This window comes from Ceratotherium simum, chromosome X (assembly GCF_057802395.1).
Source record: "Ceratotherium simum simum isolate JZ-2026a chromosome X, ASM5780239v1, whole genome shotgun sequence".
Classification (NCBI taxonomy): domain Eukaryota; kingdom Metazoa; phylum Chordata; class Mammalia; order Perissodactyla; family Rhinocerotidae; genus Ceratotherium; species Ceratotherium simum.
In genome coordinates this window covers 31794469-31866557 of record NC_141940.1, presented here as the reverse complement: position 1 = coordinate 31866557, position 72089 = coordinate 31794469, and the positions used below count along the sequence as shown (strand labels likewise).

The 72089-nt window shown below is 37.4% G+C and overlaps 1 long non-coding RNA gene and 1 pseudogene across 1 annotated transcript; one reads left to right on the top strand and one right to left on the bottom strand.

Annotated features, from left to right (window-relative positions):
• The first annotated feature begins 14972 nt into the window (after nt 1-14972).
• Nucleotides 14973-15780, top strand: LOC101393009 (ADP-ribosylation factor-like protein 5A; annotated as a pseudogene).
• Nucleotides 15781-23707: 7927 nt separating this feature from the next.
• Nucleotides 23708-70438, bottom strand: LOC147911805 (uncharacterized). Its single transcript, XR_015550724.1, has 3 exons — nt 70354-70438; nt 25090-25216; nt 23708-23893 (listed from the first exon to the last, which is right to left on the bottom strand). It is a non-coding gene; the product is annotated as an uncharacterized LOC147911805 (long non-coding RNA).
• Between the last annotated feature and the right edge of the window lie 1651 nt (nt 70439-72089).

The following is a 72089-nucleotide window of genomic DNA, read 5'->3' as shown; positions in this document are numbered from 1 at the left end:
TTTAGTTTCTACCTTTGCTATAAGTCATTGATTTCTGCTTTACTGAAAGCTTTCTTTTTTGACAAGTAAATATTGTTGTAAAAATACATAACTATAGTAGCAACTAACTTTCAAATACCTAAAGATCTAGAATATTTACTTTATAACAGAGAAATTAATATACATCAAAGTGTTGTCTTTTCATAAATCATTCAATGCTACTTAGTTTGTCACAAGAAAAAAAAATGATAGAAACATGATTCTACACAATTAAGATGATTTTATATAGACTTCCTCTTCTTGCTTAGAACTTCCCGAAAGTCCTTTTATCTATCTATCCAATCATCTACGTACCTACCTACCTATCTCACAAAGAGTCATTGGCTGACAAAGAGAGCATGAGTGGAATTTTGAGACCTCAGTTCTGCCCAATTCCCAAATTGTGAGCTTCCAGGAACTAAGGCAGGTCTGTCTGAAAACAAGATCCTAGAATTTAGGTGGTTTGAGCATGGAAAGGAAAGCTTGCCCTTAAGCTTTAAAAAAAAATATGTTGAGGGACAGAGCTAAGGAGTAGTGGGTGGGGGAAGAGGGTCATGCTGCCACACCCTTCCATCTTAAGAATAGAAGGGTCAAGACAACTTGTTAAAAATGTTTTCTCCCAAGATTGAATGTTTAAAGGTAATTGGTTCAATTCATTCATGGGCTATATCTTTGGGTGCTAAAAGTGTGGCAATTCATTAAAAAATGAGAATAAAACAGTTTGATATATTTGATTTTTTAATTGAATTGATTCCCAGAGCATTTGATCTAGTTTCATACACTTAACCAAACTGCATCATCTTCCAAAGAATTCAAATAGTTTTGGAAGAGATCATTCATTCATACAGAAGGGTGTCCACTGAATACAACAAGAACAAATTCTACTCTGCAACATGTTTCATATACAACTCAACTTCAAATATAGTACCCTATTTTGCCCATAGAAAAACCTTCCAAGGAGTAGCTATATCACACCTGACCTCTTCTCTAAGCCCAATTCAGGTCCATATAAATGCTATGGAAGAGGTTAAGAAGAAGCTTTACGTCAAGCAACACTTATCTTTACTACATATTTGCCTAACACAAGCTTCACACACTGCTTTTTATAGTAATAATCTTTTAGGCTTCTATTGAATTTAGTAGGTATCAAAGGGCTTTCATATCCATTATTTCATTTAATTCTTACAGCAGTCCTGTGAATACGCATAGCAATTATTATCATCAGATTCTAGATTTTATACATTAGAAAATTGAGACACGCTCAAAGAGATAAACTAACTTGCTTGAGGTCACACGAGTATTGTGGCAGAAACCCATGTTCTTAATCTCCATTCCACCACCACCAAAACCACCACTACCACTTCTTACTGCTTCTCTTTCTCCTCTATTTTCTTTTCCTCTATCTGTCTCTTCTTCCTCCACCATCTTTTCCTCCTCCTCCTCTTTGACTTTCTCATCCCCCAGTGGGATTTGTTGAGCTTAATAGGTGCCAGGAATGATGCTAAGTGCTTTAAATACATATTTTCATTTAATTTGTACAATGACTTTATGATTGTCCTCATTAAACAAATGTGAAAACTGAGTCTGAGAGTGAAATGTCACACAGATAATATGCGATGATCCATAATTTGAATATAGACCTTCTAACAGCTAGTTCATTGTTCTTTGATATGAATATCTGAACTACCAAAACACATTATCTAAGTATAATAATGCATGTTCTTTCATTGAAACCAGATGGAAAAAAATGTGATGTAGAAAAAACTTGTCTCTGAACTTGCATTTCCTCTGCTTTGATTGACTGTTTTGATTTCCTCATAAGTTGAATGTACCTAACACTATAATGGTATCATATAAATAACGGTTCAGGTAAGGCCTTGAACATAAGGGATTAAAGCAATATCCTGGTACTTACTGAAACTAGGAGGCAGGACAGTGTGAACGGCAGTATTTCTGACTCAATACTGAACCTCAGAACTTTGGATCTGTGAGTGCGGTTCTTAACTCACCTAGATGCTGGGTTTTTCTCTAGAGCCGCAAACTAGGATGAACCTGCAGGCAAGAGTTAAGTGGCTTTTGCTGAAGATCCTGACAGTGGAGACAGTAAGCCAGGCTTGTCATTATAGCATGTGGATGAAGTGTTGCTTTCATGCTCTGAGAGGTGAGAAAATTTTAACCTGCCATGAACTCAAAGTTTGTAAGTGTCTTCGCTTGCCAATGCCTGGCAGATGTGCCTACAGAGCTTTAGTAGCCTGTTACAGCTGTCTTTAGTTTGCTGTGGATGAACTATGGATGCCAAACTTCCATATAAATATCAGTATTTCCTACATATTCTTAATTATCCTCAGGTTGTGCCTTCTGAAACCTTACAACTTTCTATTTTAAATTGAGCTTGGAAAAACAACAAATCACTTCCAGGCAGGCACTTCTTTTCTGGGTTGTAGAGGGTAATTATACATGTTGGCGTGTGGGGATTTGAAAGCACATGTAATATTAATATTAATGGATGGCTAGGACACACATTCTTCATCTCAATGTAAGCAAGGGTTTCAGCATATCTTGGGGGACTTTTCACTCTTATTAAGGAAATAAAGATATCTCTAGTTCATTTTTGTGAAGCATGATCAATATTTGAGCTTCGTGGACTTAAATGATATTCCATACATACCATCTTGTTTCCTTTTCTCTAAGTGCTGTTTCAACACAGTGGTTGAAAGATTCATTCTGAAGATAGTTCTTGCCATCCTTTGTTTTAGAGAAAAGATGTAGGATGAGTAGAAAAATCACAAGAAGTTGTTGCCCAGTATGAACAGTGTTTCCCTTGGGAGCGTTTGTTGAAAGCAACCAGAGGCAATTGCTGAACATTGTGGTTGCCTGAGGGGGTAGATAATAGTTGGGCTACACAATAGACTGCCAGCCCTGGTGATCTAGTGGTTAAGATTCGTCACTTTCACCACTGTGGCCCGGGTTCATTGCCAGGTCAGGGAACCACACCATGCATCTGTCGGTTGTCATACTGTGGCAGCTGGGTGTTGCTGTAATGCTGAAAGCTATGCCACCAGTATTTCACAGCAGGGTCACTCATGGTCACCATGGTGGACAGGTTTCAGTGGAGCTTCCAGACTAAGACAGAGTAGGAAGAAGGACCTGGCCACCCACTTCCAAAAAAGATGGCCATTAAAACTCTATGAATAGCAGCAGAACATTGTCTGATATAGTGCCGGAAGGTGAGAGGATGGCACAAAAAGATTGGGCAGGGTTCTGCTCTGCTGCACACAGGGTCACTGCAAGTCAAAATCAACTCAATGGCACTAATAACAAAACACAATAGACTAACAAAAATTAAAAGAATTTGTTGCTAGCATATCTGCCCTACAAGAATACTAAAGAGTCCTTCAGGCTGAAATGAACAGACACAGACAATAACTTGAATCTTTGTGAATAAATGAAGAACACTCAAAAAGGTAACATAATAGGAAATATAATAGACAGTATAAATGTATTTTTATAACTTTTTTCCTATCTGATTTTTAGAAAAAACAACTGTACTAAGCAATAACAAAAATCTTTGCTGATAGGCATACAATGTATAAAGATGCTCAATATCATTACTCATTAGGGAAATGCAAATCAAAACCACTCACTAGGATGGCTATAATCAAAAACACAGATAATAATAATTGTTGGCAAGAATGTAGAGGAAATGGAACCCTTATATATAAATGGTGGGAATGTAAAAAGCGCAGCCTCTTGGAAAACAGTTCGGAAGTTCCTTAAAATGTTAAGTATAGTTACCACATAAGCCAGTAATTCCACTCTTAGGTCTATACCCAAGAGAATCTAAAACATATGTCCACACAAAAACTTGTACATAAATGTATATAGCCACATTATTCATAATAGCCAAAAGGCGGAAACAACTCAAATGTCCACTTGCTAGTGAATGGGTAAACACAATTTGGTATATCCATACCGTAGGATATTAATGGAGTATTGTTCAGTCATAAAAAAAGGGATGAAGTACTGATTCATGCTACAGCATGGATAAACCTAGAAAACATAATGCTAAGTGAAAGAAGCCAGACACAAAAGGCAACATATTGTATGTTTACATTTGTATGAAATGTCCAGAATAGATAAACCTGTCGTATGTTTACATTTGTATGAAATGTCCAGAATAGATAAACCTGTCGAGACAGAAAGTAGATTAGTGGTTTCCTAGTTCTGGACGGGAGAGTGATGAGATGATTGGTGGATGAAGGCTAAAAGGTACAGAGTTTCATTTGGGGGTGATGAAAATGTTTTGGAATTAGGTAACGGTGACAGCTGCACACTTTGTGAATGTACCAAAAATCACGGAATTGTACACTTTAAGGAGGTTAATTTTATGGTATGTGAATTATATCTCAATAAGAAATGGTTTGAATAAAAGGAATCAATGTGTACAAAAGGTTAGAGAAAATATATCAAATATTAATAGCCAAAAATTTAAAAAATGTTTCTCCCTTTTTCAGGATTCTCTGCCATTGATGGCACTTAACAACCTAGTTATAAAATGAAGATAAAATATCTGAGCAGAAAAACGTCATTAAGAGGAAGTTATTTTGCACTCCACTATATTGTTTACTCTTTTGAGTGTGCCAAAAGGAAGTCCAGGGGCAGGGACAAGAATCTGTGCCAATAGGCCACATATGACCTGTGATTTTTTTACATGGTTCAATTAAAATGGTTTCTCTTTTGTAAGTAAGGAGAGAGGAGATAGCTTTCAGAGTCATGATATTGATGTTAGAGGACAATTAAGACACACACTTGGAAGTCATCCACGAAATTAGCTCTTTAATCTGTATATAAGATTTATTCTGTTTATATTTGTATGTGTTATTTCAGTTAAAAAAGGTTACAAGAGAAAAAGCTTATCATGTCACATCCCTGTAGTACGTAAAATCCTCAAATGACTACCACTGCACTAAGGGTAAATCCAAACAATGAACCCTGGCTTACAAGGTGCCACTTGACCCAACTGCCTACTTCTCTAATCTCATCTATCACCCCTTCTCACGCCTCCGCAGGCATGATCACCATCTTCCTTTCATTACCAGACTCTTTCCCCTCTTGGGTCTTTACCCTTGTGGTTTCTCTGCCCTAATAGTTCTTCCCTCAGTCACATGGCCAGCTCCCGTTCAGGTCACAATTCAAATTGTTACCCACTTAAGTGATTTTTCTCAAACTTCATTCTCTATTACATCATTCTATTTTAATGTTGTTTTTTCATGACTTTTTGTTGAGTTATTTTATTTGGTGGCCATGGTGGTGGACAGCTGAGGAGGAGGCAATTCTCATTCTTCTGGTGCAGGTTGACCTCTCAAGATAGACCCAAACTTGTTCAAATCTAACAAGAGAAATGCCTTGAAAACACAGTTTCCTCAGTGTTGAAGCTGCCATCCCTCCAACTGCCATGTGCAGTACCTTGATCTCTGAGGTGAGGAAAAGTGGTAAAAAAAAAAAAGGATTCAGAATTTTAGCCAATCTCTCTTAGATGGGAGCAAAATGACTGTGATTGTTTCTCACATTTTCCTTGCTTTTGATAACCTTGACAGTTTTGAGGATTACTGATAAGTATTTTGTAAAATGTCCCTCAATTGGGATTTTTCTGATGTTTTTCTTTTGATTAGACTGGGGTTATGGGTTTTGGGGAGGAAGACCACAGAGGTAAATTGCCATTCTCATCATATCACATAAAGGGTTTATGTGTCTTATCACTGATGCTATTAACCTTGATCACCTGGCTGAGGTGTTAGCTTCCTTGACCATAAATTTACTATTTTTTCCCTTGTTGATACTCTGTGAAGCCCACACTTAATGACTGAGAATTATGCTCCACCACCTTGAGGACAGAGTGTCTACATACATTACTTGAAATTCTTCTTCATGAGAGATTTGTCTCTTCTCCTCCCTTTATTTGTTCAATCATTTATTTATATCAGTATAGACTCATGGTTATATTTTTTATACTTTGGGCTGTAATTTAATACTACTTTATTTTGTTACTCAAATTGTTCCAGCTTTGGCCATTGAGAGCTCTTTCAGTTGGCTTCTGTGTCCTTTTGACATACTCCCATCATTCTGACTCTTTGAGCATTCCTTTATTTGTGGCACAACAAGGTGCTCCAAGCTCATCTTGTGTATTACTTGTCCCAGTCCTAGAATCAGCCATTTCTCCAAGGAACCCCGGTACCTTTTATTAGAGAACAATGTTAGAAACCAAAATCTGGGCACTGAGTATGCTCATTGCTACTGGGGTGTCATTGCTTCTAGACCCTCTAGCTGATAGAACAAAGAAATATGTGTGTGTATATTACATATATCTATAAATATTTTTAAATGCATCTATCTACATTCAACCAAACATGAGTTCAAACTGATGTTTCCCATACTAATCCTTTACCACGTGATCACTGTGGTAAATGATCTCCCATTGCTTGGCTGTAACCTCCCATTCCAAGAGCAAGAAACCTGGCTCCCACCATTTGCCATCCATTTACTTAGCTGTTCAGTTCTCCTATACATGTTATAGTTATCTCAGAATTGTTAACCTGTATTTCCATGGGAAATAATTTTATCACCTAGAGTACAGTGTTTACGTACAGTTCCTTTTGCTTTTAATATTACAGTCATTTACAAAATTACTTATGTCAGCGTCTATTCTCCCCTCTTCCTTCAGTGGGGTTGTTGCATACATTTGTAATACAGTTAGATTCTTTTGTCACAGTCTGCATTCCATCCTGGGCTCTTCTGACCTAAATTATTTATTTTAAATTTACGTACATTAAGGTTCACTCTTTTTGCTGTAAAGTTCTTTGGGTTTTGACAAATGCATAGTGTCATGTATCTACGGATATAGCTTTTTTGAACTTGTTCTTATTAACACACGAGACCAGGACATGTTTCATGTGGAAGAGATTTTTTAAAACTGATGCTTTCAGTGAACACATGACTTTAAAACATTTTTGTTAGAATTTTCCTGTTATTTCAAATCTTTATCTCACAAGATATTTTTCACCTGAAAGAAAGTTGAATTAGTTAATTCTTAGTCTTTCTATACAATGGTACCTTATGAGACTGTAAACATTTTACCTGTTTTATCTCCTGAGTGTGTGTTCTTTCCATTTTAATATCCATATGTGGTACATTGCTGTGTGGAACATAGCAATCTGCTCTGCAGCATCATATCTTATCAAGCTGGGTTTTGTTTGTTCGCTCTGTCCTTGTTTTCATTTTCCTTTTTTGCAGCAATAGAAATAGATAGTAGTAGGTTCAGAAAGGAACCATGAGATAGCCTAATATGAACAGCTATTTAATGGATTAAAAGTCAGGATTTTACACAACCCATCAAGCTCTGGGTGGTTTCCTTTTTCTTCCTGCCTTCTTGTATTAGTGCCAGCCCGCCTGCCTGATTCCAGCACAGCAGAGTATCTTTGGCTAAGTTATATATGAAAAAAATTGAAAGTCAATTTGCACTCAGTCAAACCTAATAATGACAAATATGCTGATACAGTGGTTTTTTTAAGTGTGGCCCAAGGAAACTTGTTGAAAACACAAATTCTCGTGCCCCACTCTTTACTTGCTAAATCAGAGACTCTGGGAGTAGGGCCCACTGATCTGTGTTTTAACAATTCCTCCAGGTTATGCTTAATTTTTGGAACCACTGGGCTAGTGGAAACTGTTACAGAGTAATGCCGCTGCTTCTCCTTCGGTAGGACATTGTCTTTATTTCACTATGAAAATCTTTACTTTTTTCTTAATTTCCAATGGAATTGATTATTTGTCACTGAAACATTCAAATATCTACCTCTTGATTACATTGTTATCTATTTAGAAGTAGATAAAAGCCTTCATTACAATACTATAGGTAGGAACTTAATTTATGCCTCTGGAATGGGGGAACCTGTAGCAGGAGAGACGTACGCACGTGGTCCCGACAGTAGGTCACTGTGGGACTAGATACCAAGGATCATTCTCTTCTTTCTATGATTTCTGTTCTTTTCTTGGTCATTAGGGTTAATAGCAAATCTATTTGGTCTAATGTGATTTTAATCTCCTTAAGGAACATAAGGAAGACTTGTGGGGTAGCCCTCTTATGCTATGTGTAGAGACAAGCTATGAAAGCCAGTCTGTACAGAAAGAAAAATGATAAAGTCAAATAGAGAGAAGCAAGATGAAAGGCCATGAGGCCACAAGAAAAGAGAAAGACAAATGGGATGAATAGTTTTCAGATGGCTTTTCAATTCATGTTTCTACTACCTCATGAGGCCTGACTGTATTTCTGTCCTTAGGGTCTGGGAGAAAGCAGTGCATCTTTATAATAAATACTGCCCCCCCCCACTTTGCTTATGCTAGTGTGAGTTTCCATGGCATACCAACCAACCATCCACCCTCCCTAACATTTAAATTTTTCTTTTTGTATCAGAATCTGTTCCACACCTTCTCACACTGCTATGGCTTCTGCTTATTTTGAATATGCTATAATAACAGCTGGGAATTTTCTTTGAGTAAATGAGACTACTACATTGCAATAAAAATTAGGAAGTAATTTCTTGTAATTGTGACATTATATATCAAAGCTAATAAAGAAGAAATGCATTTTCTCCCTTAAATATTAATAGGTTTAAAGATGATATCCTCTTATATAACCTGAAAGGCTCTCAGACAATAAAAGAATATTTCACAACTGAAGTGACATTGCTATTGATCATTCAAAATCCAGAATTAATGTTCTTGCTTCTGATCAAATACTTTCTCTAAAATATAAGATGAAGCCCTGGGTTTTTTTTATGAGAAACACTCCTCATTAGAGTTTTGTGTCAATGTTCCATGAGATGAAAAATATATGATTACAGTCATAGTTAGCCTTATGTTGTTATAATTTCATTTAGGAAATTTTTGTAAAATTAAAGATGAATGCCCCAAATTACTCAGTAAAGAGTAAGAAATAAGTTGTGGTGAAACAGCAGAGACCACCCTGCATTACTTTACTTCTCCCATTCCAGGGCTGAAATGAGCCCTGAGTCTCTTCTTTAGGTAATAGTCTTGTAAACACAATCCCCCCACCATGTCATAACTGCTTGTCATTTCTCCCCATCAGTACTAAGCCAACAGCAATAGTTAAGAGCACAAGAAATTAATCTCACAGAGTGCATAATCTTGGGCTACAGTGAGATAAATTTCCAGGTCACAGTTTAGTTATTGCATCTAAGACCCTTATCTCTTGCCTCCTCTTCAGGATTTTACTTCTTAATTCTACCCTGCTTTGTTACCCTTAGGCCTGGTAGATCTCACTTACTCAGCATTTCCAGATACTAAAGAATTAAGGTTCTTCCTGTCTGATTATCTAGGCACAATCTGACTTTTCAGGAGATGGCAGGGATTAAATCTTATTCATCACCACATTTTTAGGGCCTCTGTTAGCTCATATTTCACTAATGTGTGAAACAGGAGAAGTACTTCTGTGGCAAATTTATGCCCTTAGGTTCAAGGCTCGGCAGGCAGAACATGGGCTGGATTTTAACCTGTTTTCTCTCTCGGCTGGGTACCTTGTACAGGGCACAACCTGTACAACCCTCCTGGCAACTGTGTGTATGTTGCACAGAAGCTTGCACAAGGCAGACAGTGGATACATGTGTAAGTGTAGAATAAAAGGAACGCCTAAATTTAACTAAATTGCAGGCCATGCCGTCACGATTTAGGGTAATTTTCCCTTTCCTCTGGTCTTTAAACCCAGAAGTCTCTTGGTGAATGAGTCAGATGTGCCTTGATTTGAATATCCACTGGTACCTGGCAGCTTTTTAATCTTGGATGAGTTCCTCAATTAAAGCTTCCTCATTTGTAAAACAGAATACTATTCACTTAGTCTGCTGTGAAGGTTAAAGAAAATTATGCATGCAAAGCACCTAAAAGAATATTTGGCATTTTAGAATATCAATACATGCTACTTTCTTTCACTGTATCTCTCCTTAAGCCTACTTTCTCCACTCATTTGGATAACTGTTTTCCTCTGGAAAGACTAGCATCTAAACTCTTAAATTTTGTTCTCTTCTGTCAGGAAATAATGATCATAACAATTATAGTTAACATTTATTAGGTGCTTGCTGTATCTAGGTACCATTCCAAATCCTTCCATGTATTACCTCATTTAATGCTTACAACAGCTTTATGAGGTGGGGACTGATATGGTCACCAGTTTACATTTGGTGAAATGAATCTAAGAGAGGATAAGTAACCTAACCCAAATTACACAAACCACTACTGGCTGCGTTGGGACTGGAATTTGGGCACCCCTACTCTGGAGTCCTCATTCTTAAGTACTCCAATTATACTGTCTCCCAGGGCATCTCTGGTTCATCACAAGTTAATGTTTATCCTTGTTAACATTTCCATCTATCCTCTAAAATTTTTCTGCTTTGTGATCAAAGAGAACGTAACACTGCAGACAAAGAATGTAGTCTCAGAATTGAACCTGGGTTAATAGGAGAGGTGGCATATTGTTGTGGTTGAGATGGTGAGTTCCAGATGCTGAGTGCCTGAGTTTGAATCTTCTTTCTGTGTGACTTTGGGCAAGTTGCTCAACCTCCATTGCCCCCCATGCCTCAGTTTCTTCATGTGTTAAATGAGAGTAATAAAATCTACTTAATTAGCTTTTTGTAAGGAATGAATATGGTAATACATGTAAAAAAACCACTTTGAATAGTGCCTGGCATACATTAAGAACTCAGCAAAGTTTATATATAGTAGTCTGCATCTTTCGGCTTATGACCCAGCTATCATACTTCAAGTTACAGTATGCACTCTAGAGTGTGCCATACTTGAGGAATTCTTGCTGTGAGAAAATGGAATTTAACAAAACTAACGATTGGAGGTGAGTACATTTTACTAAAGTACCTTTTATTTTCATAAAAAAAAAACACCTCTAAGTATTTTTAAATAGGGACCTCACTCCCCTCTTACATGTAAAATGGAATGGTTTATAAAACTTCAAACTAAACATAATTGTTCAGGAAAAAATTCACTGGTGTATTATATGTTTATTGCTGCATAGCAAGTTACCCCCAAACTTAGTGGTTTAAATGAACAAACATTTATTATTTCACAGTTTCTGTGGGTCAGGAACCTGGTCCTGGATTACCGGGTGCATCTGCTTGAGTTTGAGTGTCTCTAACACAACTCAAGAGAGACAGGGAGGATTTGCTTTCAAGCTCACTCACTTGACATTAGGCAGACCTTAAAAGACTCACAAGCTCACTTGCTTGGTGTTCAGCAGGCCTTAAGTTCCTCTGTGTGTGTGCTGGGGTGGGGGGGCAGTGGAGAGAGAAAGATAGAAGTGACTTCCTATTACTTTTATCACTTTTGCTGTATTTTATTTGTTAGAAGCAAGTCACTAGGTCCACTCCACACTCAAGGAGAAGGGATTACACGAGGGCATTCATCTCAGAAGGTGGGGACCTTTGGGGCCATTTTAGAGATTGCCCCATAACTGAAAGGGGTATAGCAAAAGCTGCCTATTCATCCATTTTATTAAACCCAAATTATTAGTTAAGGACCAGTTTTTGAAACATTATTGATTAGAAGTCTCTGACTAGGAGCTTTTTCCTCTCCATGCTTAAGTATAACTTTCATTACAATGCCTCCTTTAAATCATTCTCCTTTCAATATTTAGTATCACTTCCCCTGGATACCCATCTTCCCCTCCCCTTCTATTAGCTTTCCACCTATGTTTCCCACCAAAAATGTTCAGGAAAAAGACCGACTGCATTAAATCAAGAGCATAATTATTTCCATTGCCCCAGATGTGACACATATGGCTGGGGAAGTGAGTCCTTTCTTTGAACTGGATTTAATTAAGAAGACCATGAAATCAGTATTAAAATGGGGTCAAGTTTTAACATTACTATGAGACTCTAGATTAGAACAAGAGAAATCACACCCAGAAATGACTTTATGGATGTCAGCTGAGTAACCTACATGATACTTGAAGCTCTTCTAGGATGCTATTTTTCTGCCTGCTTATATACACTGAAAAAATTGTCAAAATGTGTCAGACACATTTATACTTGCTCTCATTTTTGCACACTAACAGTAGTAAAGTTGGAAGCTGGCAGAGTTTGAACATGAATATACATTTCTGTGAGTTTAAGAAGCTGTTTATGACTTCCCCTCACCTTTCCACATGCCTCTTTGGCAAAATAATCGCCATTCCATTATGGAAAAGGGAAGATTTAATGGCCTTATAATATGCCATATCTTCTACACTTCTATTTCACTGTTCAAATAGAACCCTTGTCAGTGGCATCTGGGAATGTCAAGAACGTTCTGTGGCATGTTATATATTTATTTAACTAACCTGACTTTGTATCTTAATCTGGTTCCACAAAGTTGAGAGTAAACCTAGGGCCTGCTTCATCCTGATCTTGTGTAGCAACTCCCGAAAATCATTGATCACTGACTCCCTATCCATTGATACTGGCAGTGGCAAAAATACAATGCAGAAGCTAGTATTTCTTTTTTTTCTTAACAAATACAGGCCCACTTGTTTTTAATTTATCACACATGCAACAGAGTAAAAAGTAAGTGTAGTCCCATTTCTCAGTCCATTCTTTTGCCAGGAAGGCTCACTTTAGCGTGTGTATATACTTTCAGGACGGTTCTATGCATCTACAAGCAGCTATATCCATCCATCCATCCAACTCAGCGGGTCTCATATATCTTGTTTATGTGCCCAACTGTGATCATAACATGCATTTTGTGTTATAAATTGTTTTATTTGCTTAAAATATAACGCACTTTAATAGTTGTATAGTATTCTATTGTCTAACTGAACCATGATTAGTTTAACCAGTCTGATACTGATGAACAGTTATATTGCCACCAACTTTTCCATACTAAAACAATGCTACTGAAAATTTTATCTATCTATCTATCTATATCTATCTATATCTTTGCCTACTAATGTGATTTTGTATGACAAATTCCTTTTGAGTCAAGGGATATACGTATTATAAATTTTTATAGAGATTGCCAAATTGACCTCTGAAATGTTTACATTGATTTATAAATGTGTGAATTAGTTGTGCAGAATTTTCACAATTATATAAACTACTCACGGAGCTATATAAAGGAAGAATAGATATTTCTGATCATTGAACAGTAACATATCTGAATAATCCTAAGAATATTTATTGCTTAACTTGCTTGGCTTCATTCTGAATTTAGATTTTGACCCAAGTTTAAGTAATTTCACATCAGTTCTGATCCTACCCTGATATGCAGCAGGCAAATTCTTTTCTTTCAATTAAATAATTTTATCTCACTATGCGTTGTTACATTCAAATTAAACCCTTAAATTGAATACTTAGTGATAAGGATACCTTTTTTCATAAGATTTACTATTCTATTAGGGAAACTAGACTTAGCCTTAAGAAACATTAGCAACATAAGATTAGACTACACGGGTCGTAGGCAAGATGACAGACTAGGAGGTCCCAGCCCTCGTACCCTAACAAAAACAACTATTTAACAACTACCCATGTACAAAAACAGCACTGGGAGAGCTCCAGAGTACAATTAAGAAGCTGCAGCAACAAAGTGGAGCACAAAAACCAAGGGTGACAGCATAGAAAAGTCTAGGAAGCATTTTCCCTGCATCACCCCATCCGCTAGGCCAGCACAGCTTGGTGGCAAGGGGGATCCCCTCTGCTGTCTTCCCTCCATTGGGCAAAAGGAGAACAGCATCCTTCACCGCTGAGGACTCCAGCAGCTCTCGCTGCCACCACAGAAACTCACAACCTTTGCTGCTGAAGCCCCCCATTGTCTTTGTCAGTGCTGACCCTAGCATTGGTGCTGATGGACCTACCCAAAGTCCATGCCACTGTCCCCCTCCTTCCCCAGAGCCAGAGGGGCTGCTGCAACCCCCCGGAGCAGGGGCTGTCACTAGACTCCCCCCACACACAAGGCTGCGTCAACCCCCACCACCTCCCCAGCCATGATGGCACTGCGGGCAAGCCTGTGCTCTGGTATCACCACTATGCATGCGCCTATAGCCCTGTCTTGATATTGGTGTTGCCTGGGTACCTGCGCTTCAACCTTCCCGCCACTCCCTCCCCAGCCTCAAACTGGCATCTCCACGTGCACCTGGAACCAGCATCCCCATGTGTCCCTGTACCCAGCGCTGGACACTGTGCCACCATGCACCCCACTCAGGTGGTGCCCTTGTGCCCACCTGTAGGTGAATGTCTTTCGCCCACTGAAGTTTGTCTCTAAAGACAGTAAAAGATGACTGCACCTTCAAATGTGCAAACACGAATTCAAAACTACAAGGAACATGAAAAATCAAGGGAACATGACGTCACCAAAGGAACACAATAAATTTCCAGTAACCAGCCCCAAAGAAATGAAGATCTACGAATTGCCTGCCAAAGAATTCAAAATAATTGTTTTAAAGAAGCTCAGTGAACTACAAGAGAACAAAGATATGTAATAATATCAAGAAAACAACACACGAACAAAACAAGAATTTCAACAATGAGATAGAAATTATAAAAAAGAAACAGAGATTCTGGAGCTGAAGAATACAATGGTAAAATAAAAAATTCAGTAGAGGACTTGATCAATCGGAAAAAAGAATCATTGAATTTGAAGACAAGTCAAAGTCATTGGGGGACAGTAGTGGCCCACAAGGCTCGTCAAAGACAATGCAGTGGCCATGTGTGCCATGCAGCATTGGGGCCTTCTGTATGGTAGGGCAGCCTGGCCTTAGGCCTCCCTCTGGTTCCTAGGAAGCTAGCCGTTGGTCAGTGCAGGAGCAACAGCAGCAGTGGCTCCAGCATGTCTTTCTCTTCCCCTTCAGCCTGAGCTGGGGGAGGCCAGGTTGCCCAGGTGGGTGGAGGGGAATCAGCTGCCCAAGAATGGGAATTCTTTCCACCAGGATGTGGAGCCTGTTCAAGCAGCAGGAGCTCAAAGTTATCACTGCTGGGCTGGATAATGCAGGGAAAACTACCATCCTGTATCAATTTTCTATGAATGAAGTTGTACATACATCCTCTACAATAGGAAATAATGTAGAAGAGAGTGATTAATAGTACACGTTTCCTAATGTGGGATGTTGGTGGCCAAGAATCTCTTCGTTCTTCCTGAAACATTTACTCTACTAACACAGAGTTTCTAATAGTTGTTGTGGACAGTACAGACAGAGAGAGAATTTCCATAACTAGAGACGAACTCTATAAAATGTTAGCACGGGGACCTAAGGAAAGCTGGATTGCTGATTTTTGCTAATAAATGAGATGTTAAGGAATGCATGACTGAGCCAGCCCTGATGGCCTAGCAGTTAAAGTTGGCGCACTCCACTTCAGTGACCCGAGTTCAGTTCCCGGTTGTGGAACCACACCACCCACCTATCAGTAGCCATGTTGACGTGGCAGCTCACATAGAAGAACTAGAAGGACCTACAACTAGCATATGCAACTATGTACTGGGACTTTGGGGAGGAAAAAAAAAAGAGGAAGATTGGCAACAGGTCTTAGCTCAGAGTGAATCTTTCTCAGCAAAGAAAAAAAAAAAAAAGAATGCATGACTATAGCAGAAATCTCCCAGTTTTTAGAACTAACTTCTATTGAAGATCATCAGTGACATATCTAGGCATGCTGTGCTCTTATTGGCGAGGGGCTACGCCAAGGACTTGAATGGATGATTTCACGACTTAAGATTAGATGATCTCTACTGACCTCTTCTCATAGACTTTATATAAATGAAGTGCTGGACTTGACCTGAAAGCTGCAAAAATTAATAGTTTAGGTATACTTATAATAAACTGATTTAAACTTTTTCTATCAGAGGAAAAATCAAGACCACTTATTTGAAAACAAACATGAAGTCTCGCCTTCCAATCTGCTTTCTCATTAGTTCCTTCCAAAGCAAGGTCTTAAAGCTGTGATTGACATTTTTCTCATAATAAATCATCTCAGGACATTGTCTAGCCTGTGCTAAGTACAAAGGAAGAGGAAGACATTTTTAACATTAAGAGCTTTATTATCAGTATAACCCTCCCTAGTTGAATGTTGTTCTCTTCTTGTTCCATGAAGCCAAAAAGACAAATCACAGATATTCGGTTTACAATATTTTAAAATGTAATGTTATTTATGAAAAGTATTTTGGGTAAAGTTGTGTATGTACTGTCTATATGCCTCAAGTTCAAGTTAATGGCTTTGATTTATGTTCTAAAGAAAACTGAATAACAAAAATTAATAATATCCTTAGTTATAACCACAATGAAATGAGCATGGGCACTGGTTTTAAGAGCCATTTTGTACTTTTCCCCTATGTTCTCTGTGTTTTACTAACCAACCCCCAATATCATTGAGCTGCTCTTTAAAAAAAAAAAAACAGAAAGAAAAGAAAAAAGAAAAGCTGGACATTATGTACCTATTTTCTTGTTGATCAAGTCACATACATGGAACATCTATCAAATTCTTGCTTCTACCCAGAGCAGTATCACCCTATAAATATTATCAAATAATTTAGCTAGAGTGTTCTTAGGTACTAAATTATATGTCAAGCATTTAATGTGAATTTGAGATTAAAAGTAAAGCGTATTTTCCAAGAAACACATATAATTTAATTTAAAACTTTCTTATTTCTTATCTTAGGAGCCGGAATAGTTGGAGATTTTTTTGTTTCTATAAGTTTTCATCTTCTTGTACCACGTGAATGCATTGTTTGACAATTGTAAAATACAATTTTTTTAATGCTTATAAGAATTTGGTTTAAAAATTGATCAACATGGTGTATTATTTTTACTAAGTAGTAACTTGGCCCAAAATACCCTTTTTTTTTTTTCTTGCTGAGGAAGATTCACCCTGAGCTAACATTTGTTGATAATCTTCCTCTTTCTGCTTGAGGAAGATTCACTCTGAGATATCATCTGTGTCATCTTCCTCTATTTTGTATGTGGGTTGCCACCACAGCTTGGCCACTGATGTGTGTTGTAGGTCCACAACCGGGAACTGAACCCTGGGCCGCCGAAGCAGAGCACACCAAACTTAACCACTAGGCCACAGGGCCGGCCCCCCAAAATACCTTTTATATTTGCTTAGGGTATTTTCTTTCAATATCTGAAATTTGAAGGTATTTCTGTCATAACTATAAAGATACCCTAAATGTGTTAAAACATATTCTTAGGTATTTCGTGTATCTTTCATGCCCTGAAAATCTGAAAGCTAATCCAGACTGGCATGTTTTAGAATATTCAAGAAAAAACAGAAACTACTTTTAATACCAGCCTGTTAGATTTCATGAAGATTTTGATGAGGAATAATAGTACATACTATATGCATTGACAAAACTTTGAAAATTCCTTTCTGTGAAATATAAAATACTGAATATCTAAATCCAAGTCAACCGTGGGAGATCAGAGCTTAACATTGGATGTTTTGTGTTTTATATTTATAATGTTCAAAATGCAAGTATAATATTTTAATATTTGTCAACATGCTTTTAGGAAAGTAAATCCTAAATTACTAAGCTTTGAAGATAAGTCATTTGAAATTATATACTCGGAGGAACAAAAAGGAAAAAGAATGAAAAAGAGTGAAAAAATCCTGCAGGATTTATGGAACATTATCAAAAGAAAAAATATATGCATTATAGGAGTCCCCACAGGAGAAGAGAGAGAAAGAGACAGAATCTTAATTAAAGAAATAATGGCTGAAATCTTTCTAAATCTTAGGAGGGAAATGGACATCCAGACTCACAAAGCTCTAAGGACTACCAAGAGTGTCAATCCAAAGAAGACTACATCCATACACACTATAATAAAATTATAAAAAATTCAAGGATGAAGAGAGAACAAGAGAACTCTACTCAGCAAAAGAAACAATCAACAGAGTAAAAAAGGCAAGCTACGCAATGGGAGAAAATGTTTGCACACCCTATATCAGAAAAGAGATTAATATTCAAAATATATAAGGACTTCATATAACTCAGTAGCAAAAGACCAAATAAGCCAGTTAAAATAAAGAACCAAGGACCCAAATAGACATTTCTCCAAAGAAGACTTACAAATGGCCGACAGGTATATGAGAAAGTGCTCCACATCACTAATCATGAGGGAAATACAAATCAAACCCATAATGTGATATCACCTCATACCTGTTAGGATGGCTTTTATCACAAAGTCAAAGGATAACAAGTGTTGGTGAGGATGTGCAGAAAAGGGCACCTTTGTACATTGTTGGTGGGGATGTAAATTGGTATAGCTATTATGGAAAACAGAACAGAGATTCCTCAAAAAATTAAAAATAGAACTACATTATGATTCAGCAATCCTACTTCTGGGTATATATCCAAAGGAAATGAAATCAGTATGTCAAAGAGATATCTGCCCTCCAATGTTCACTACAGCATTATTCACAATTGCCAAGATAACCAAACAACTTAAGTGTCCATTGGTGGATGCATGGATAAAGAAAATGTGAGATATATATACATGTATATCTCACATATATCTTTTGAGTGTGTGTGTGTGTGTGTATATGTGTACACATACATGTACACACACACTCAAAATGTATGCTCTCACTTAAATGTAGAATCTAAAATAGTCAAACTCGTAGAAACAGAGAGTAGAATGTTGGTTGCCCTGGATTGGGTGAAGGGGGAGAAATGGAGAGATATTGGTCAAGGTAGTTTCAGGTATACAAGATAAATAAGTTCTGGAGATTATTGTACAGCAATGCGACTATAATTAACAATACTGTGTTTTACACTTGAGATTTGCTAAGAGAGTAGAGCTTATTTTCTAGCCACAAAATAAGAAAAGAAAAAGTAACTAAGTGATGGATATGTTAATTAGCTTGATTGTGTGATCATTTCACAAAGTATATGTATACTAAAACACCAACTTGTGCACTTTAAATATATATAATTGTTATTAATTATACCTCAATAAAGCTGGAAAAAAGATTAGATTAGAGAGAGGCAGTGGTGTGTGGTGCTTAGGTATACCAGCAACTTTACGACTGGTGTCAGGCAGAACTTTGTTCAAATACTAGCTCTTTTACTAGCTAGGTCTGTAAATTTGTGCAAGTTAATAAATCTCCCTGAGGCTCCCTTTCCTCTGCTCATGTAATGGTGGTAGTAATAATAATATCTATTACATAAGGATTTCTAAAATATTTATAAGAATTAATGTATTTAAAATATTTAGCACAGTGTCTGGTCCACATTAAGTATTTATTACTTTTATTATAGAGCCTTAATTGAATGACAAATGAAATGAACTGCTTGAGTTTTAATCATAGTCTGGTATGAGTCTACATTATTGATCCAAGTTTGTAAATTCAGTGTTTTCTGAACCTTATCCCAGCTATAGGCCCTGACTATAGTGGATAACTCTCACAAATATATTTCATATCTATATTCTTACTCTTGCCCCAGGCCCACATTGTCTAGTCCATGCTTTAAGGTCATTTCACATTCTCAAAAAGTAGTAATTAATCAAGTATAGATGGATTTTTTTTTTTTGATTTTGCTGATCTGTTTTATTATGGCTTTATTGAGGTATAAATGTGCTGGTAAATGTTTAATAACCTGCTCTCTGGAAAAATGCATGTATGCATATATGTGCATAATTTATTATGTATTTTATTAATAAAAAGTATATATAGTACACAATTTACAAATAATAAAATATACTTTACCCTTTATTGTAAACTCCCTATAATTGATTCTCACTGAATGCTATCATTGCTTTTGGTAAACTTGTGTATTCATAACCAACTTGTGGTTGTAATTGACAAATGAGTGTAGTTCCAACAAGAACATTGACTGATATTTTTGTTTACATTAATGAATAAGGTGCAAAGAAAAAATGAATAAGTACGTCAGAATGTACATGTTCGTCAGTGATGTGAGTGACTTTTTTGCTGAATTTCATAATAGTTTTTGAATACTGGAATAATAATTTCCTCAGTGTTTTGTGCTGTTCACAACGTAATGTTCACAGACAGAAGTTTTAAGTTTAATCAGCATTAACATTTTCTCTATCATGTTCTTCCTAGACAATCAACAAGAAAAACGAATAAATGAAGCCCTTAATTGTAGTGTTTGCCAATGTCTATGATGTAAATACTCCCTCCATGGCGAATTTCAAGCTACCAACATGATGTCACTGAACATAGAGTTGAGAAGAGATGTGCAGAAGTAAACCATTATATATAATATTCCCACCATACAGATAACCATCAACATAAATAACCTCAAGTGTATAGATAATAGTACAATATAGTTTAAGAAGTGAAGAGTTGTGAGTTTTTATTTTTTTGATTTTAATATAATTTACTTAATTCTAAATTTATATAAAATATTTTTTAAATGGCTATGTTTAACAATGGCTTGCAAAATTTCTGTAAATTTAACAGTTGACTCTCATGAGCCAGCTCGAGCACAAAACTGTTATAAATGTAATATTTTTCCTCAACTGAAAAAAAAAACTTTCCATAACTCCTCTTCTTCCTCTGGCCACTTCCATCTACATCTGCTTTCTGTTTTTACCAGCCAAAAATCTTTTAAAAGTTTCTTTTATTCACTGTCTCCATTTCTTTATCTCCCATTGACCCATTACAATTTAGCTTTCTGTCCCATTCCTCCACAAAAACAGATCTGGCTAAGGTCACCAGTGTCTCTAAATTAAATAGACGTTACTATTCCCAATTTATTTGATCTCCTAGCAGCAATGTTTACTGTTAACAAGCTACTCAATCCTTCTGGAAACACTTTTTTCCCTTAGGTTCCACAATACAGTACTTATCTATTTTATTTTTGTGCCTCTCTACCTATTCCGTCTCTTCTCCTTGGCAAGCTCATCTTCCTCTACCCAGCTGTTGTAGTTGTAGTTAATCAAGATTGTTCCTAGATCCCTCTGGCGTCTAATTCTAATGCTTCCATGACTTCACTTACCACATATACTCAGACAACTAAAAAAAAATATATCCAAAATATTTAAAGTGTAAAATTTGTTTTGTTTTGTTTTGTATATGTATACCATCACCACAATCAAGATAATGAACTATCCTTTACCCTTAAAAGTTTCCTGGTGCCCATTTGTAATCTCTCCCTTCCTAGCCAACCCAACCATGATTCCCCAAGCAACCACTGATCTGCTTCCTGTCACTATAGATTAGTTTGCATTTTATCAAATTTCACATTTAAATGGCATTCTACAGTATGTACTCTTTATTTTCTGGCTATTTTCACTCAGCATAATTATTTTAAAAATCATCTGTGTTGTTGCCTGTAACAATTTATTATTATTGCTGAGTAGCAGTCCATTTTATAGATATACTAAAATTTGTTCACTCATTCACTTATATCAATAAGACATTTGAGTTTTTTCCAGTTTTGAGATTATTAAAAATAAAGCTGCTATGAACATTCATGTACAAATCCTTGTGTGGACATATGTTTTCACTTCTGTTGGGTAAATACTTAGGAGTGGAATGACTGATTCGTATGGCAGGTGTATTTTTAATATTATAAGAAATTGCTGTTTTCAAAGTGGTTGTATAATTTTGCATTAACACCAGCAGTGTATCTGATTTCTGCATACTTACTAATGCTTAGTTTTTTCAGTCTTTTTAATTTTAGCCTTCCTAGTGATATCTTATTTTGATTTTAACTCACATTTTCTTAGTGTCTAATGACATTGAACATAATTTAATGTGCTTATTTGCTGAGTTTCTTCTTTTGTTAACTTTTCAAATATTTTGCCCATTTTTAATTCAGTGGTTTGTATTCTAACGATTAAGTTGTAAAAGTTTTTCTTAGATATTCTAGATAGAAGTTCTTTGTCAGACATTTGCTTTGCAAATATTTTCTCCCTGTCTATGCCTCACCTTTTCATATTTGTATCATTGTCTTTTTAAGAACAAAAGCTTTAACTTTTGATGAACTGTAATTTATTGAGTATTTTCTTTATTAATTTGTTCTTTTTCATTGTGTTTAAATAATCTTTGTCAAATCCAAGGTTGCTAAGATTATCTCCTATTTTCCTCTAAAAGTTTTATAATTTTCATTACTATATTTGGGTCTGTGATACATTTTCTGTCAATTTTCATATATAGCATGAGGCAAGGTTGAAGTTCAATTTTTCTTTTTTTTTTTGCATATATCTAATTTTTCCAGCACCATTTACTCAAAAGATCATCCTTTCCCCATGAATTACCTTGGCAAATTTATTCAAAAATCAATTGACCATATGTGAGTGACTCTACTTATGGAATCTCTTTTATTCTATTGATCTATGTGTCCATTTTTCCATAAACACTATACTATCCTGATTATTGTATCTTTATTTTTTCCAGCTTTATTGAAATATAATTGACAGATGACATTGTGTAAGTTTAAGGTGTACAACGTGTTGATTTGATACAATTACATATTGCCAAATGGTTACCACCATAGCGTTAGCTCTAACACCTCCTCCACATCACCTAATTACCATTTCTTTTCTGTGGTGAGAATATGTAAGATCTAAAATAAGTCATGAAATCAGGAAGTAAGTTCTCCAACTTTTTTTTTCAAGTTGTGTATATATTAATATGTGCATAAGGGGATATACTAAAGGAACTATCAAGATAATTCTGATGATCCTCAGTATTCTGTTGCCGGCGATATCCATTGCTTATTGTCTTCCATGGATTTACTTTTCCGCTTTATTTTCCTAATGTAGACATGGAGGTGAAAGCTATGTAAGCCAAAAAAATCATACATGGAAGATTCCCGCTTAGGGTAGCCAATTCTAATTGCACTAGGCCATCATTAACAAAGTTGAGCCAGGGCATTTATCTGCCAGGAATATTGTGACATAAATTCATGGCTTGGAAGGGCTACCTAAAGGAAATTCTTGAGATTCCATGCCACTATATGATTATATTTTATTAATTTCAACAGCAATTTCACTCAACTTTTTCATAGTTTCTGATTAATGAGATAAAAGTGACTATTAATGAATATCTATGTTGTACCATTCTCTTCACTCTTCTCAATATGGAAGCAAATTTAACGTTATGTCTATACAAGCATAAAAGCAACCAGCTACAATTTGAATAATTCATTCAATCAAGTAACTGGATTTTTTATGACATCAAATGACCAGTTTGACTTTCACTAAATTGACTGGTTGGTTGACACTTTGAGGAGCATTAAGTTGTCATCATCATCATTACCATCAAATAGTATTTATTAAACATCCACAGTCATAAGTGATATAAAGTTAGGCAAATAATCGTAGACTCTGCCCTTTAGGAGTTTATGATCTGGAAACTCAACTCATCCAGATAAGCTGGATGCCATTTAGCAGAGTACTGCTGTAGAATTCTGAGAAATGGTACTAAGTGGCTGTAAAAGGTCAATTTTCTTCCCAAAGTGCCAAACTATTGACCAGAAAGTAAAGTAGTGCACATGGTGGGTGGGTATAAGTGATCTTCTCACTTGAGATGGTGTTATTTGGGCTGAATTTGAACTAGAGATATCCTTGCCCCTGAAAAGATTGAAGCAGCAATTTAGAGAGAGCAAATGACATATCTGAGCTCATCAAAAGCAAATTAGTCCTTCAGGAATCTGGGAGCAGGTAATGCTGGTGAGGGATGCAGTGGGGAAAACGAAATTTCTGGCATCAGAATAACTATGCTCTATTCCAGCTTTGTCCCTCATGGGTGGGCACTGGGTAATGTATTTAACTGTTCTGCATCATAGTTTAGTTACTCACCTGTAAAATGAGAACTGTAATCATGTTTACGGCTTCATGATATTTGAAAATTGTACAGAGATCCTGCAATGAAAAGTGAACTCAAAATGAATTTATACAAGAATAGTCACAATAATGTTTCTTTCTAACTAGGCTGAGAGCTCTATACTTTTGAAGCAAATTAAGTATTTGTATAAAATGCAGTTCTAATTTTTGGAGAGTATTTATGTGCTGCAATAGTTTTACCTATTAAAAATTACTCTAATCCAATTAAAGTATTTTGTTACATGGTTCGATTTAGAGCTTAGTTTTTGCTGTTACAAATGAACTATGTCTAATCAATAATTCATCTATTAGAATTCCCCTTTTTTGGAAGACTCACAGAATGTAAGATTTGGGAAGCCTACTAGAAATAATGTTATCCTACTCTTTATATGAGAAAATAAGGAACTTTTGAGCATGAACTACTTGGCCAAGGTCCAGCAATAAGCTGAAAGGAAAGCTAGTGCTAGAATCCAGGTTTCCTGACTCCTTATTCCAGTATTTCTGTAAGTATTCACGTCTCATAATCTTTCATTTCTAGAAAGTGTGTGACAGAATGAAAAACCATTATGGTACGGCAAAGTTGATGAACTCAGAAGGGACAGCTGGTGTTTGTGGGTGGACCCTACTATGTGCCAGGCACGGTGCTAAAGGCCGTGCATATGCTATTTCATATAGTCCTCACAGTGAGCACTGAGGAGGCACTATCAACTATTCAACAGATGGGGACACAGGATGAGAAAATTTGAGGAACTTACTCAAATTCGCACTACTTGAGGTGGTAAAGGTTCACATTCCAGTCTCTCCAACACAAAAGCCCATCATCTTTCCCTTACACCATACTCTCTCCCTGAAAAAAGTGCCATGAGCATTTTGAAAATTTTTTCTGACCCAACCAGATGAGTCAGCAGCACTGATCAGAGACAACATTGGGAAGTTCATCTAGAGCAGTTATCTATTTTCTCTCCCACAGTCTTCCTCCACATTTCATTGGTCCTGTCTGTTCTTAGGCATCCAGCTCTACTCAAGCTGTTCTTAGAATCCTCTTTGGGCCTAGTATCCTCAGACATACATAAAATTACTTTTTCTCCTGTTTTTCCCCCATTTATCTATCGCACTACCTTTTCTCATAGTTTTTCTCCATTTAAACTCTTTATTCCCTAAGTAATAAACTTCAGTATTTATTTAGAAGGAAAATAATATGATTTTTACCCTATGCAGAACTGATAGAGGCTTACCGTATTGTTTTCTTCCAGACATTGTTCCATTTGCCCAATGAGATTTAACGATTGATGTGACACCTTTTCTATACTCATTGGGTAAGAACAGGCCTTCCTAGTCAAGTTTCAGTGCTTCAAACTATGACTGAAAAAAAAACATAGGCTGAATTAATTCAGGAACAAAGAGCCTGAAAGCAGTCTATTCATTTGGTGTTCACAAGGAAGAATTATGGGTAGAGATTAAACAATAGGAATTACAAACTCTTCGTAATTTTGTTTACATTAAGTAGGATAATGAGTGTAAAGTGCTTTGCACATATAAAAATGCTCATCAAGAGTTAGTTACTATCATATATTGCCTTGGATATTATAGAAAGATGCAAAAACTGAAGAGAATCTGATTTAGTTTAGAGTGAGAAAATACTAGGAAAGGTCCATTTAGGTTTGGTTATTATTAGTTATTTTCTGAGTCAATAACTGTTTAGAGATTGACTCTGCGGTAGGGGTGGGGGAAGAGGGAGTAGCTAATTATGCACATGCAATATATAAATTCTAGATTGACTTATAAAATAAACTGGTATGATCTCAATTTTTTCTTGATATTTGGGGTAAGTTAGTAAAAAGCATCCTTTTATAATGCTATAATAACTAAATCCTGAGGCCCTTAATTATCAAAGATCAAATGTTTTCCCCTAGGCAGATATATATGAGAAAAAATATCATTGCTTGTCTTCCAATGAAACTATGTTTAAATATAAGGATGAAACCTGCACATTTGCATGCCCTGATTACTCATAATAGGAGAGAATACTGTATATTTTAATATATAATTAAATTCAGCAAATACAGCAAATAAAGAAGGATTGCTCATTCTCATTATGATGAAAAATAGTTTCTAAAAATATCCAGGATTGAATCTATCTTGAGACATGTAACGAAAGCCTTTGTTTGGCTTTAAAATCATTGATATGACTTGGAGCTGTCAGGCAGGTATGTTAATATAGGCTATGTTTCTGGCCAGGATAGTGTCTATTTTGCCTGAACAGACTCCTCTGCCGTCATTGCATATTTATAGAACGATGTGGCACAAGGTAGGCATATCTGCAGGGCAGAACATTGTTTTATCTCAATTGTGTGGTTGCATATTAACCTGGGAGTAGGAATCTATCTTTTCCCATCACTTTTTAAAAAAAACGTGCAGAGCAATTTTTCTACTTTTATAATTCTATTACTTATATTTCTTTCCTGAAAGCTACTGCCATGTTATCTCATATTTGGCTGAACGTGTACGTAATTTGTTCCAAACCTTTAGGGAGTTTCACTACTTATAAAGCTCAAAATTTAATGAAATTAGACTTCAGGTAAAGAGTAATATAAAATCCTCAATTTCTTTTTGTAAATATTTGATATATTAACTAAGAGAAGACTAGAAAAAATAGGAGAGCTCTGAGAAAATTTGGCATTGTATATAGGCATTTTTACATAGTGGATCTGACGAAGAGCATTTCTCTAGTAGGAATGGGACCTGCCTAAATATATATTACTAAACATGGTGAGTGATCAGACAGAATAGTGATTTTGGAGACCTTCTGATTTAATTTTCAGAGAGTTATGCTATTCAATGATTCAAATTAGTGGTATATTTTGAAAGTCGTTTTGGAGGGAATAAAATTGCACATAACCTAACTATCTTCAACGAATCAGATCCTTAAGCATGATTTTGAGACATGTTTGATGATTTGTTAATCTATATGAAAATGATGAACTAGTAATTCGAAAAATGGGATCTGACCTTAGGAATGGAGAAGCCGTATAATTCAAAATACATGCTTGATCACAACCTGGCCTCAGTCAGTCTAACCAATAAGCATTTACTGAAGGTGCTCTGGTTTTGGAAAAGGCATTGTATGATATAAGACACAGTGGGGTCTGTATAAATGTGTCTGTAAATGTGTGCGTGCTGGGAAGTTGATGGGGGAATTGATATCAGTATAAAAGAAGTTAAAGACTATCACTTCTATAAGAAATGTCTCCTATTCAGTCTCTCTCTCTGCCCAAACTTCCAGTATCATGCTGCTTTTAACACAACAAATAGAGAAGAAGGAGACAGACTGGCTAGTCATGGTTAAAAAGGTTTCTATTGATGATAATAAGTTAATGAACAGACAAAAGGGTTTTCCGGGCCTTCCCCTTCATGCAAGGCATACAAAAAAGACATTATGAAAAGACAATGAAAAATAACCCATGATTTCAATCACTTTTTTTTTCTTCTGACTGGTCTTTTTGTCTCAAAGAACTGTGTCAAATCTGGGCTGGTTTTTCCCACAATGTGCCTACTGTGTGGAGTCCGCATTGTGTAGCCAAAAAACATGAACTTTAGAAACAGACAAATTTGAGCTTCATCACTGTATGTCCTGTGCAAGTTGCTTAACTTTTTTCTGAGACTTAGGTTTTTTTCTTCCATTTGTAAAATGAGAGTGAGGATATAATGATCTCTACATAATTAGTTTACCATGTGTAAACTTTCAGTGCACGAGGACTTACTTCTATTTACCTCTTCCTCAGCCATAAAAATTTTGGTTCAAGTATTTATCTGAATTTCAAATTATACTTTATTAGGATAATTATAAATATGGGGAAGTACAGATTGAACATGAGAGTGGAAAGTAAAGTAAATGAAAGTGTAAGGATAGATGGATTTGATACTGAAAGCTTAGGAAACAAAAAGGAAATATGGAGAATTAAACCAGCCTTAGGATTCTCTTCCTCTGTCTGTTAGACATGAGAAAGCTAAGTAGTAGCAGTGTCAAAGAGAATGTTTAGCCCCTCCATAATCTCCACTGGCCTGTCACATACATCAAGTTACCCCCAAATGAGAATACTTTTAAAACCAAAACAATGTGTTGGCTATGCAAATACAATCTCAAGATGAATGTCCTTCGACACCCTTAAAACTGGATAAACACATGCATAGCAATGAAATTGGACCCCTATCTTGCACCACTCACAAAAATTAACTCAAAATGCATCAAAGACTTAAAAATATAATGTGATACTGTAAAACTCCTTGAATAAAACGAAGGGAAGAAGTCCTCAATATTGGTCTTGACAATGATTTTGGGGATATAACACCAAAAGTACAAATGACAGAAGCAAAATTCAACAAATGGTACTACATCAAGCTTAAAAGCTTCTGCACAGCAAAAGAAACAATGAAACAAAACAAAACAAAACAAAGCTTCTGCACAGTGAAAGAAACAATGAAACAAAATGAAAAGGCAACCTACAGAAAGAAAACTTTTACAAACCATATATCAAATAAGAGGTTAATATCCAAAATATATAAATAACTCATAAACTCAATAACAAAAAAACAATGTATTTAAAAAATGGGCAGCGTAACTAAATAGACATTTTTCCAAAGAAGATCTCCAAATGGTCAACAGGTACATGAAAAGATGCTCAACATCACTAATCTAACAACATCTAATCATCAGGGAAATACAAATCAAAACCACAAAGAGATATCACCTCACACCTGTTAGAATGGCTATCATCAAGGAGACAAGAGAGTTCCAGTTCAAGATGTCCACATAGGAAGATCCTAAACTCACCTCCCCCCACGACACACCAAAGGTACAGTTACAAATGGAACAATTTCCTCTGGAAAAAACCTAAAAACTAGCTAAGCAACTCCTAAACAGTGTGCAAATGAGAAAAAAATCCACATCAAAGTGGGTAGGAGAGACTGAGACACAATCTTGCCCTAAACCCCACCCCTGGCGTGGTGACCCCAAATCAGGAAAAAACTCAAACCCTCTCCCTGAGGAACAAAGGGTTTGAACCCCACATCGGGCACCCCATCTTTTAAGACCTGCACCTGAAAGATGAGCCCCCAAAGCTTGTAGCTTTGAAAACTAACAGGGTTCGCATCCATAAGACCCACAAAGCTATAACAACCTGAGAAACAGCTCTTAAAGGGCTCGTGTGCTCAGACTCACCAGCCCCAGGGCCCAGCACAGAAGCAGCTAATCAATGATCCCAAAGAGACCTGCACCAAGACACATTATAATTAAAATGTGAAAAGTTAAAGACAAGGAGAGAATCTTAAAAGCAGAAAGAGACAAAAAACTTATGTCCAAGGGAACTCCCATAAGACTATCAGTAGATTTTTCAGCAAAAACTTTGCAGGCCGCAAGGGAGTGGCATGATATATTCAAAGTGCTGAAATAAAAAAGCTTCCAACCAAGCATACTCTACCTGGTAAAGTTATGATTCAGAACTGAAGGAGAGATCAAGAATTTCCCAAACAAGCAAAAGCTAAAGGAGTTCATCACCACTAAACTGGCCTTCAAGAAATGTTAAAGGGACTTCTTTAAGCTGAAAAGAAAGGGTGCTGATTAGCAACAAGAAAACATATGAAAGCATAGATCTCACTATAATATAAAAATATTATATATAAATATTGTATATTAAACATAATAAAATATATATAAAGTATATACATTTTACTTTATATAAATAAAGTAAATATAAAAAGTAAAGGTATTAGATTAATCATTTTTGAAGCTAGTATGATGGTTAAAAGAGAGAAAAGTGTTAAAAATAACTGTAACTACAATAATTAGTTAAGGGATACACAAGATAAAAAGAGGTAAAATGTGACATCAAAAATGTAAAACAGGAGGGGAGAGTAAAAACGTAGATCTTTAAAATGCATTCAAACTTAAGTTATCAACTTAAAATAGACCGTTATAAATACAAGTTATTAATGTAAGCCTCATAGTAACCATAAAGCAAAAACCTATAGTAGATTTACAAAAGATAAAGAGAAAGGAATCTGAGAATACCACTAAAGAAAGTCATCAAACCACAAAGGAAGAGAAGAAAAGACGAAAGGAACAGGGGAATACAAAGCAGCCAGAAAACAATGATCAAAATGGCAATAAGTACATAACTATTAATAATTACTTTAAATGTAAATGGATTGAATTCTCCAATCAAAAGGCACAGAGTAGCTGAATGGATAAAAAGCAAGATGCATCTAAATGCTACCTACAAAAGACTCACTTCAAATGTAAGGACATGCATAGACTGAAAGTGAAGGGATGGAAAAAAGATATTCCATGTGAATGGAAACAAAGAAAACCCTGGGGTAGGTATACTTATATCAGACAAAATAGACTTTACAACAAAGACCGTAATCAGAGACAAAGAAGGGCATTACATAATGATAAAGGGGTCAATCCAACAAGAGAATATAACATTTGTAAATATTTATGAATCCAACATAGGAGCACCTAAATATAGAAAGCAAATATTAACTGACCTAAAGGGAGAAATAGATAGTAGTAAAACAATAGTAGGGGACTTTAATACCCCACTTACATCAATGGATAGATTATCCAGACAGAAAATCAATAAGGAAACATTGGCCTTAAATGACACATTGGACCTGAAGAACTTAACAGATATACAGAACATTCCACCCAAAAGCAACAAAATACACATTCTTCTCAAGTGCACATGGAACATTCTCCAAGGTAAATCATATGTTAGGCCACAAAAGAAGTCTTAATAAATTTAAGAAGATTGAAATCATATCAACTATCTTTTTTGACCACAATGGTATGAAACTAGAAATCAAATACAAGAAGAAAACTGGAAAATTTACAAATATGTGGAGATTAAATAACATACTACTGAACAACCAATGGGTCAAAGAAGAAATCAAAGGAGAAATCAAAAAATACCTTGAGACAAATGAAAATGGATATACAAAATACCAAAACTTATGGGATGTATCAAAAGCAGTTCTAAGAGCGAAGTTCATAGTGATAAATGCCTACATAAAGAAAGAAGAAAAATCTCAAATAAACAACCTGACAATGTACCTCAAGGAACTAGAAAAAGAAGAAAAAATGAAGCCCGAAGTTAGTAGAAGGAAGGAAATAACAAAGGTCAGAGCAGAAATAAATAAAATAGAGACTAAAAAGACAGTAGAAAAGATCAATGAAACTAAGAGCTTTGAAAAGATAAACAAAATTGACAACCCTTTAGCTTGACTCACCAAGAAAAGAGAGATACAACTCAAATAAATAAAATCAGAAATGAAAGAGAATAAATTATGACTGATACCACAGAAATGCAAAAGGATCATAAGAGAGCACTATGAACAATTATATGCCAACAAATTGGACAACCTAAAAGAAATGGATAAATTCCTAGAAACCAACCTACCAAGACTGAATCATGAAGAAACAGAAAATCTGAAGAGACTAATTACTAGTAAAGAGACTGAATCAATACGGTAGTACCCTTATATGCAGTTTCGCTTTCTGAGGTTTCAGTTACACACAGTCAACCGCAGTCTGAAAATATTAAATGGAAAATTCCAGGAAAAAACAATGCATAAGTTTTAAATTGTGCTCCATTCTGAGTAGCATTATGAAATCTCTCGCTGTCTTGCTCTGTCCCTGCCAGGACATGAATCATCACTTCGTGTGGTGTAGCCACACTGTATATGCTACCCACACTTTAGTCACTTAGTAATCATCTCAGTTATCAGATTAACTGTTGCAGTATCACAGTGCTTGTGTTCAAGTAACCCTTATTTTACTTAACAATGTCCCCAAAGCATAAGAGTAGTGATGCTGGCAATTCAGATATGCCAAAGAGAAGCCTTAAAGTACTTCAAGTGAAAAGGTGAAAATTCTTGACTTAATAAGGAAGGAAAAAAATCATATGCTGAGGTTGCTAAGATCTATAGTAACTTTTATTACAGTATATTGTTACAATTGTTCTATTTTATTATTACTTGTTAATCATTTACTGTGCCTAATTTATAAATTAAACTTTACCATAGGTATGTATGTATAGGAAAAATTTTAGCATCTATAGGGTTCAGTATTATCCATATTGTCAGGCATCCACTGGGGGTCTTGGGACATATCCCTTGTGGATAAGGAGGGACTACTGTATTCAAAAACCTTCCAATAAACAAAATTCCAGGACTAGATGACTTCACTGCTGAATTCTACCGAATATTCAAAGAAGAATTAATATCAATCCTTCTCTAAACTCCTCCAAAAAATAGAAGAGGAGGGAAAACTTCCAAACTTATTTTATAAGGCCAACATTACCCTGATACCAATACCAGACAAGGACACCAGAAGAAAAAAATTATAGGCCAATATCCCTGATGAACATAGATGCAAAAATCCTCAACAAAATATTAGCAAACTGAAGTCAACAATACATTAAAGGGATCATACACCACGATCAAACGGGATTTACTGCAGGGATGCAAGGATGGTTCAACATCCACAAGTCAATCAATGTGACACACCACATTAATTAAATAAAGGATAAAAATCATATGATCATCTCAATGGATGCAGAGAAAGCTTTGACAAAATTCAACATTTATGATACAAGGTCTCAACAAAGGGCAAATTGAGGCAACATACCTCAACATAATAAAGACCATATATGACAAGCCCACAGCTAACGTCATACTCAATGGTGAAAAGCTGAAAGCTTCTTCTGTAAGATAAGGAAGAAGACAAGGATGCCCACTCTCACCAAATTTAATCAACATAGTATTGGAAGACTTTGCCAGAGCAATTATGCAAGAAAAAGAAATAAAAGTCATACAAATTGGAAAGGAAAAAGAAAAACTGTCACTATTTGCAGGTGACATAATATTATATATAAAAAATCCTAAAGACTCCACCAAAAATCCATTGGATCTAATAAACGAATTCAGTAAAGTTGCAGTATACAAAATAATAGGTAAAAATCACTTGGGTTTCTATACACTAATAACAAACTACTAAAAAGAGAAATTAAGGAAACAGTCCATTTTAAATTGCATCAAAAAGAATAAAATACCTGGAAAAAAATTTAACCAAGGAAGTGAAAGACTTGTACACTGAAAGCTATAAGACATTAATGAAAGAAATTAAAGACACAAGTAAATGGAAAGATATTCCATGCCCATGGATTGAAAAAATTGATATTGTTAAAATGTCCATACTATCCAAAGCAATCTACAGATTCATTGCAATCCCTATTAAAATTCCAATGGCATTTTTCACAGAAATAGAACAAACAATTTTAAAATGTGTATGGAACCACAAAAGACCCCAAATAGCCAAAGCAATCTTGAGATAGAACAATACAGCTGGAGGCATCATGCTCCCTGATTTCAAACTATATTACAAAGCTATAGTAATTAAAATAGTATGGTATTGGCATAAAAATAGACACATAGATCAATGGAACAGAATAGAGAACACAGAAATAAGCCCATGCGTGTATGGTCAATTAATTTACAACAAACGAGCCAACAACAATGGGGAAAGGACAGTCTCTTCAACAAATAGTGTTGGGAAAACTGGACAGCCACATGCAAAAGAATGAAACTGGACCACTATCCTATCCCATGCACAAAAATTAACTCAAAATGTATTAAAGACTTGAATGTAAGACCTGAAACTGTAAAACTCCTAGAAGAAAACATAGGCCGTAAGCTCCTTGACATAGGTCTTGGCAATAATTTTTTGGATCTGACACCAAAAGCAAAGGCAACAAAAGCAAAAATAAATGGGACTACATCAAACTAAAATATCTCTGCACAGCAAAGGAAACCATCAACAAAATGAAATGGCAGCCTATTGAATAGGAGAAAATATTTGCCAATCATATATCTGACAAGTGGCTTAATATCCAAAATATATAAAGAAAGAACTCATACAACTCGATAGCAAAAAAAAAATCCGATTAAAAAATGGGCAGAAGATCTGAATAGATATTTTTCCAAGGAAGACATAGATGGCCAACAGGTATATGAAAAGATGCTCAACATCACTAATCATCAGAGAAATGCAGTTCAAAACCACAATGAGTATAAATTCACACCTATTAGAATGCCTATTTTCAAAAAGACAAGAAATAACAAATGTTGACAAGGATGTAGAGAATAAGGAACCCTTGTGCACTGTTGAGGGGAATGTAAATTCATGTAGCCACTATGGAAAACAGTATGGAGGTTTCTCAAAAAATTAAAAGTAGAACTACCATATGATCCAGCAGTTCCACTTCTGGATATTTATCTGAAGGAAACAAAAACATTAACTCTAAAAGATATATACACCCCAATGTCCATTACAGCATTATTTACAACAGCCAAGATATGGAAACTACCTAGGTGTCCATCTATTGATGAATGAATAAACAAAATGTGGTGTGTGTGTGTGTGTGTGTGTGTATATATATATATATATATATATATATATATATATAATGGAATATTATGCAGCCATAAAAAAGAATGAAATCTTGCCATTTGTAATAACATGGGTGGAACTTGAGATCATTATGCTAAGTGAAATAAGTGAGACAGAGAAAGACAAATACAGTATGATCTCACTTACGTGTGAAATCTAAAAAATCAAAATAAACGAACAAAATAAAACACCAAGCTTATAGACACAGAGAACAGATTAATGGTTTCCAGAGGTGTGGGGGTAAAGGGAGTCAAAAGGTACAAACTTCCAGTTATAACATAAATTAGCCATGGGGATTAATGTACAGTATGGTGACTATAGTTAACAATACTGTATTGTATACCTGAAAGTTGCTAGGAGAGAAAATCTTAAAAGTTTTTATCATATCAAAAAAAAAATGTAACTGTGTATGATGATGGTTGTTAACTAGATTTATTGTGGTAACCATTTCACAATATATACAAATATCGAATCATTGTGTTATACACACGAAACTAATTTAATATTATATGTCAATTATACCTCAATAAAAACGTAAATATTCATTACAATACAGGTTCAACAAGAAATCAGAATAAACTGCAGGGAAATCAGGCAACAGCCTTAAGTAATTAAAAACGTCCTACCTCTTCTTCCAGTCAATATTTGTTTATGTGGTATAAGTATTAGTTGATGAAGCAGGAAATGAGAGCAATTATTATGAACAAATATTTGTATTCTTTTAGCCCAATGACATGAGAAACACTCAAAGGAGGTGAGAATTGCAAGGTGAGAGTTAGGTGGTACTAGAAAATGTGGATTAGATCAATACAGTTGAACTTGGAGAACAGATTTTTAATGTTTAGAAAAATATCAATCAACCAATAAATACATTGGAAATGGAAGAGATGAATATTTTATTCATTATACTATATTATATTACTTTGAAAAAATCATTTTTTTCTCTCTGATCTTCAGTTCCCTCATTTAATAAATTAAGTGGCTAGACTAGATTATATTTTTTAAAAATAAATGATTTATTTTGGAATAATTTTAGATTTATCAAAAAGTTGCTGAGATAATACTGCAAGTTCTCATATACTCCTCACCCAGTTTCCCTTATTGTTATCATCTTACATCAGTATGGTAGATTTGTCAAAACTAAGAGACCAATACTTGCAAATTACTATGAAGTAAACTCTAGACTATTCAGATTTCACCAGTTTTCCCACTACTGACATTTTTCAGTTCCAGTATCCAATCCACAGTGCATTCAGTCATCACGTCTCTTCAGTCTTCTCAGGTCAGTGACAATTTCTCAGTCTTCCTTTGCTTTTCATGACTTTGATAGTTTTGAGGAGTACTGATCAGATATTTTCTGGAATGTCCCTCAATTGGGGCTTGTCTAATATTTTTTTCATAATTAGACTGAGGTGATGGGTTTTTGGTAAGGATACCACAGATTTGGAGTGCCCTTCTCATCACATCATATCAGAGAGTACATGATATCTACATGACTCATCGTTGGTATAAATCTGGATCACTTGGTTAAAGTAGATCTGCAGTAGTTTTCTATGGCTGATATAACAAATTGTCAAAACTCAGTGGCTTATAGCAAACCAAATATAATACCTTATACTTATACCTTATAGTTCTGTAGTTCAGAAGTCTGATGTACACCTGACTGAGCTAAAATCAAGGTATTGGTAGGGCTGCATTCCTGTCTAGAGAGTCTAGGGGAGAATCCATTTCCTTGCCTTTTCCAACTTCTAGAGGCCACTTGCATTCCTTGGCTCATTGTCTCCTTCCTCTGTCTTCAGTTAGCCACTGCAGGCTGAGTCCTTCTCACATTGCCTCACTCTGACACTGACACATAGTCATATCCGCCTCTGACTCTGTCTCCTCTTTGCTTTCCTCTTCCCTATTTAAGGACTCTTGTAATTATATTGGACGCAGTCAGTCAATCCAGGATAATTTTCCTATGTTAAGGTCAGCTGATTAGCAACCTTAAATCCATCTGCAACCTTAATTCCCCTTTGCCGTGTACAATAATATGTTCACAGACTTCAGGGATTAGGACATGGACATCTCTGGGGGTGCCATTATTCTGCCTACCACAGGTAGTAGTTGCCAAATTTCTCCCCTGTAAAGGTATGATTTTTACCTTTTCACACTCTTTTCTTTGGAAGTAAATCATCAAGTCCTCATGCAAAGGGGGAGGGAGATGAAGCTCTAACTCCTGGAGGGGGGATAAACAAACACATGTGCACATGTGTGCATGCATATACAATTTGGAAGTCTTCTATAAGGAAGAGTTGACTCTTCTCTTCCATTTACTTATTTATTAAAACATTTGTGTCTATCAGTATTGACTGATGTATACTTGGGTTATAATCCAAAACTGTGTTGTTTTTTATTTTGTTGCTTAGATGATAATTTCTTTCCTTTGTTTTTGTTAAGTTACCAAAATCATGCACAATTCTTAGTTTTAAAAAAGATCAATATAGAAATGTGTATGGTGTGGGCCGGCCCCGTGGCTTAGCAGTTAAGTGCGCGCACTCCGCTGCTGGCGGCCCGGGTTCGGATCCTGGGCGCGCACCGATGCACCGCTTCTCAGGCCACGCTGAGGCCACGTCCCACATACAGCAACTAGAAGGATGTGAAACTATGGTGTACAACTATCTACTGGGTCTTTGGGGGAAAATAAATAAATAAATAAAATTAAAAAAAAAAGAAATGTGTATGGTGAAAGTTAAAAGTCTCTTTACCCTTTCTCAATCTTATTCCCCAGAGATAATCATTATTATCAGTTTATACATAGACTTTTTTCTATAAATATTTAATTATTTGGATATAATGTAAACAGATGCTTTTTTTTCAATTTACATAGGCTTGTACTTCACGTTATGCAACTTTCTTTTCTCATATAACAATATGTCTTAGTGATCACTGCATGTCAGTACATTTATATATGCCTACCTTAGTCATTTAAATGGCTACACAGTATTCCCCTAATATTTATGTACCTTATTTACATAATCTCCTCTCAATGAATTCACAGGTTGTCTCTAGTTTTTCACTATTGCAAGCAATACTGCAGGGAACTTGCTTGTATATTTTGTACAATGCACTAGTCTTTCTACGTGATTAAAAGACTTCAGGTGCTGTCTGGCTCAGATTCTTTGCTTCCTCAGTATTTTCGGAAAGATACAACCAGAGCTGACATTAAAGTATAACTTTCAGAGGGTTAAAACATGCCTCTCATGTAAATAAAAAAAATCAAAATGTCTAAGATTTTATGTAATTTATTAATGTATGAAGCAGTATGATATTTTTAGTTGAGGTAACATTGGTTTATAACATTATATAAATTTCAAGTGTACATCATTATATTTTGATTACCATCCATCACCATACATGTGTGCCCTTTTACCCCTTTTGCCCTCCTCCCTGTCTCTTTCCCCTCTGGTAACCACGAATCTAATCTCTGTAGCTAATGCATTTGTTGTAGTTGTTTTTATCTTCCACTTACAGTGAAATCATATGGTATTTGACTTTCTCTGACTTATTCCGCTTAGCATAATACCCTCAAGGTCACTCATGTTGTCACAAATGGCAAGATTTCGTTTTTTTTAAAGCTGAGTAGTATTCCATTGTGTATATATGACACATGTTCTTTATCCATTCATCCATTGATAGGTGCTTAGGTTGTTTCCAAGTCTCGGCTATTGTGAATAATGCTGCAATGAACATAGGGGTGCACATATCTTTACACACTTGTGTTTTCATGTTCTTTGTATAAATATCCAGCAGTGGAATGGCTAGATCGTATGGTAGTTCTAGTCTTAATTTTTTTGTGTGTGTGAGGACGATCAGCCCTGTGCTAACATCTGCCAATCCTCCTCTTTTTTTTTTTTTTTGCTGAGGAAGACTGGCCCTGGGCTAACATCCGTGCCCATCTTCCTCCACTTTATATGGGATGCCACCACAGCATGGCTTGCCAAGCGGTGCATCAGTGCATGCCCGGGATCTGAACCGGCGAACCCCGGGCCGCCGCAGCGGAGCACGTGCACTTAACCGCTTGCACCACCGGGCTTGTCCCTCTAGTCTTAATTTTTTGAGGAAACTTCATACTGTTTTCCATAGTAGCTGCACCAGTTTGCACTCCCACCAGCAGTGTATGAGAGTTCCCTTCTCTCCACATCCTCTCCAACACTTGTTATTTCTTGTCTTGTTAGTTATAGCCATTCTAAGGGGCATGAGGTGATATCTCAATGTCGTCTTGATTTGCATTTCCCTAATAATTACTGATGTTGAACATCTTTTCATATGCCTGTTGTCCATCTGTATATCTTCTTTGGAAAAACGTCTGTTCAGATTCTTTGCCCATTTTTTACTTGGGTTGTTTGTTTCTTTGTTGTTGAGTTATATGAGTTCTTTATATATTTGATATATTAACCTCTTCTCAGATATCTGGTTTGCAAATATCTTCTTCCAATTGTTAGGTTGTGTTTTCATTTTGTTGATGGTTTCCTTTGCTGTGCAGAAGCTTTTTAGTTTGATGTAGTCCCATTTGTTTTTTTTTTTTTTGGTTCGTTTCCCTTGCCTGGTGAGACATGGTATTTGAAATGATGCTGCTAAGACCGATGTCAAAGAGTGTACTGCCCATGTTCTCTCCTAGAAGTTTCGTGGTTTCAGGTCTTGCATTCAAGTCTTTAATCCATTTTGAGTTAATTTTTGTGTATGGTGTAAGATAATGGTCTACTTTTATTCTTTTGCATGTCGCTGTTCAGTTTTAACACCACCATTTATTGAAGAGACTTTCCTTTCTCTATTGTATGTTCTTGGCTCCCTTGTCAAAAATTAGCTGTCCATGGATGTATGGGTTTATTTCTGGGCTCTTGATTCTTTTCCATTGATCTGTGTGTCTGTTTTTGTGCCAGTACCATTCTATTTTGATTACTATAGCTTTGTAGTGTGTTTTGAAATCAGGGAGTGTGATACCCCCAGCTATCTTCTTTTACTCAGGATTCTGAAGGGAGCAGTATGATTTTGAGACCAGTTCAAATAACAATTTGAAAGATAGATAATCATGAATGCTTAAATGAATTTACTTATAATCGCAACACTGATGAATAGCCTATAAGACAATAAAATGTAGTGTTTGAGATTATCTTTTCTACAGGGCAGAATCTCTACCAAAGTAAATGTATTTGCATATCTATGTTCAGGAATCATTTTCATTGCTATCAGTTTCTACAACTAACAGCTACCCCACACTGTTGTAAAATAGCAAGTTAATTGAAGGTGCCTACACCTATGGAATCATATAAACCCTAGAGGATCTACTACATAACTCCAAGTACTCCTCTGAAATGATACTCAGTAATCTCTTTTGCCCCTTTTCAAGTCTTGGACAATTATTTCTAACACTGGAATTGAATTCTTAAACCACAGAGACTCCATAATTATACCCAGAAGCATGAATCATTGTTCAGTCACGCTTACTGACAAGAGAAATTTCCCCCTAATTAGCCTTAATGAAATTAGTATTACCATCTTTGGTCTGCATATGGCTGTCTCTTTATATATTTAAGTTCATGGGTACAAGAGAGCCATAGTTTTTTCTTAAGAACTTTGCTTGCAATTAGGGCATGCTACCACTAGGCACGGAATGGTGCCTTGATTAGAGCCCACCATAGTATGGTAAACATAGAGAGAAGTTAAATGCTAGTTTTCTCCTATCTTAAGCAGGGCTCTTTGTCCTTTGAAGGTAGCATTAACAGAATATCTGTAAGAACTATGACACATAGAAAATGAGATACAAACTTGCTTATAGTATTCCACCGAATTAGAAAATAACTTTACCTATAACGTACATAACGTTTTTAAATGCTTTTTAAAATAATTTAGCAATACTTTAAAACAGATATAAAGTATAAAACCCCTATGATGAGTCAACAAATGCAAAAGCATTGAACCTGCATTATTTCATTTAATTCCTCTAATAACTCAACGAGGTACGTAAAACAAGTACCTGTTTACAGATGAGGATGCTGAGGAGTTACAAAGTTATGTCACTTGTTTATGGCCACAAAATGAGTCAGTTTCAGAACTGGGATTGGAAGCTCCATTTTTTGACTACTAGTCAACTCAATGCTCTTTCTATTGCATATCACTTGGAAGTTATTCTGTAAAAAAAAAATAAGTATCTTCTTCACTATATCTAATCTACGAAAAATATTTATTGAGTACCTAGTAACAGGGCACTGTATTAATACTGTGAGTGATGCTGAGAGAGATAGAAGATGGTTTTTCCTTCAAAGAACTTGCAAATCTAGTTAAGAAAATAATATTCATTAACTTAACAAATGGTTATTGTGTACCAACAATGTGTTGGGCATTGTTCTAGGCACTGGGAGTATATTAAAGATCTTCTTGGGGCCAACCTGGTGGCTCAAGTGGTTAAGTGCGTGCACTCCACTTCAGCGGCCTGGGGTTCGGAGGCTCGGATCCTGGGGTTGGGAAGTTCGCATCCTGAGCGCGCACAGACGCACCGCTTGTCAAGCCATACTGTGGCGGCATCCCATGTAAAGTAGAGGAAGATGGGCACGGACGTTAGCTCAGGACTACTCTTCCTTGGCAAAAAATAAAAAAAGGGGGATCAGCATCGGATGTTAGCTAGGGCTGATCTTCCTCACCAAAAAAAAAAAAAAAAAAAGATCTTCTTACAAGGTATGAAAGCCGAGATCACAAATTTGCATGTCTACAGGTGCTAGCAGGTAACATACATAAGTGAAACAGGCCTAGTGGAAGTGTCAAGGACAGTGGCAAATAAAAGAATGCATGCGCTATCTACATGGAAAAGAAGCTACTCAGTTCTAGCTGCATGTGGGAAGGCAGACTTGAAGTCGCCAGTTCTTCAGATTTTTAGAAAAGAAGGAAATCTGGATTTTTATGTGAAACGTTGGAAACTAAGTTTATTTTTTATGTAATGCTGAGTGGGTCAAACAAAACACATCTGCTTACGAAATCTGGTTCATTTGCTTGACAACTTGTGACCACTGCGTTAAATGATAATAGCCAAATGAAGATCAGAGACAATCAGCACTATTGGAGTACCAAAGTAAAGAGAGTAACTTGAGCCTGGGGTAGCCAGGGTAGATTTCATAAAGGAGGTGGGTATTGAGCAGGACCTGGGAGACTGAACACAGTATGTGGGAGTCCTGGCTCCAAAGCACTTCACGTACCAATGTCCTTGTTTGTTAACTGAAATCACCATAAGTCAATGGCATCCGCTAGCTGCAATGACCTTAGTGTAGTATCAGGACATAAAACCTGATAATCCCACGTCCTCTGCCAGGGACACAGCCCAAAACCGTAGGGTCAGGTTTGCAGTTGGAGTCTGCCTGGAAGAGAAGCATTGAAAAAATGGAGCATACCCAGATTCTGGTAACCAGAGTAGTAAAAGAACTGGAAATCATAAGAGACAGATATGTATAGCCAGAATGAGCCATTAAATATATGGCTTATACCACCTCCTTACTTAAAATCTTTCCAGGGGATTTTTAGGGCAGTGTACTTACAACAAAGTTCAAATTTCTTATCATGACCTACAAGGCCCTAAAACTCCGGCTCCCGTCAGAGTACCTAGTACCTATCGGAGTACATAGTACCTCTTTGCACTCATCTTGCACCATACTCTCCGTTACCAACTATACTCCAGCTAAAATGGCTTTCTTTCTATGCTTCATAATTTCCAAACATTTGCATACTCTCTTCCCTCTGCCTGGGACACTCTTCATCATGGTTTGTTTGTTTTAATAACTGGTTTGCTTCCGTGCTTCCAGTCTCAGCTTAAATGTTACTTTTTTCAGAGACATCTTACCTGACAACTATATCTCAAGTAGCTTTCCCTCCTTATTCTCTGGCACAGCACCCTCTTCTTTTCCTTCTTAGCTCCAGGAGGGCAAGTACTATGTCTACTTGTTAACTGTTAAATCACCAGCACGTAGTACAATACTTGGCATGACAAGGTACTCGATAAATAGTCATTGGATAAAGAGATGACTGAATAGGGCCAGCCCTGTGGCTTAGTGGTTAAGTGCTTGCGCTCCGCTGCTGGCAGCCCGGGTTCAGATCCCGGGTGTGCACCGACACACCACTTCTCCAGCCATGCTGAGGCCGCGTCCCACATACAGCAACTAGAAGGATGTGCAACTATGACATACAACTATCTACTGGGGCTTTGGGGGAAAAAAATAAATAAATAAAATTAAAAAAAAAGAGAGATGACTGAATAAATGAGTCATGAGCACTTCTTCACACATCTGAAGGGATATTGTGAGGAAGGTGGAACACCTCATGATTATGGCTCCCTTCAGGGGGCATAGATACTGCCCTGGAAGCAACATATGTGGAGAGCAAGGACAAGCAAAGTATTGGGTGCAGAAATGGCTGAAAACATTTACTGGGCTCAGGATCCTGTTAATCACACACATTCATACAATAAACTTTCTCTGGTAAAGGGGAATAGATTTTTCCAAATGCAGATATAAGGAGGAGAGATAGTTTGATCATCTCTCTCAGTCCCTGTGAGAACAACCTTTAATTACACTGGTACAGTAGGTACGTTTGCTAAAAGCAGCATTTTATTAGTCATATCACAATTGGGTTCAGTTATGTCTGGCAAACTCTTTCCCAGTCCCCATCCTCAAGGAAATGCAATGACAGCTTCCCCCTGACACATCTGACACATCTCCCTGTAATCTTCAGTCCTTCCTTCATCTGGAAGCCAGAATGAGTTAGCTGGCCAAAATGCAAACACTGCGGTGAGTCTGGGGAATAAAGACAATGGCACTATCTGAGAAAATTTCAGAAGGTCACATAGCAAGCTACTGAAGAAAGTAGAAAACGTCTGGGGAATGCAGAAAGACAAGGAAAGTGTCAACAGTAAGTGGACAATTGGTGCACATTATTCTACTAAGTCAGCGTTAGTGACTGAAAGTGAACATTCAAATTCAGCATTCGCATTCCCAGGATGACTAACAATCACCAAGCACACAAATAGATTAAATCTGTGGACTAGAACTGCACAAGGATGAAAGAAAGACTAAAAGGGCATGATATATTGAGGAGGAGTTTGAATAATTTAATGATCCTAATTTTGTCTTCAATGCTGTCTCATTTGAGGTACTTCCAGGGGCAGACAGCTAAATAAATGATGGAACATTTGTAATATATGACCCAGATGCTAGACCCTTTAATAAAATAGCTCATTTTGCCCTGTTCATGTATTTTATTCATTTTATTAGAGCCAGAGGCCTAATACATACAGTAACGTCTTAATTATCCTAATGAGGAAAAAGTATAAGCTAGAGAAATTCAATAGACCAAAAGTGGATTTGAGCTTTGAACTTCAACTCTCAAATGCTAAGCCTTCACAAAAACTGCTGATATATAGTGTCACTTGCTTAATAGTATATTTCTCTACTTTGACTCAGTCTGAGATGGCCCAAAGGTACTTACCCAAAGGTAAGGAGAAGGAAAAAGAACAAAGGTTAATAAGGAGAAGGTAAAAGAGAAGAATAAGATCTAGAATAAATGACTAATAAAAGTTTGTTTCCATATACATTGTCCACAAAGAAGCCCAGGGATGAAATGGTGTTCTGTTTCCCATTTCGCAGGAGAGAATACACTGGGATCGTTTCTTTATGGTGACTCGATGCTGAACCAGCAGATGAGATTTGTTAGCTATAGAATTATGCTCAAAATGTTGAGATCATGGGTTTGATTCCTTATTCACACATACAACCCATTCATTCATATTTTGAATGAGCAAAAGCTTTGAATGAACATCGGAGTAGCAAAAAAGGTATCGGACTTAGAATGATAAGACTTGGATCCCAGTTGAAGCTCTGATACTTATTCATTTTAAGTGACTTGACACTGGACAAGCAACTTAAACTTTCTGAGCCTCATAAAATCAGTATGGCCAAAGCTTTTCTGCCTGCCTTACAGGGCTGTTGTGAGATAGATATGAAAAGGCTTTGTAAACTGTCAAATGCCACACAAATGCTACCAGTACATATCAAATACCTCTTATAGAGGACAATTCTGGTCCGTTTTCACAGGGCCTATCATGCCAGATGTTAGGCAAGGGTATAATTTTGAGATTGGACTGGAAGAAGTAAGACAAAGGCAGGAAACAAAAAAGATGGAGGAGCACTTGTCTTGTGTCCATAGAGTATATAAAAGCTGGATTTTTAATAGATTTTTGCAGAAGCAAAGGCAATCTTCCATCTGGGCTCTTGATTCTCCTTCCTTTCCATCTTTACCACCACATTCTGTCATTCACTCCCTTCTCCCATATCTTCAATATCTCCCTCTCTGCTTTTTTCCTCAGCCTTATAAACATGTTTCAGTACTCCCCACTGCCCTCAGAACAAAGCTCAGATTTTATGAAACAAAAATGTCTTTCATGACCTGTCTTCTGTCTTCCTATCTTGTGTTTCATTCTTTGCCACGTTCTGTACCTCTGATTTCCTTGTAGTTTTTACCATACACGATGTTCTTTGTCAGCTCTGTTGCCTCATGCTATCCATTCTGCTTAACATGACCTTCACCTTCACTTCACTTGGCTAACTCCTACTTCTCAGACCCAGTTCACATCTCTTCTTCCATGTCACTTTCCTTGACACCTCAAGATTGAGTTAGGGACCCTTCTTCCTCTATAACATACTGTATGTCTATCATTGCAAGTACCATATTGTGTTATATTAAGAATTTCTTGTTCATATGTCTTTTTCACCCTCAAGATCATAGGTTCCTCGAGAATTGGGACTTACCAGACCCATAACAAAGGGTCTGGCACATAGTAAACACTTTTACTGGTTGGATGAGGTTACCTAAAGCCAGCAAAACTATCTGAAAGGATAAGGAACTCTCAGTCAGTCACTGACACATTGGAGTGAATGCATTCAAAACTATGCCTTTCTCTTGATTCACAACTAAAATAAGCTGTGCCAAGGAAATGAGAATTTTGATTGGGACAGGGATTCATAAGTAGGTAATATGAGGACGTGGGACATTTGAGGTCTTAGAGAAAGCCAGACAAAGTGCCACAATGGAAGGCACTGATCAGAATCAGGGGGAACAACCAAGGGCTGGTTACTCTGGATACAAGCATATCCAAGGGCCAATTTAGTCCCAGGGAACACACAGATTCAAGGTCTCATAATCAGGAAAGCAGTAGGTGGAGCAGAAGCAGACATAATACCCCATAAGATGGGACAGTGAAAACTCTCTCTCTCCCATTCTCTTCTTGCTGTAGAATGGCTTGCCGAGGTCTAGAAGTGTCAATGCTGAGGTGAGAATCCAAACAAGCAGAACAGGGCACTGATGACAGTGAATAACCTAGTCTTCCAATGAGAATTTTCTGCCTGCTCTGCAGGCTCTCCCACTGCAGAATATCTCCTGCCTTCTAAGGAGATATTGTTGTATGGCTCACAACAGCCCATGACTACCAGTGGGAAACTCCCAGGTCCTTAAAGAGGGTCAATGGTATCATTTTCATACGTTGAATGTATTTTCTTTCTTTTTAGTATGACAAGAGGCAGGCAACAATTGTTTTCATGTGGCTATTAGTTAGCCAGATATTGAGTTCAGCTGATTGACACAGACAGCTGCTGCAGCAGCCCCAGGACACGCTCCCCAAGCTAAATTACACAGTGTGTCATTCCACACTGTCATTAACAAATGTAACAAAAATCACAATATGAGCTATAGCCTTCTAATGAAAACGTTGCTAGTAATTAGACTCTTCACTTGTTTATCTGAGTCTCTTGCCACCACTCCAGATTGTTTATAACATTATAGCCCATAAGCTGAATTAGAACTTTTTATAGGTATGTTTTTATTTGGAAGTGGTCGTATCACTTCAAACCAGCTCAGTCATCAGTGCACACTTTGAAAGGTGATTAGCAGTAACAGGAATATTAAGTGCCCAGTGACTCTGAATCTTCTAGAAAATGCATTCATTACAATGAATTTGTGAATTTTTGGATCAATGATTATAGATAATAATAGCAGCAGTAGTAATAATAGTAGCCATCATTCATCAACTATTACTATATACCAGGAGTTTTACGTACATTGTTTTATCAATTCCTCACAACAATGCTGGGAGGTATGATTAACACCTCTGTTTAACAGATGGGGAAACTGGAAATCAGAATGATTAGGGGACTTGTCCATAGCTACGTGGAGGTAGTAATAAACACATAGCAGATCCTGGATTTGAAGCTAAGTCAGTAGAACTGCAAAGCCTTTGCTGTTAACCATGATGCTGTAGTCTTAGCTATACTTTTCTCTGTTTTCTCAAATTTTCTAGAGTAGTTGTATCTTATTTGGTAATAACATGTAAATATCATTTAAAATGTATGAAACACTTAGGATTGCAATTCAATTTAATTCCAAAAAAATTTGTTGAGCCCTTTTTACAATATAAAAAACTGTGCACAATGCTGGGGAAACAAACTCTCATTCCGAGCCTTCAGGGAATACAACTGGTACAATTTGTAGGAACAACCCTATAATATACTACAAAATGACTGAAGTCCCAATAGGAACATGTAAACTAAGTGTTAGGAAAGCACTAAACAAGGAGAGATGATTTCTGGATAGAGGAAGAAATAAGAAAAGGCTTGATAAAGGATATAACCTATAAGCACAATTTTAAAAGATACCTAGGATTTAGTTTTCATTAATTTTCAAAGTAATAACCAGCTCCTTGTTGAAAATATAAAAGTTAAGTGAAATGTAAAAAGTACAGGAAATGACCTGTAAAGAACCGCTGTTAACATTTTGGAGTATTTCCTTGCAGACTTTATTCTTTGTCGATCATTTTCCTTTAAAGAGTTGAGGTCCTATGTGTATATTGTATCTTGTTTATTAAGTAACATCATAACCTAAGCATTTTCCTGTGCTTTTCTGACCACTGGAGTATTTCTTTTACCTTTGCCCTCCCCTAAGTATCAAAATAACTCTCATTCCAGTAGCTGTCAAAGTGTGATCAGAGGGTCTCTGTGGATCCGATAGCCCCTTTCAGGGGATCCACAAGGTCAAAATCATGCATAAAGGATCCACTTAAAGTGAAAAGTAGACTAAATGATTTTAATGTAACAGAGTATGAAAAGTTCATTGATAGAGTTTCAGATTCCCCATTGCAACTAACCTTTGAGAAATTGCCACCTGTTGAGTTTTGGTGTAGTATCAAAGAAGAATAGACACCAATTAGTTGACAAGGCTTTTAAAATACTCCTCCACTCTCCAACTATGTATCTGTATGAGGCTGGATTCTCTTCATATTCTTCAACCAAAACAACATATTACGAAAAATTAAACTCAGAGGCAGGTGTGAAAATCCAGCTGTCTTCTGTTAAGCCACATATTATAAAGAGATTAGTAAAAATGTAAAACAGTGCCACTCTTCTCACAAAATGTTTTGTAGTATGGAAAATACAGTCATTTGTCATAAAAATGTCTAAGTTTATTTTTAATTTCTCAATTTTAATTTCTAATACAGTAAGTATTGGTATATATAACCCACATAAACAAAAGTTCTTTGAGGTCCCTCAATTATTTTTTAAGAATGTAAAGTGGTCCTGAGACCAAAAAATTTGAGAACCGCTATCTTTCCATGTGTGAGGCATGCCTTAATCACGGCTACCACCAAATAGCTTTCCCTTACCTTTAGACTAGGTTAAATGTCACATCATCCCACAATTATTGTTCAAGCACTCAGCACACCTCCAATGAGTTCCTCAATGTCTAAATGTCCCACTCTACCATAAGCTTCATGATGGCATCAACAGTGTCTGTCTTATGAACCTCTGTATCTTCAGCACCTGGCAGAGTTTCTGGCATGTAGGAGATATTCTATAAAATTTGATATATAAATAAATAAATGGAATTTATAATCTTTTATAAACCATCGTGTTAATAGCCACAAAGTATTCCATTATATGGATACAGCATCATTTACTTAATCATTCAAAATTGATAGGGTTTTGGGTAGAAGAGGTAGAAGGCCTTCTTGACAGGAGAAAAGAGTACGAAAAGGCACAGAGGGAGAAAGTGTAATGAAATTGTAGGGTACCTGGGTACACTAGAGCACCGGGAATGTAAAGGGAAGTAGTAGAATATAAAGACAGATAATTAGGTGGGAGCAGACTATCAAAGATCTTGAATGCTATATTAATAAATTTAGACATTATTTAGTAAGTAATATACAGCTGTTGGCTGTGCTTGAGCATGAGAACAACATGTTACATTTGTGCTTTAGGAAGATTAATCTAGAAGTAGTGTATAGGATTGTTTAGAGGAAGAGACCAGAGGGTGGGAGATCAATAAGAGGCCCTCTTTCCTGACTTCTTCCCTACAAAGAATTATTGAATAAATATTCTATCACAGAGAATAGAATCAAGAGTCATTGGATGATAGAAATGCCTAAAATAATTAGTCTGAATGATCCAGGGAGAAAAAGAGTTAAAGATGTGACCAAGTTTCTCAGTCTGAGTGGCTAACAGGACAGTAGTGCCATTAGAAGAAACAACACGGACAGAAAAGCTGTCTTACATGGTGCACTGTTGGCTTTAGCTTGGCTATGTGAATGTGAGACAGTGGTGGTGTGAAGTAGCATGTGGCCTCTGGAAGATTTTTGGGCCAAGATGCAGTCAGGTGCACTTAACCCATTAAAAATAGAAAAGCCCAGAAAAAATAGCAAGTCTAGAAGAATTAGATTTCTTTAGCATAGCTGATTCTCAAAGTGGAGACAATGGGGAAGTCTGCCTCCTAGAAAGGTGTATTGAGGGGCCGGCCTGGTGGCGCAAGTGGTTAAGTGTGTGCACCCCGCTGCGGCTGCCCGGGGTTCGCCGGTTCGGACCCCGGGTGCGCACCAACGCACCACTTGGCAAGCCATGCTGTGGCAGCATCCCATATAAAGTGGAGGAAGGTGGGCATGGATGTTAGCCCAGGGCCAGTCTTCATCAGCAAAAAACGAAAGAGGAGGATTGGCAGATGTTAGCTCAGGGCTGATCTTCCTCACAAAAAAAAAAAAAGAAAAAGAAAGGTGTATTGAAATCTCTTGGTTGGAGAGGATGTGGTATGAAGGAAGGAATAAGACAGCATGTATAATTTGAAAAACCATTTCCAAAAGACCTATAGGTATTATAGTACAAACAACTGAGAGGAATGTTCTTTAACAGTTTCCCCAATTTCTATCATTTATGTGTCATATTATTTTCTTTAAATCAACCCACTTTCTTTTATTTAGCATGAGTAATATATGTTAAAACATGGATTTTAAGTGTTAGTATAACTATTAAAATTTTAAAAATGTTGATCCTTGTGCCACCTAAAATTATTTCATGAAATCCCAGTGGTGAATGTATCAAATTTTGGGGAACATTGCTCTACAAATCTTCTTGGTTGATGGGAATATACTGAAGATAGAATAAGAAGTCATTGTGCACCTAAAAAATAAGGTTAAGAAGCATTGCTTTAATAACTGTTCCTTTCCTCTGTGACTCTGGGCTGTTTCTAAGTTTCTGCTTAAGGAATGTGAGCACTAAGAAAATTTCCTTGGGTTTTTCAATCAGAAGGTCACTGCCAACCTTCTAGGACAGAGATTGGCAAAGTACAGCCCATAGACCAAATCCATCCATTGCCTGTTTTTGTAAATAAAGTTTTATTGGAACCCAGCCAAGCCCACTTGTTTACATATTGTCTATGTCTGTTTTCACACTACAAAGATAGAGTTGAGTAGTTGCAACAGAGACCAGATGGCCCACAAACCTAAAATATTTACTATTTAGCCTTTTACAGAAGAAGTTTGCTGCATAGGTCCAGGGTGTTGGTTCTCAAAGCTTTTATGTCTCATTTTTTTTTTTTTTCCCTGTGGGAAGCCACTTCTACCCCACTCTGTGGTTCTAGTCATCCCCATCCCTGACAGGTTAGGGGTTCATGCGCTTGGTTTGGTCAACCAGAACATTTCATGTCTCTAACCACAATGGTTGGTTCTGAGATAGGCATGTAAATAAAGTTGGTTCAATAATATTGAATAGATCCAGAAAGAGTTCTCATCTTCCTCCCTGACTCAGATTTTCCTCCTCCCTTTTGCTGCTAATTCACTACCTATGCTTTTGAGCATATTTCCTCTCACCTTTTCCATTAATCAACTCTCTCTCTCAATGGTTCTTTCTCCCCTTTCTAAAAACGTGTTCAAGCATTCTTCATCTCCTAAAATTGAGTTTTTGAAGACTATATTCAAGAACAGCTATTTTCAGTATGGTTTCTAGAGTCACAGAAGTGCTTCAGGAGTCATCATAGAAGGACTATCATCCAGGACTCAATAGGTCACGAGTAACAGAAACCCAACTCAACCTAGTGTAAGCCAAAATCTAAAAAATGTAATTTATAAGTTTATATAACTTAAAGTCTATGGATATGTGTAGCTTTAGGCTGGGCAAGATCCAAGGGGGCTTAAACAGCGTCATCAGGTGTCTCTCTGTCTGTCTGTCTGTGTATGTCTGTCTCTCCCTCTTCTTCATTTCTTTTGTGCTGGTTTCTCTTTCAGGAGATCCTTCATATGGTGGCCTCTGACAGATCTAGGCTAACACTTTCATTATACCTGGCAATGAACTCTCTGAAGACACAAGGAAGAGAGGAAAAGATAAGTCAATTTCCTACCATCTTTTCAATTAATCAAGAGCGTAAGTGGGATATTAACCTCGAAAAGGAATAGGGAAACTCTCCTCTAAAATAGGAGTGAAGCAGAAGAGGTCCTAAAAGTGTGAGAAAACACATATCATATGACCTCAAACTACTCTACAAAGTAAAATACACAGTCACTTACTGAGAATAGGAGGAGAAAGGTTGGAGGATGGCTTGAGAAGAGTGAAAGAGTTTGGAATATGTCCCATGCAGAATTTAACAGTTGAATAAACATATTGCTAGACAACAGTGAGAAACCAGATAAGTTAAAAGAAGATGAATCTAAGGTGGCAAATCCAATCAGCAAAGATAAACAATGCTTCAATAGGGTTAACATCCAAGGAGTAGAAATGCAGAAAATAGATGATGGGGTTAACATAGGTTTGGGGGTTGGGAGTAAGAGAAAAAGAAATGCACTCCATCTCACATCTTCCTCAACTGAGTAAATGGCACCATAATTCACCTAGTTGCTTAAATAAAACATTTAGGAGTCATCTTTGATTTTGTTCTTTCCAACACCCCACCACCCTCATCAAATCTAGCAGGAAATCCTAAGAGTTCCATCTTCAAAATAAATACTAAATTTTACCATTTATCACCTCCTCTACCAATGTCAGTCTAGTCCTAGCCACTATCATTTCAAACTTTCACCAAAGGTGATTCCTCTTTTGCCCTTCTAAAATCAATTATCCAGTAAACATCCTAAGTCATTTTTTAATATATAAATATGATCAATAACACTTTTTGGCTCAAAATTATCCAGCAGTTTAAATCACACTTGGAATGAAAGTCAATCTCCTTAATATGGTCTACAAGTTACCATGTTGACCTGCTAAGGACTGCTAGTAACTGATTTAAATAACTAACATTTGTATTAAAATCATCTAATAGATAATTATCTTAATATATGTGAATAATTATTTTTATATTTTTATTTTCTTTTGGAAATTTAGCATTATTGAAATACAGCATGGTATCCTTTATTGAACTTGCCAAGTGAGGCCCCCTTACCCTTCTGCCAGACTCAAGTTAACTCTTATTCCTTTACTACCCAAAAACCCAGTCAGTGATTTCTAATTCTTTTTAGAGCTATAATACCCTTTTAAGTTTACCTTTGATAGTTTTATTTCTAGCATTTTCTCCTTCCTTAAGCAAATGTTCTGTATGTTATAGATATTTTCATAGTTAAATTTAATTTGTATCCAAGAATCTGGCCAATGTCCCTAAATAACTCAGGTTACCATGGGGTGTCAAACCAGGCTTGGACATCACTATACTTAAGCTACATGTACAGACCAAGCCCAAAATGTTTTGGAAGTTAAACTAATTGAGTGATTTGGTGGTGTAGAGACACTCATGTTCCCCTTCAATCTTGAGCCAATCTTCTGCCTCTGCTATTAATACCTAAGTGAGTGAAGAAAGCTGAGATCACATTAGTTTCCCACTAAGCAACATGGTCATGCCATGCCACAGACTATACTCACTACCAAAGAGTTTAATGGATGGAAAACTGGAATAGAAACCCCATATCATGTCCAAGGATTTTAGTAAAGAATAAAATACCACAATAGACGTCAGATTTTATCTTTGTGGGCCTGCCCATAGTCAAACCTTCTTTGGCCTGATCATACTACCAACTTTGGCCTTTCATATACCCATAAATTTTTGCCACACGTTCAGCCATATGCCAAAGTCAGATTCACAGCCAGCCACTATGTACTGGTAAGGCATTCGTGGATTGTTAGTGTCAGTGCCCATTCTGATTGGCCAGTTGTATGTTATGAATTGTCAGTGCTCACACACAGTATTAGGTGTTAAATATTTTTAATATCACCCTTGACTAAATGACTAATATACTGGAGTAGATAAGGTATAAAGATTAATATGCAAAATATAAGTATGAGTCATAAAATCAGATGAAACATCAGATTCAAAGAGAGTATGTCTGATTTCTTTCACCAAAATGAGGATTTTAAAAGATTGTCTTATATAGTTCAAGTAACTAACAATAGTAATAGTGGTGGTGGTAGAAAGAACTTACATTTAAAGTACAGTCATACGTCATTTTATTGTGTTTGCTTTACTGAGCTTCACAGATACTGCATTTTTTACAAATTGAAGGTTTGTGACAACCCTGCGTCGAGCAAGTCTATTGGCACCATTTTTCTAACAGCATTTGCTCACTTCTTTTCTCTGTGTCACATTTTGGTAATTCTCACAATATTTCAAACTTTTTATGGTGCTCTGTGATCGGTGATCTTTGATGTTACTATTGTAATTGTTTTGGGGCACCACAAACCACACCCATATAAGATGGCAAACTTAATCGATAAATGTTGTGTATGTTCTGACTGACACACTGACCAGCTGTTCCCCTGTCTTTCTCCCTCTCCTCAGGCCTCCCTGTTTCCTGAGACATAACAATATTGAAATTAGGCCAATTAATAGCCCTACAGTGGCCTCTAAGTGGTCGAGTGAAAGGAAGAGTTGCACGTCTCTCACTTTAAATCAAAAGCTAGAAATGATTAAGCTTAGTGAGGAAGGCATGTCAAAAGCCAAGACAGGCAGAAAGCTAGATCTCCTGGGCCAAACAGTCACCCAAGTTGTGAGTGCAAAATAAACGTTCTTGAAGGAAATTAAAAGTGCTACTCCAGTGAATACACGAATAATAAGAAAGCAAAACAGCCTTATTGCTGATATGGAGAAAGTTTTGGTGGTCTGGATAGAAGGTCAAATCAGCCACAATATTCCTTTAAGCCAAAGCCTAATCCAGAGCAAGGCCCTAACTCTCTTCAATTCTGTGAAGGCTGAGAGAGGTGAGGAAGCTGCAGAAGAAAAGTCTGAAGCTAGCAGAGCTTGGTTCACGAAGTTTAAGGAAAGAAGCCATCTCCATAACACAAAAGCGCAAGATGAAGCAGCAAGTGCTAATGTAGAAGCTGCAGCAAGTTATCCAGAAGATCTAGCTAAGATAATTAATGAAGTGGCTACACTAAACAAGAAATTTGCAATGTAGACAAAATAGCCTTCCATTGGGAAGAAGATGCCAGCTAGGACTTTCATAGCTAGAGAGGAAAAGTCAACATCTGGCTTCAAAGCTTCAAAGGACAGGCTGACTTTCTTGTTAGGAGCTAATGCAGCTGGTGACTTTAAGCTGAAACCAACTCTCATTTACCATTCTGAAAATCCTAAGGCCCTTACAAATTATGCTAAATCTACTCTTGCATGTGCTCTATAAACGGAACAACAAAGCCAAGATGACAGCACATCTGTTTACGACATGGTTTACTGAATATTTTAAGTGCACTGTTGAGACCTACTCCTCAAAAAAAAGATTCTTTTCAAAATATTATTGCTCATTGACAATGCATCTGGTCACCCAAGAGCTCTGATGGAGATGTGCAACGACATTAATGTTGTTTTCATGCCTGCTAACACAACATCTATTCTGCAGCCCATGGTTCAAAGAGGCATTTCAACTTTCAAATTTTATTATTTAATAAATACGTTTCATAATGCTATAGCCACCATAGATAGCAATTCCTCTAACGGATCTGGGAAAAGTAAATTAAAAAGCTTCTGGAAAGAATTCACCATTCTAGATGGCGTTAAGAACATTCATGATTCATAGGAAGAGGTCAAAATATCAACATTAACAGGAGTTTGGAAGAAGTCAATTCCAGCCCTCATGGATGACTTTGAGGGATTCAAGACTTGGTGAGGAAGTAACTGCAGATGTGGTAGAAATAGCAAGAGAACTATAATTAGAAATGGAGCCTGAAGATGTGACTGAATTGCTGCCATCTCATGATCAAACTTGAACAGATGAGGAACTGCTTCTTATGGATGAGCAAAGAAAGTGGTTTCTTGAGATGGAATCTACTCCTGGTGGAGATGCTGTGGAGATTGCTGAAATGACAACAGAGGATTTAGAATATTACATAAACTTAGTTGATGAAGCAGCAGCAGGGTTTGAGAGGATTGACTACAATTTTGAAAGAAGTTCTACTGTGGGGAAAATGCTATCCAATAGCATCGCATGCTACAAAGAAATCGTTAGTGAAAGGAAGAGTCAATCGATGCAGCAAACTTCGTTGTTGTCTTATTTTAAGAAATCGCCACAGCCACCCCAACCTCCAGCAACCACCACCCTGATCAGTCAGCAGCCGTCAACATTGAGGCAAGACCCTCCACCAGCAAAAAGATTACAACTCGCTGAAGGCTCAGATGATGGTTACGTTTTTTAGCAATAAAGTATTTTTAATTAAAGTATGCACATTTTTTAAAAATATAATGCACTTGCATACTTAATAGGCTACAGAATAGTGTGAACATGACTTTTATATGCACTGGAAAACCAATAAATAAGTGTGACTTGCTTTATTGAAGTGGTCTGGAACCGAACCTGCAATATCTCTGAGGTATGCCTGCACCAGCTATGTTTTACTGTGCTAAGTGCTTTATGACTCATTCCATGTAATTTAAGCCTCACTGATAACACTCTGAGGTAGACATTATTACCCTATTGTAGAGATGAGAAAACTGAGGCTGATATAAATTACAATACATAACTTCCCCAAGGATTCCACAATACTGGAACCAAGATTTAAACCAATCTGCCTGACTACAAAAACCCATGCACTTAATAGCTGTTCTGTTCTATCACCTTCTATTACACCCTACTTCACTATGAAATATTACATTCTTTTAAATTAGTAAAATAAATTCCAAATCAAAGTTACTGTAAATTGCAAATAATAAAAGCTAGGGGTAGACATATGTCATGATTCATGGTTGTATAGCATCTGATTTAAGTTCAATGAATTGGGTTTATTTCATTAATATGATTTAGTGTTATATCCCAAATGACTCAAAGAGATTTGCTCTAATAAATCCAAGTATAAGGGAGAATGTCATGTAAAGCAATTAGAAATGCAATGCAAACTTTAGTGAAAATATAAATTATGGACAAGATAAAAAGTTATTGCTATTAAGGTCATGTAAAAAAACAATTATAAGGAGAATTGAAATATTTGTGCCAAGCGTCAATATGTTTATTATGAGACATGTGACCAGTTTAAAAAATTAGCTGCACAATGTGCAAGGTACAAAAAAAAAGACAAAATTATCTGTCAAGAAAGAATAGATTTAGGAAAATATATTCTAAGAATTTCCGCTATAACAATAGCTATCATTTACTGAGCAACTATTATTGCCTGGCACTGTGCTGAATGATTCATGATGCTACATTTTCTTCAATTTAATCCTCATGTTAATCTCATGAATTTTGATTTATTATCCCTAATTTAGAAATAAAGAGATGGAGTCAAAGATTAATAATAAAAAATAGATGCTTAACATGCTTATAACCATGTGACTTTCCAAAGATTATTAAAATTGAATGGGAATATCAGATCATTGAATCCAAACTTTCATCAAGTGCAGACATTCTAGCAAGTTCCTCACCCTATGCCTTTAATCTGTAAGGCCTACTGCTATACCATATAGCCACCTACCATCACACAATGGGCTGCAAACACCCTCTTGTGGCTTACCACCATGCTGGACTGCTCATTCTGATCCACTTTGTACTCTACTTCCTGCTCTATTCTTGATCATCTCAACCTTGTAATTCATTGACCTCCATTTGCACTTCAGACTAGACGCTCCAGTAGCTTTAGCCCTTTACCTCCATACTTGACCACGTTTTAAACTCTCTTTTGGGGTCAATACTATGTTGGATTGACTTCCAGGATATTGTGTCTCATATTAGGCACTTCAAAGTGGCACTTCCATTTGAAAGTCTTTTCTTATTCCTGGCTAAAATTTGCCTTCCTGCAACATATGCCTTTTCATTTTAGCCAGTTATAAAATTGCTTTTAACAATACAATGCAAATTTTCTACCCAGTTCTCACCTTTATTCTGTTCCACACCCAAAGCAAAGTGATGCAAGAGAAACATTAGCACTAAAAACTGGATGACCAACTTGTCCTGGTTTTCTTGACCGTCCTGGTTTTGAAACTGGAAGTTCCCCTTCTCATAAACTTCCTCAGTCTTAGAAAAACTGGGATGGATGGTCATCCTATAGTATATTTTAAACTCCAATGTTCCTGTGCTATACAATAGCTTTCAAAAAACACCATTCGATGAGCACAGTCTAAATAAATTTCACGCATACACACTCACAATTCCACAAATGTAGAATGAGTGCTAAGGTCATGACTGTACTAAGCTTAGAGCTGTCAATACCACAATCTAGGCATTATGTGCCTTCCGTACTTTCCAGATACGTGGAACAGGTTGAAAAAAATTAAGAAGACTTCATTGGAGATCTATTTAATTTATTATTAATAGCCAGGGTGGGATCCTCTCTAGAAATTTGGTTTGGGAGTGACAGGAATTAAACTTGTGACACTGCTTTAATCCACAATCCTTCCTAGTTTCTTCTTTGTTTTATCCCTAAAACTAATAATATACCTAAGCTGGGGTACTTATATCTAAATTACCTTTTCCCGTGTTCCAAATTTTGTGGTTTACTTGGTTACTCAGGATATTGAGCGGTGGGTTGGGGAATATCACTAAGATAGGAAGGATATTTCAAAACTATTTAACCCTTGTAGGATGAAGACAATTGAGTGCTTAGCCCAAAGATGTGTTTTCTTTGAACTATAGGATGTTTAAAAAAAACCAAAAAAAACCCTGAATTAATTGCCAATCTTTTTAATCCAGGAGATGTTCAGAATAATCTGAGACAGGAGATGCTCAACAAACATGCACAGCACAATTTAAAGGTACTAAATAAAAGCCAGATTCTTGTCTTTTCTTGAAAAATCAGAAGATCTGGCCACACTGAGCCTGCGTTACTATAAAGCAGTGGTTTGAAAACTTCATATGGCATCAGAATTCCCTGAAGGGCTTGTTAGACCACAGATTGCTGTCTCCCTACCACCAGATTTGGTTTCAGTTAGTGGGTCTGGAGACACGGCTTGAAATTTGCATTCCTAACAAGTTTTCAGGTGATGCTCCTTGTCCAAGGCCAAAGACAACACTTGGAGAACTCTACTGTACAAGAACAGTTGGTTGGATTACAGTCATAATTTTATGACTCCATCTGACTTGCTTCACTCATTTCTTTACTCATTTGTATTTGAGATTTTGACTACTTGATTACCCAAATCTTCCCTTCACTCCCTAGAGTGTGGATATTTTTCTTATGAGCTCACACTCTGATACTTAAAGGGGATGGGAGTGGCCATAAGGGTAGAGGGGAATGAGAAAAGGAAGCAGGTAGGTTGGACTTAAAGCCAAATTTCTGGTAGTCTTCCTTTTTTATTGCATTCCTTCATTAGCTGGAAGCTTGGATGGGATAAGATGCTAGACCAGGGGCTAAACAAGCCTGGCTGGACAATAAGAATCACCTGAATGAAAACCACTACTCTAAACCTCTAAACTCCAGGGTAATAACTATTCTCACTCAATGAAACAACTTTTTTCTCAGTCTTTCTGCTCTGGGCTTTTCAAAGTAGCATTTCCAAATATAAGTCACAAAGCTTTCTCCAGAGAAAGGATACTCTGAACACAGGAGATGCTCTATAAACATGCACAGCACAGAATAAATGTACTCTATAAATGGCTTGTTAAAAGAACTGAATGCTGGAGAACAATCGCCAGCATCCTCAAGTTATGTAATCGCTCGGAATTGTAAAATAGGTGCAGTTACTTAAAAGAGATAGGTATGCAGCTAGAAAGCTGCACTTACGAGCTTTGCTTATTACTTTGAGAATCAAGACTTGTCACCAATTAGCTTATATTTCATTTAAGTTTATATTTCATTTAAGCTTTTCCCACTTGGAAAAGGTCCATTATAGCCTTAGGCTTTGTCTACATGCTGCCAAGCATCTGGATAAACAGGGATAGGCTCAGTTAATCATTTGGGTAATAATAAGCCCTTCCATTTTGATAGTACTTCTAAGTTTATAAAGCACTACCACAATTACAGCCTCATTTGAGTCTCAACAGCAATTGGAGATCATTTAAAATGGCTTAGTGGCTGAGACTCAGGCTATAGAGTCAAACAGATTTGGGCTCAAATCCCCGTTCCTACATTTATTTACTAGTTGCCTGACTTTTGGCAAGCTACTTAACCTCTCTGAGCCTTAATATGTTTGACCTAACATGAGAGTAATAATAGTAATGGTCTCATCAGACTGTTGTGATGATTAAGTTGTTATGCAGGTCAAGTACTGAGCACAAATCCTGGAATCTAGTAAATGCTCATAACTGTTATCTGCCATTATTAGAATTATTATTGCTAATATTAATTGGGATATTGATTAGTCAGGTTCTCCAGAGAAACAACCAGTAGGATATAGATATAGATATAGATATAAAGAGGATGTTTATTATAAGAATTAGCTCACATGATTATAGAGGCTAAGAAGTCTCACAATCTGCCATCTGCAAGCTGAAGGACCAGAAAAGCCAGTGGTATAATTCAGTCTAAGTCCAAAGGCCTGAGAACCAGAAGCTCCAATGTCCAAGGGCAGGAAACATAGAAGTCCCCACTCAAGAAGAAAGTGGGAATTCACCCTTCTGTCACCTTTTTGTTCTACTGGGGCCCTCAACAGATTAGATGATGCCCAGCCACCCACATTGGTAACAGCAGATCTCTTTACTCAGTCTACTGATTCAAATGCTAATCTCTTCCAGATACACCCTCACAGACATACTCAGAATTAATGTTTTAACAGCTATCTGGGCATCCCTTAGCCCAGGTAAGTTGACATATAAAATTAACCATCACAGATATTATCCATCTCATAGTCAAATGTTCACATGCTTAACTATGTCTTCCATTTTACTGTGTACACAAACCACAGTAAGCTGGGGAGAGAGGGGGATTTGTTACATTGCTTGTCTAACCACAGAGGGGCATATATCAGAAGGGTAAGAACTGCAAACACCTTACACTCCTAACACTGACAGCTCTAGACTAAGGGCAAACATTAGTCAAGAGATTGGTGGCAGTAACGCTATACAAGATGATTCTTAGTACCACAACAGACAGAACTAAGGAAAGTGTATAGGCAGCCCTCTCCCTCTTTCTGACCTAAATTTGGCTTTCCTATAGTGGACAAATAGTTTTAGCATAATAAGGATCATTACTGAATACCTACCCTGACAAGCAATAGAATTATTATTCCTATTTAACATATGAGGAAACTAAGGCTAATAGAAATCAAATAACTTACATAAGATCACACTGATAGAAATAGGTAAAGGTAGAAATCAAACCCATATCTATAGGCCTCCAAAATACATACTCTTTCCACCATATCATGTGGCTTTTCCTTGTACCTCAGGACGTCAGCCACCACATTTTAAATGGAGTCAGTTATGTTGTCTCCCAGTGGGCATAGCCTTACTACTTGTCCTCTCCCTCATGAAGGAGGATCACTATGGCCTACCTGTTCATAAGCTCAAGAGAATAACCAGAGAGTTGGCATGCTGCTCCAGAAATATTTCAACACTCATATTAGCCCACAGTTGGTGTGGTTTTATGGTCAGCTCTAAAAAGTCTTCAACCTTTTGGTGAAAAGGCTAGGGAAAAAAGCATTAGAGTGGAAAGTCCTGGGAATGAGAGAAAGAGATACTTTTCTCCAGATCTCTTCCTTAGGAGCTGGAAGGAAACAGATCTGATACAGCCTCCTGGTTTTTTTTTTCCTGCTTTTTTTTTTTTTTTTTTTTTGTTTCTTGTGGTAACATTGGTTTATAACATTGTATAAATTTCAGGTGTACATCATTCTACTTCTCTTTCTGCATGGATTATATCATGTTCTCATGTTCACCACCCAAGTACTAATTAGAATCCATCACCACACACATAATTATCCCTTTCACCCTCCTGCCTCCCCTCTTCCCCCTGGTAACCACCAATCCAATCTCTATTTTTATTTATTTATTTTTTTTAATTTTTCGTTTATTGCAGTAACATTGGTTTATAACATTGTAAAAATTTCAGCTGTACATCATTATACTTCTATTTCTGCATAGATTATATCATGTTCACCACCCAAATACTAATTACAACCCACCACCACACACATGTGCCGAATTATCCCTTTCGCCCTCCTCTCTCCCCCCTTCCCCTCTGGTAACCACCAATCCAATCACTGTCTCTATGTGTTTGTTTATTGTTATTATTATCTACTACTTAATGAAGGAAATCATACGGTATTTGACCTTCTCCCTCTGACTTATTTCACTTTGCATAATACCCTCAATGTCCATCCATGTTGTCACAAATGGCTGGATTTCATCCTTTCGTATGGATGAGTAGTATTCCATTGTGTATATATACCATATCTTCCTTATCCATTCATCCCTTGATGGGCACTTAGGTTGCTTCCAAGTCTTGGCTATTATGAATAACGCTGCAGTGAACACAGGGGTGCATGTATCTTTACGCATTGGTGTTTTCAAGTTCTTTGGATAGACACCCAGCAGTGGAATAGCTGGATTATATGGTAGTTCTACCCTTGATTTATTGAGGAATCTCCATACTGTTTTCTATAGTGGCTGCACCAGTTTGCACTCCCACCAGCAGTGTATGAGAGTTCCCTTCTCTCCACATCCTCTCCAACACATGTTGTTTCCTGTCTTGTTAATTATAGCCATTCTGTCGGGCGTGAGGTGATATCTCATTGTAGTTTTGATTTGCATTTCCCTCATAGTTAGTGATTTTGAACATCTTTTCATGTGTCTGTTGGCCATCTGTATATCTTCTTTGGATAAATGTCTGTTCAGGTCTTTTGCCCAATTTTAAATTGGGATGTTAGTTTTTTTGTTGTTGAGATGCATGCGTTCTTTATATATTTTCGAGATTAACCCCTTATCAGATGTATGGTTTGCAAATATCTTCTTCCAATTGTTAGGTTGTCTTTTCGTTTTGTTCATGGCTTCCTTTGCTGTGCAGAAGCTTTTTAGTTTGGTGTAGTCACATGTGTTTATTTTTTCTATTGTTTCTCTTGCCCGGGCAGACATGGTGCTTGAAAATATGTTGCTAAGACCGATGTCGAAGAGCGTACTGCCTATGTTTTCTTCTAGAAGTTTTAAGTTTCAGGTGTTACATTCAAGTCTTTAATCCATTTGGAGTTAATTTTTGTGTATGGTGTAAGGTAAGGGTCTACTTTCACTTTTTTGCATGTGGCTGTCCAGTTTTCACAACACCATTTGTTGAAGAGACTTTCTTTTCTCCATTGTATGTTCTTGGCTCCTTGGTCAAAGATTAGCTGTCCATAGATGTGTGGGTTTATTTCTGGGCTTTCGATTCTATTCCATTGATCTGTGTGTCTGTTTTTGTGCCAGTACCATGCTGTTTTGGTTACTATAGCTTTGTAGTATATTTTGAAATCAGGGAGTGTGATACCTCCAGTTTTGTTCTTTTTTCTCACGATTCCTTTACCTATTCGGGGTCTTTTGTTGTTCCATATAAATTTTAGGATTCTTTGTTCTATTTCTGTGAAAAATGTTGTTGGAACTTTGATAGGGATTGCATTGAATCTACAGACTGCTTTAGGAAGTATGGACATCATAACTATGATAATTCTTCCAATCCAAGAGCGTGGAATATCTTTCCATTTCTTCGTGTATTCTTCAATTTCTTTCAGCAATGTTTTATAGTTTTCCATGTACAGCTCTTTCACCTCATTGCTTAAGTTTATTCCTAGGTATTTTATTCTTTTTGTTGCAATTGTAAATGGGATGGTATTCTTAATTTCTCTTTCTGTTACTTCGTTGTTAGTGTATAGAAATGCAACTGATTTTTGTACGTTGATTTTGTATCCTGCAACTTTACCATATTCGTTTATTACTTCTAAAAGTTTTCTGGTGGATTCCTTAGGGTTTTCTATATATACAATCATGTCATCTGCAAATAGTGACAGTTTCACTTCTTCCTTTCCAATTTGGATCCCTTTTCTTTCTTTCTCTTGCCTGATTGCTCTGGCTAGGACTTCCAGTACTATGTTAAATAGGAGTGGTGACAGTGGGCATCCTTGTCTGGTTCCTGTTCTTAGAGGGATAGCTTTCAGTTTTTCACCATTGAGGATGATATTAGCTGTGGGTTTCTCATATATGGCCTTTATTATGTTGAGGTACTTTCATTCTATACCCATTTTATTCAGAGTTTTTATCATAAATGGATGCTGGATCTTGTCAAATGCTTCCTCGGCATCTATTGAGATGATCATGAGATTTTTATTCTTCATTTTATTAATGTGGTGTATCAGATTGATTGATTTGGGAATGTTAAACCATCCCTGCATACCTGGAATAAATCCCACTTGATCATAGTGTGTAATCTTTTTAATGTATTGTTGTATGCAATTTGCTAGTATTTTGTTGAGGATTTTTGCTTCGACGTTTATCAGTGATATTGGCCTGTAATTTTCTTTTTTTGTGTTGTCCTTTTCTGGTTTTGGTAATCTTGCCTTTGTACAATGAGTTAGGGAGCTTCCTTCCCTCCTCAATTTTTTGGAAGAGTTTGAGAAAGATAGGTATTAAGTCTTCTTTGAATGTTTGGTAGAATTCACCAGGGAAGCCATCTGGTCCTGGACTTTTATTTTTGGGGAGGTTTTTGATTACTGTTTCAATCTCCTTACTGGTGATTGGTCTATTCAAATTCTCTACTTCTTCTTGATCCAGTTTTGGAAGGTTGTATGATTCTAGGAATACAATTCTTCCAGAATGTCGAATTGGTTGGCGTATAGCTTTTCATAGTATTCTCTTATAATCTTTTGTATTTCTGAGGTGTCTGTTGTAATTTCTCCTCTTTCATTTCTGATTTTACTTATTTGTGCCTTGTCTCTTTTTTCTTGGCGAGTCTAGCTAGAGGTTTGTCAATTTTGTTGATCTTTTCAAAGAACCAGCTTTTGGTTTTATTAATTTTTTCTATTGTTTTTTTGGTCTCTATTTCATTTATTTCTGCTCTGATTTTTATTATTTCCCTTCTTCTACTGATTTGGGGCTTTGTCTGTTCTTCTTTTTCCAGTTCCTTTAGGTGCATTGTTAGATTGTTTATTTGAGATTTTTCTTGTTTGTTGAGATAGGCCTGTATTGCTATAAACTTCCCTCTTAGAACTGCTCTTGCTGTATCCCATAAATTCTGGCATGTCATATTTTCATTTTCATTTGTCTCCAGGTATTTTTTGATTTCTTCGTTGACCCAGTTGTTGTTCAGTAGCATTTTGTTTAATCTCCACGTATTTGTGGCCTTTCTGATTTTCTTCCTATAGTTGCTTTCCAGTTTCATACCGTTGTGGTCAGAAAAGATGCTTGGTATTATTTCAATCTTCTTAAATTTATGGAGACTCGTTTTGTGGCCTAATATGTGATCAATCCTGGAGAATGTTCCAATGCATTTGAAAAGAATGTGTATTCTTCAGTTTTTGGATGGAATGCTCTGTATATATCTACTAGGTCCATCTGTTCTAGTGTGTCTTTTAAGGCCAATGTTTCCTTATTGATCTTCTGTTTGGATCATCTATCTGTTGGTGTGAGTGGAGTGTTAAAGTCCCCTACTATTATAGTGTTACTATCTATTTCTCTTATTATGTCTGTTAATAATTGCTTTATATATTTAGGTGCACCTGCATTGGTTGCGTAGATATTTAGAAGTGTTATATCCTCTTATTGGATTGTTCCCTTGATCATTATGTAATGGCCTTCCTTGTCTCTTTTTACAGTTCTTGTTTTAAAGTCTATTTTGTCTGATATGAGTACTGCCACCCCAGCTTTCTTTTCATTGCCATTTGCGTGGAGTATCTTTTTCCATCCCTTCACTTTCAGTTTGTGAGTGTCTTTGGGTCTGAAGTGTGTCTCTTGTATGCAGCATATATATGGGTCTTGTTGTTTTATCCAGTCAGCCACACTATGCCTTTTAATTGGAGCATTTAGTCCATTGACGTTTAATGTAGCTATTGATAAGTATGTACTTACTGCCATTTTTTAACTTTTTTTTTTCTCAGTGTTTTAGTAGTCCTACTCTGTTCCTTTGTCCTTCTATACAGAATTGATGGTCTCTTTAGTTTGACCTCTGTCTGAAAGCTGTACTCTTTAACTCCCCTCCTCCCTCCTTTTATCTTTTTGATGTCCTATCTAACCTCTTTGTTGTGCATATGTATCCATTACCCTCTTATCATGGAAATAGATAATTTTTCCTATTTGTGGTCTTCTCTTTTGCCTTAAATCAGTCCCTTTAACATTTCTTGTAGCACTGGTTTCTTGGTGACAAACTCCTTTAATTTTTGCTTGTCTGGGAAAGTTTTGATCTCTCCTTCCATTTTGAATGATAACCTTGCTGGGTAGAGTATTCTTGGCTGTATGTTTTTTTCTTTTAGCACTTTAAATATATCATGCCATTCTCTTCTAGCCTGTAAGGTTTCTGCTGAGAAGTCAGCTGATAGCCTTATGGGGTTTCCTTTGTATGTAACTTGACATTCTCTTGCGGCTTTTAGGATTCTCTCTTCATCTTTAATTCTGGACATTTTGATTATGATGTGTCTTGGTGTGGGCCTCTTTGGGTTTATCTTGTTTGGGGCTCTCTGTGCTTCCTGGACCTGGATGTCTGTTTCCTTCCTTAGGTTAGGGAAGTTTTCATCTATTATTTCTTGAAATAGATTCTCTCCCCTTTTCTCTCGCTCTTCTCATTCCGGGACGCCTATAACATGGACGTTAGTGCACTTGATGTTGTCCCAGAGGTCCCTTAGACTGTCCTCACTCTTTTTAATTCTTTTCTCTTTTATCTGTTCAGCTTGGGTGATTTCTACTAGTTTTTCATCCAGCTCACAGATCCGTTCTTCTGTATCCTCTACTCTGCTTTTGAGTCCCTCTAATGAATTTTTCATTTCCAGTATTGTATTCTTCATTTCTGATTGGTTCTTTTTTATATCTTCCATTTCTTTGTTGACATTCTCACTGAGTTCATCTATTCTTCTCCCCAGATCAGTGAGCATCTTTAACACTCTTTGTTTGAACTCTCTCTCAGGTAGGTTGCTCATTTCTGTTTCACTTAGTTCCTTTTCTGGGGTTTTGTCCTGTTCCCTTACTTGGAATGTATTCCTTTGCCTCCTCATTTTGCCTCTTTCCCTGTGCTTGTGTCTACATAATAGGTAGGTCAGCTATGTCTCCTGCTCTTGGATAGGTTACCTTATATAAGTGATGCCTTAGGACGCCTGCCATGTGCTTCCCTCAGTTATCAATGTTCCAGTGGGTGATCCCTATGTGGGCTATGTGTGTCCTTCTGTTGTGGCCTGTTTGCTCTCCCTGTAGGCACCCAGGGAGGCCGAGTTATGCTCCTGGCCAACTGTTGTAATGCTCAGCTGCTTGTAGTTGTTGTGTGCCCTTCAGTCTCTTTATCAGGTGTGGGTAGCCCCAGCACAGTTGGCTGCAAGTTCTAATACCACATTTGTGTTGCAATATTTCTTTTAAGTGAGTATGCCCCCAGCGTGACAGGTTGTTAGGCTCAGGGCCTTACAATTGCTATAAGCCTCCAGCCTTTAGGTCTCTTGTCAGCTCTCTGAGGATTGCAGCTGGGTGGGGCTGGCCTCAGTCATGGGAACACCCAATTGTTTCAGGCTTTGGGAGGTGGGGCAAACCCCCTATGTGGGTCTTTGAGAAGCACAAGTCTTCTGCAGCTGACAAGCCCTGCCGCCCACAGGTCCACACACACAGTCAACACAGTCCTGCCCGTGTGCACGCCCTGATCTCCTGAAGTGGACCCAGTCTCTCCACGGCGGGAGCCCCACACACTCCACCACTGCCCCACACTCTCTACCCCCTCCTTGTGCACGCCCTGCCTCACTGAAGTGGGCCCAGTTGCCAGGCTGCACAGAATCCAGTCACCAATCTATGCAGGTTCACAAGTTGCCTGAGGGCTTGTTGTTGGGTGGGGCCAGTCTCTAGGGTGGGCTGCCTGCCCTGGTTGAGCTGGATTAAATCGGTGCTCTAGTGGGTGGAGCAGACCTGGGCTAGCAGGCCCCAGGGAGAACTCCAATGGTGTCTGTGTCAGCACGCCCACACCAGGCCACAACATTGGCCACTGCCAATGACCCAGTCCCTTGAGAGGTCTCACCTCTCACCGAGATGCACTCAGGGCCTATCAGGTGATTCTCTTTTCACCGAAGCACTGTGCACCTTTCTTTCTGGTGATTTTCGGTTGCTTTCTGAAACGGGTGAGTTTGCACGTGGGCCCTTTAAGAGCCGGTTTTAATTTCTTTGTGAACCAGCTTTTCCGGGGGTACTCCCCAATGTTTTAGTAGCAGGCAAAGTCAGATATTATGCCGCTGGTCTCGATTGTGCTGGGTCCATAAATTGCCCACAGCGGGGGCTCTCCCCGGCTCCGGGCCCCCCGCCTCCAGGGAGGTTGCGTACCTGTGGGCTGCTCCCGGGTGGCCGTGAGGTGCTGCGGCTTGTGAAGGCGGCGTTTTTCCTCTCCAAAAGGGAATTTCTGCCTCTTCCACCTCAATTAGGATTGTCATTTGTTGCAGGAGTTCCTCTTATCCAGTTTTCAGTTCTGTCTCAGGGGTAATTTTTCCACGAGTAGTTGTAAATTGGCTGTGTCCATGGGAGGAGGTGAGTTCAGGGTCTGCTTACACCGCCATCTTCCCAATCTCTATTTTTAAAGGTAGAAACATTATCATACTAATTATGGTTAAGGTCTCATTCATTCACTTATTCATTCTTCCTGCTTCCCTTCCAAGTCCCTACCAAAACCAGAAATGGCATGTATGGATGAACTTCCTCTCTTAGGTGGACTAATTTCAAACACTGAATAGGCCTAGAAGGCAGGCTTCTAAGTAGTAAGATTCTATATCAGGTGGTATCTATTTAGTGTGCATTTGAGAGAGCTATACAAATGTATTTGGACTAGTAAATTAGTAGGCTGCCATTACAGAGCAAGATGTCACCCAAAATCAGGACATAAAAGGCTAAATACTATATGACTTGTTTATAGATTGGAAAATAGGATCAGACCATTTGAGATTTCAAATGCTGAATGGAGCAGGCAGAGGCAGAACAAATGAGGTAAAGGGCTGACTCCATTGTATTGTCTAAGGAAATCTCATTCTATCAAGATGATGCTCTGGCCCAGAGATTTAATGATCTAGATAGTTTTTGATTAGTGCAAGTAAACTTACCTATAGACTTGTATGATACTTTGTTTCTCCTTAACCAAAACAAAGAACAAAACAAACATAGCACTAGTATATCTTTTTCATTTGGAACAAACTAGAGTTAATAAGAAAAGACTTCTTGTGACAGTTGAGAACAATAACATCCTACCATAAAAGACCACATTAAACTACAGAATGCACTAGAAATAGTTCAAAATGGAAAGTGACTGATGCAATGGATGTGTTTAATTCCAAATTCAGCTGGTAACTTGCAAAAAAGAAATAAATCAACAATTCATCAACTTTTGACACAACTTTTCTTTGGATAATGCTGCTGGGCAAACAGAGTCATCATTTAAGCTGATCATTTTTTTTCTAAAGGGATTTTTAATTGAATGGATTCTGGGATGTGTTCCTAGAGATATGTCAAACATCATAAAATAAATAGTGATTATCTTCATGTGTTGAATTTTCCTCACAGTACACCTATAGTGTGCTAATTGTCTAGCCCAAGAACACCCATGTAGTTTTATGTTTTCCCTTTGCTCATCCCTATATATTTCCCACAGCTCCTGCCTGTAGGAGTCTGTCAAGGGAACTTTTTAACAGGTCAGTCTCTGTCAGTCTTCTCCATTAGACTTTTCTGGAGACCTCCAACTAGAATCCAGCCACCCTTCTCATAATGCCATTCAAAACATGTGCAAGTTTCAGTCATCTGCTCAAGAAAATTCTCCTTAGTATTTCAACTGCCACCCACTCTTGATGCACTTTGAACATTCAACCAATTTTTATTTGCTAATTGACTTTATTTTCCAATTCTTTAGCTTCTTTTTCTCTTTCATTTTCAAACTCAATGGGATAAATAGCAAATTTAGTAGGCCATTTCTAATGACTTATTCATAAGGTTTCAAAATCTGAGCAAACTGTTTTACACAACTTTTCCAAAAATTTAAAAATAAATTTCTACCTATGCCAAAATAAACATAGAAACAAAGCTCCTTTTTGAATGGAAAGATGGCTACTTTTAGAAATATACAGGAGCATTTTCAAAATGCAAGTTTTAATTTCCTAGTCCATGATATAAAGTTGACATTCAGAATAACCAGGAGGCATATTAGATATAAATGAGACTTCAGCTGACCCCATCTCTCTCACTCCCCTGTGCCATCCAGTTCATTAGCAAGTCCTGTTGATTTTGTGTCCTAAATAATTCTCCCATCTGAATATGTCTCTCCATCTCCACCGCTACCTAGCCCAAGTTCTATCATCTCCTGCTTAGATTGCTACCAAAGCTTTGTAACTGGCTTTTTGCTTTCATTCTTGACTCCTGTGATAGACTGAATAATGCTCCCCAACCCCACCCATTCACACACACACACACACACACACAAAGATGTCCACATCCTAATCCCTGGAGCCTATGTATATGTTACCTTACATGGTAATAAGGATTTTGCAGATGTGATTAAGGATCTTGAGATGGGGAGATTATCCTTGACTATACAATTTGCTCAAATGTAATCACAAGGGTCCTTTAAGAGGGAGGCAGAGGACAGAGGATAAGTCAAGATGGCGGCATAGGCAGACTCTGAACTCACCTCCTCCCGCGGACACAGCCATTTTACAACTACTCGTGGAAAAATTACCCCTGAGACAGAACTGAAAACTGGATAAAAGGAACTCCTGCAACAACGGACAAATCTAACTGAGGTAGAAGAGGCAGAAACTCCCTTCTGGAGAGGAAAAACGCCACCTTCACAAGCCGCAGCGCGTCACGGCCACCTGGGAGCAGCCCACAGGTACGCAGCCCTCCCTGGAGGCGTGTGGCCCTGAGCTGGGGAGCGCCCCCTCTGTGGGCATTTTGTGGACCCAGCACAATCGAGACGAGTCGCATAATATCTGACTTTGCCTGCTACTAAAACATTGGGGAGTACCCCCAGAAAAGCTGGTTCACAAAGAAATTAAAACCGGCTCTTAAAGGGCCCACGTGCAAACTCACCCGTTTCAGAAAGCAACCGAAAATCACCAGAAAGAAAGGTGCACAGTGCTTTGATGAAAAGAAACTCACCTAATAGGCCCTGAGTGCATCTCGGTGAGAGGTGAGACCTCTCCAGGGACTGGGACATTGGCGGTGGCCAATGTTGTGGCCTGGTGTGGGCGTGCTGACACAGATGCCATTGGAGTTCTCCCTGGGGCCTGCTAGCCCAGGTCTGCTCCACCCACTAGAGCACCGATTTAATCCAGCTCAACCAGGGCAGGCAGCCCACCCTAGAGACTGGCCCCACCCAACAACAAGCCCTCAGGCAACTTGTGAACCTGCATAGATTGGTGACTGGATTCTGTGCAGCCTGGCAACTGGGCCCACTTCAGTGAGGCAGGGCGTGCACAAGGAGGGGGTAGAGAGTGTGGGGCAGTGGTGGAGTGTGTGGGGCTCCCGCCGTGGAGAGACTGGGTCCACTTCAGGAGATCAGGGCGTGCACACGGGCAGGACTGTGTTGACTGTGTGTGTGGACCTGTGGGCGGCAGGGCTTGTCAGCTGCAGAAGACTAGTGCTTCTCAAAGACCCACATAGGGGGTTTGCCCCACCTCCCAAAGCCTGAAACAATTGGGTGTTCCCATGACTGAGGCCAGCCCCACCCAGCTGCAATCCTCAGAGAGCTGACAAGAGACCTAAAGGCTGGAGGCTTATAGCAATTGTAAGGCCCTGAGCCTAACAACCTGTCACGCTGGGGGCATACTCACTTAAAAGAAATATTGCAACACAAATGTGGTATTAGAACTTGCAGCCAACTGTGCTGGGGCTCCCCACACCTGATAAAGAGACTGAAGGGCCCACAACAACTACAAGCAGCTGAGCATTACAACAGTTGGCCAGGAGCATAACTCGGCCTCCCTGGGTGCCTACAGGGAGAGCAAACAGGCCACAACAGAAGGACACACATAGCCCACATAGGGATCACCCACTGGAACATTGATAATTGAGGGAAGCACATGGCAGGCGTCCTAAGGCATCACTTATATAAGGTCACCTATCGAAGAGCAGGAGACATAGCTGACCTACCTATTATGTAGACACAAGCTCAGGGAAAGAGGCAAAATGAGGAGGCAAAGGAATACATTCCAAGTAAGGGAACAGGACAAAACCCCAGAAAAGGAACTAAGTGAAACAGAAATGAGCAACCCACCCGACAGAGAGTTCAAACAAAGAGTGTTAAGGATGCTCACTGATCTGGGGAGAAGAATAGATGAACTCAGTGAGAATGTCAACAAAGAAATGGAAAATATAAAAAAGAACCAATCAGAAATGAAGAATACAATACTGGAAATGAAAAATTCATTAGAGGGACTCAAAAGCAGAGTAGAGGATACAGAAGAACGGATCTGTGAGCTGGACGAAAAACTAGTAGAAATCACCCAAGCTGAACAGGTAAAAGAGAAAAGAATTAAAGAGAGTGAGGACAGTCTAAGGGACCTCTGGGACAACATCAAGCACACTAACATCCGTGTTATAGGTGTCCCAGAAGGAGAAGAGCAAGAGAAAGGGGCAGAGAATCTATTTCAAGAAACAATAGATGAAAACTTCCCTAACCTAAGGAAGGAAACAGACATCCAGGTCCAGGAAGCACAGAGAGCCCCAAACAAGATAAACCCAAAGAGGCCCACACCAAGACACATCATAATCAAAATGTCCAGAATTAAAGATGAAGAGAGAATCCTAAAAGCCGCAAGAGAATGTCAAGATACATACAAAGGAAACCCCATAAGGCTATCAGCTGACTTCTCAGCAGAAACCTTACAGGCTAG